General features: G+C 46.2%; 2 protein-coding genes across 2 annotated transcripts; one reads left to right on the forward strand and one right to left on the reverse strand.

Annotated features, from left to right (window-relative positions):
• The first annotated feature begins 10,293 nt into the window (after positions 1 to 10,293).
• TRPV6 (transient receptor potential cation channel subfamily V member 6) lies at positions 10,294 to 25,457 on the forward strand. The gene is made up of 15 exons (XM_009204025.4): positions 10,294 to 10,648; positions 18,193 to 18,290; positions 18,446 to 18,568; positions 18,940 to 19,077; positions 19,383 to 19,481; positions 19,628 to 19,803; positions 20,309 to 20,455; positions 20,840 to 21,052; positions 21,354 to 21,440; positions 21,540 to 21,616; positions 21,864 to 22,029; positions 22,376 to 22,442; positions 22,806 to 23,074; positions 24,175 to 24,281; positions 24,664 to 25,457. The coding sequence occupies exons 1-15, from the start codon at positions 10,521 to 10,523 to the stop codon at positions 24,944 to 24,946; spliced, it is 2,178 nt and encodes a 725-aa protein (XP_009202289.3). The 5' UTR covers positions 10,294 to 10,520; the 3' UTR covers positions 24,947 to 25,457.
• Positions 25,458 to 25,562: 105 nt separating this feature from the next.
• On the reverse strand, positions 25,563 to 42,072 carry EPHB6 (EPH receptor B6). Its single transcript, XM_031665894.1, has 19 exons — positions 41,958 to 42,072; positions 36,166 to 36,308; positions 34,358 to 34,482; positions 34,039 to 34,240; positions 33,356 to 33,420; positions 32,317 to 33,085; positions 31,434 to 31,589; positions 30,745 to 31,101; positions 30,456 to 30,580; positions 29,959 to 30,076; positions 28,921 to 29,080; positions 28,594 to 28,646; positions 28,284 to 28,403; positions 27,906 to 28,153; positions 27,500 to 27,673; positions 26,705 to 26,854; positions 26,271 to 26,464; positions 25,996 to 26,151; positions 25,563 to 25,884 (listed from the first exon to the last, which is right to left on the reverse strand). The coding sequence occupies exons 4-19, from the start codon at positions 34,136 to 34,138 to the stop codon at positions 25,776 to 25,778; spliced, it is 3,054 nt and encodes a 1,017-aa protein (XP_031521754.1). The 5' UTR covers positions 34,139 to 34,240; positions 34,358 to 34,482; positions 36,166 to 36,308; positions 41,958 to 42,072; the 3' UTR covers positions 25,563 to 25,775.
• Between the last annotated feature and the right edge of the window lie 29,107 nt (positions 42,073 to 71,179).

The raw sequence follows: 71,179 nt of genomic DNA on the forward strand, positions 1-71,179 counted from the left end.
ACGGATGACGTGTGCATGTGAAAACCCAGTTGTACTCCCCGGCTCTGCCATGGTATTAGCTGAGGAAACCTGTACTTCAGTCAGTGATGATGATCATTTCCTACATGTGTACTTGACATGATTATGACAAGAAAATGGCACCAAGCATGGGAAAGCACATACGTTCCTAAACTTTTACTGCTGTAAGGAGTGATTGCGATACCTTGAGCTGCCCTGGATCCCTTCTCTTGTGCTCTTGCTCCCTCTGCTTTTTCTCAGCCCTCTCTGGATACTGTCTTCCAACTCAGAAATAAGGAGATAAGGGAAAGAGGTGTAGAAATAAAAGGCCATGGCTCCATGAAGGTGACACTGGCCAGGTCCTTAGAGCCTCTGTCATGCCCATGGGTCAGAGAAGGTAACCCCCCAATGATTCCTTCTTCAGGAACTCTCAGACTCCAGCCCCTCATCCCGTAGTCTCTCTCTTCTCCCTGAATAAACCACATTCAGAGAGGGCAGCTGCAAAGGGAGGGTTGCAACAACTTGTTCTTTCTTTTTTGTGGAGGATAGGGTCTCACTCTGTCGCTCAGGCTGGAGTGCAGTGGTGTGATCATGGCTCACTGCAGTCTCAACTCAGTCCTCAGTCTCCCAAATAGCTGAGACTACAGGTACACCACCATGCCTGGCTAGTTTTTTGTTTGTTTGTTGTTTGTTTTTTGGCAGAGATGGGATTTAGCCATGTTGTCCAAGCAACTTGTTCTTTCTTTACCCAGGCAGAAATTTTTGTCTCTTCCCCTTCTCTCTCCCTCCCTCCATGGGTGAACTTGGTGAACCTGAGGGGCAAGAAGGAGGCAATCCCAGGTTCCATGGTCTCTGTGCCAACCCCCCAGGTCTCAGGTCAGTGATCACTCCTTCCCTCTGGGTCCCAGGCCAGCCCTGATGGGGAAGCCTAGGGCGGGAGGGTGGGAATGGCTGGGGACACAGGTGTCTTTGCTACACACACCGTGTCCTTTCTTCCATCCTAGCTGCTGCTCCCTTCCCACCTTCTCCAGGCCGATTAATCTTTCAAGAGCAGATGGCCATTTCTCTGTGTGTGGGCTGGGGATTAAAAACCCTCCTCCCCACCCCCACCAGGCACACATACACACCTCCTTGCCACCTTTCCTTGTTCTTCACCACCTTCTGAGCCCCTCTCTTGCATACTGGGCCACCTTTACCCTTGGGGCCTAGGAAAGAAAATATACCTATTAAATAGCTTGCAATTTCCCAGGCACAGCTCATTCCTCATAAAATGTAGTTCATCATAAACTCTATGCCAGGCACTCCAACGCGGAAAAAGAAGAATGTGATGTGATTTAGCCTCTTCCTTTGAGACTCTGCAAGTGGGAAAAATAGGCAAGCAAAGGCACACTGTTAGTGCAGTAAGATCCTTTCCATGCAGGGCAGGAGGGAAGAGAGGTGGGGGCACAGAGGAGGCAGGGACTGGTCCTGACTGGGTAGAGCTGGGTGCCTAGGGAAGAAAAGAGAGAGTTTGACATTCAAGTTGGGCTTCAGAGGATGAGCTGGAGTTTATGAACAGATCATCTGGGGCATCTTCCTGAACTGGGGCAGGATCGGCCTGGTTAGAGAGCCTGGTGTAGGGGAAATGCCAGAACCCCTATTTCCTCACTACTCAAGTCAACAGTGAAGAAGGGACTTAGATGTAAACAGTCTCTTTGGGGGAACAGGGGGTGAGGTCTATGGAAGGGATGATACAGAAACCCACTCTGTGTGGGTGGTAACAGCCTGAGGCTGGATCTACTCTAGTCTTCTGGAGGGAGAGAGTGGATTTTCTCACCAGAGGGTAATGTGGTCTATCACTGAAAGGGCTCCAAGGCAGAATAACAGCCACAGAAGAGAAGAATGAGCGAATAAGAACAGTATATTTGGCACGGGCCAGCCCTCCCACACCCTTCTTTCTCATCTAATTCTCAGGAGCCTACAAGTTAGCTGTTGTCATCCTTATTTTACAGACAAGCAACTAAGGCCCAGAGAGGGTGAGTTACTTGCCTAAGGTCAAGTGACTATTACTGTGCTCATTTTGTAGACAAGGAAACCGAGACTGAGAGGGGTGTGCTAATTTGCCTAATATCACTCAACCAGTAATTAGCAAAATCTGAGTTTGAACCCAAATTTATCTGGCTCCAAGACCTTGTGCTTCTACCTCACGATTCAGAGCCCCTGAGATAAGACAGTTCTAAAGTCTCTACCAGAAAGCTGTTTCCTAGATGGGTTGGATTTCAAATACTCCCCCCAAAGCAAAACGATAAAACAAGTGACTTGCATTCATATGACACTTTATGGTGTATAAAGTCTTTTCACGGTCTTTATCTTCTTTAATCCTAAAAACAACCCCATAAAGTAAACAGAGCAGTATTAAGCGTCCCTATTTTACAGACAAGGAAGCTGATTCTCAGAGAGATTGTCTGATTGAAGTCACAGGTCTCACCAGAATGGAGCAGGACAATGACCCAGGACTTCTGGACTCTTGGAGAGATCTATCTCCACAAGGGCTCCCTCGTTGTATGGACAGATGGACAAATCCAGATCCAGGTGGGTGGAGCACGACCCTCTTCACAAAGTCTCTAGCAAGGGTGAACACAGATAATGGAACTAAGAGACACCTCTGAATCACTCAGCTCACAAGCACCTGCATACCTTTGACAGATGTTTAGTACATTGCAGCAGCCACCCTCCATGCTGGGCACACAACTGCAGTCACAGATTCACCCACCAGCACCTTCAGTGTTGACTCGGATAGGCAGCTCTGTGCCGATAGTTTCCTTCTGCACTCTGGTCTGCGTGCAAGAATTTTAGGCCCAGTACTGCCTGCAAAACAGTTCCTGGACTTCCCAGCAGCTTGAAGACTCAGGGGTCCCTCAGACACTCCAAAGTCAGCTCTTGTAGTTAGGAACCTCGGCAAAGCAATGAGAAGGAGGAGGAGAAGATAAAGGAGGGCAAGTGGGAGCCCCTGGCAGGAGAACTGCTCCCGGGGTACAGCACATAGCTCTGTGATGACAGGGGTGATGAGTGAACAGATTCCTATCGGGAGATCATTGTATACTCCACCAAAGGCTCATTCCCGCCTTGCCCCAGGCTTGTACCAGCACACCCATGCTTAACCAAAGCCAAGTTGTACAGTCCAGCATCCGCACTCCCACGTGCACAGGGCACTACACACAGGAGGGAACCATGCCACATGCTCCAAGAATCATGTGTGATGGGGGCCAGGGAGGTGAGGAGTTGCAGAATAGCTAAAGTCTTTTTTTTGTTTTTTAAATTTTCTAGTTCCTGTTACTGTAGTGACTGACTAGAGACCTCACGCTTCTGGTGCCCAGCTAGGTCCAGGATTGCCGAACAGCCATCTGGAGAGTGCTCTGTTTGGCTTCCATCCCTCCCTGTACCCAGCTGGGACACCACCGCCTGGCCCCCTCAGCTCCTGCCACTCCATCTTCCTCTCAGCCTCCCAGCTCAGGTATCTGCCACCGGTCCCTGGTGCCTCAGTTTAGCACTACCTTGTGGTCCAGGGGGAGGCTGGGCCACCACCTTCTCCCTACTGCAGTTCTATCCAGGGGCAAAGCTCCAGTTGTGGGAAAAGTTGGGGAAAGGTTTGGACCCTGACTCGCTGGTGCCTCCTAGCCCCTTGGTTCTTGGGTATGTCCCTACTCCACCTCCAGGGGACTTCCTCTCCCTCAGTTCTGCTCCTTTCCTGATCCTGGGTCTCTCTGTCCTGGACCCCTCAGACCCAGACCTTCCAGAAGAAGCAGCTTGCTTCTATGAAAAAAAAAAGAAAGCCTATATGCTGCAAGGTATTTGTAAAGCTTCCCGAGGGTCTGCAGCCTCTCTTCTTGGTTGTCTTTTGTGCCTGCAAGTGAACAGATGGGGCCAGGTATGGTAGAGTGAAGAGGATTGGGGTCCAGTTTTCACAGGGGGGACCTTGGGGTCTGATGAGGAAGAGAGACAAAGATGAGGGGCAGAAAAAAGAGGCTTGGGGGAAACATGACGAGAAGGACCAGAGGCTGGGCCCAGGGCAAGACTGAGGAGCTTGGCATCCTCCTGCAGGTACCAGATGTCAAGGGACCCATGCAGGGGGCAGGGGGACTCTAGCTGCGGCTGGATGGGACAGGTGGGGCATGTGGGCTTCCTCCAAAGCTTCAGGCCCCCTCTCACAAACCCAAGAGGGTCAGTGCCCATTCTCCCCAGATCCGCACTCAGCCCCTCCCCTGACATCTTCTGGCTGGGGGACTCAAACTCATTGAGAGGGTGATGGAGGGGCTATAAACTACATGAGCCCTCCCAAGGTTGGACCCACCTTCCGCTGAGGAGGTGAGTGGGAGAAGAGAGGGGTGAGAACTGGCAGACAGTGGGGAGAAATGGACAAGAGAGGAGGGTGGCCATCCAGAGGTCCACGTATGCCCTTTGGGTGCATTCTACACAGGGATAGTGGTCCAGGAGGACTGAATGCCTGTGGATCTTGAAATCTATAGACTGCTGGGAGGATGCTGGAAAACAGACACCTGCGTGCACACACACAATTGCTCTTGAACATCACTGTCGTGTATTGATTCATTTTGACACAAAATATGCCATGCGTAAATTTATGTCAAATAACGTGCACATGCATATCTAGATGGTGAAACTGGCTGCCTGGTGTGGCTGCTCATCGCCTCTGCCTCCCTGTGCCCTATTTTCATCTCCAACTCTGCCCTTCAACCACCCTCCTCTTGGATCTTGCCCCCAGATCTTGCCAAGGAAGCACGTGGAGTGTGAAGCTCCTTGGGTGCGGAGGCTTCATGGGGCCAAGGACTGGGAGGCAGGAAATGAGGGCTTGAAGCCCCAGGGATGGAGCTAAAATGAGTGACTGGGATGAGAAAAGGGATCTGGGACTAAAGTCACTTTCTAGGGAAAGGTGCATGGCAGTTCTGCAATACATTAGGCCTCTTGACCTATAAAAGTTGAAGTGACTTCGTGTGCACTTGGAACTGTGGGTGAAGCATATTTCTTCAGACGCACTGGATGTTTGAGTAATGAATGGAGGAACGGGAATGGAATGGAAATGGAAGACCGGAGGTGGAATGGAAGGATGGTGGAATGGAATGGAATCACGGGGTGGATGGACAGTGGAAGGATGGACAGTGGACATGGATGGTGGGGTGGCATGTGGAGATGCGTGGCATGTGTACGTGGTAGGCGGGGCCGCACGTTCGTGGCATCCGTGGGGCCAGGCGGCGTCCGGCTGTGCATACAGGAGGGAGGCAGGTAAGTGGCGGCTACGTGGTGCATATGGTATTGCGGTTCGTCTGCGCGGATGGGCGGGCGGATGGCGGTGCGTGGGTCAGAGGTGAGGCAGGCGGTGCGGAACGGGGCATGCGCGCATGCTTCGATTGCGTATTGCGGCGTAATAACATTCAGACGTGCGTCCGGCAGGCGTGCGTGTGTACGCGACCACCGTCAGCGGGTCCTTGGCCTTTGGCGAGCTGGGTTAACAACAGCCGGTGAACCCAGCGATCCTGGAACAAACTAACTGAAAGAGTGGGGCTAACGGATCCCCGACCACCTGGCCGAATCCATCCCCATGACAAACATCACGCCTCCAAAGGCCAGGGGCAGTGGGCAGCCGGCGGACCTCATGACAGAGGACAGAACAAATCTAGCGTTCTGCAGAGAGACCACTCAGTCATAGATACACACACACACACACACACACACACACACCACACCCCACACATGCCCACACTATACATAAAACCACATACGTAAGTGCACACTACATACCATACACACAGCACAGCCAGACATCCCCACACTACACATAAACCACACAGACATTGATGCCACACAACACACACAACACATGCACACACTACATATAAAGTCCACACACATGCACACCACACAACACACACCTACACATTACCTACACAAATGCGACACACATACCACACACAACACACAACACACAAACACATAAACCACATATATAACACACATCACAAACAACACACCTACACAGATGTCACACACACAGACACCACACAACACATACATATCTTGCAATGAACACGTGCACACACACCTCACACCCCACACATACCAACCTCCCCCACCACACACTGACACTTGACATACCACAACCCATATACCACACACACTATATAAATACACCAGTACACCCCCAAAATACCACACACTATACAAATACACCAGTACACCCCCAAAATACCACACACATGCGATGCATGTGCACATACACTACACACACACATACACACCCCTCACCACAGAGACTAAGACCAAGGGAGCAGAGATACTATTGCACAGTGACAGTAAGGCAGTAAGAGAGGAAAAACTGAGCAAAACACAGAAAGATATAGGACAAATAAAAAGAGACAAAGCCAGAAAAACACTATATATATATATATATACACACACTCTTCTGGCTCTAAATCATTGGTTCTCAATGGAGAATGATTTTGCCAATGTCAGGAGACACTGGGCAGCGTGTAAAGACACTCCTTGGTGGTCACAATGGAGGGGAGGGACATGCTACTGTCACCCAGTGAGTGGAGGCTCGGATGCTGCTAAACTTCCTACAATGGCTAGGACAGCTCCTGCAGAAAAGAATTATTTGTTCCGAAATACCAATAGTGCCAGGGTCGAGAAATTGTGCCCCAAATGCGGAAACGTCGGGGGCACAGGAGCTTCAAACAGCTCCTATGCCCCCAGCTCAGGGCTGTGTACCTGTGATCTCTCTGCCCCTCTCAGGCGCCCTCAGAGGAGGCTCTGACACTCTGCCCTGGGGCCCCCAGGGAAGCCTGAGGACCTCACTTTCACTTAGCATTTGAGGCTCAGTCCCAGGCAGGACTGGTTTAACCACCTGGTCCACGGGTTGCCTGTTCCAGTTGTGTCCTCCCTCCCTCTTGGCTCCTGACCTCTTGAGTTCTCTCCAGGGCTTGGTCAGAAGCCACCATGAGGGCAGACAAGAGTTCAGTCCATGCACTCATCATTATGGATGAAACCATTGAGAGGGAGAACGACTCATCATTATGGATGAAACCATTGAGAGGGAGAACGACTCACTCGGAGTCACAAAAGTCTTATTTTTGGAGTCTGGGCAAGGGAACCGGGAGAGGCCAGCCCTGTGAGTGCTCTCCCAGGAGCTCCAGTCTCCCCCTCACCTCCTTCATCCCAAAATCCACAGCCTCCTGGGCATACCCACTCCTTGACTGTGAGTTACAGAACCGATTCCTCCCATGTCAGGAGGTGCTGCCCTGGCGTGGAGTGGCACAGGGAGGGCTGTGCTAGTCTTAAGGGAGAAGGAGGTCCAGGGTGTCCTTCCTGCCCCTGGAAACCAGCAATGTGGGATGCAGGTTTAAGATGCGAGACTGAGGCGGGGCGTGGTGGCTCACGTCTGTAATCCCGGCACTTTGGGAGGCCGAGACAGGCAGATCAGGAGATCAAGACCATCCTGGCTAACACGGTGAAACCCTGTCTCTACTAAAAAGACAAAAAATTAGCTGGGCATGGTGACGGGCGCCTGTAGTCCCAGCTACGCGGGAGACTGAGGCAGGAGAATGGCGTGAACCCAGTAGGTGTAGCTTGCAGTGAGCCGAGATGGCGCCACTGCATTCCAGCCTGGGCGACAGAGCAAGACTCTGTCTCAAAAAGAAAAAAAAAGATGCGAGACTGAAAGTGATTGGTGGGGGTGCTTTCAGGAGCTTCTGGGGGTAGTGCCACCTACCCTAGGGCCACCTTCCCTTACTGATACGATGTTAGGTCCAAAGACCAAGAGAATATTGCAGCCAGAAGCTTATATCCTGCAAATTCGTCCTCCCCTCCAATCTGGACACCCCTATTTTGAGTCTGTTGGCTGATTCATGCACAGCACCAGGTGGAGGAGGCTGAGGAAGAGGAAGAGCATTGGAAAACGACTTTGTCCTCCTCCTATCCTCCTCCCTTCCCAAGCCTCCGTCTCCCAACCTCCCTCCCCAGCATAACGAAGGCCTCATTGCTTTATCCCCTTCCCCACCAGACACTAAACTGGGGTCTTTGAAGCTAAATAGGTCTTTGAAGCTAAATGGATCAACAAGTGACAAACCACTGGCTTAATGGGCACAAAGGTCTTGGGTTCAAGGTTTGGGTTCTAGCACCTTCCCCCAACCTGGCCCGAACCCACTGACCTGGGTGGGTGGGGATGAAGATAATCCAAATGAACTGTTTGCTCAGGACTGTGTGGCCTGGCCTCTGCCCAGCGGCAGGAACACAAATAGTTTTCCACTTGAAGGGGTCCTTCTCTCCCCTGCCCTACTTCAGCATCCACCTCCCTCCACACACAGACTCCCCCAACACACAGCACATATGACACATGCCTGATGACATACATACACATAAAACACACCACACATACCATACATACACACATACCAAACCCACCATACACAAACCATGCATACTATACACCAACACACACACACACAGCACGTACATGCACACACACCTTATATGTACCATATACATCACCTACTACACACCACACACACAACACACATGCAACAATATTTCCACGATACACATATACACAACACACACGTCACACATACTATCACAGATACCACATCCACATACTCTACAGGCCATACCTACACATACCACATATGTCATACACACATAGACACATACCAAACACACCACAGGCACATCATATACATACAGCATACCACACACAAAACACACCACCAATGCACCTCATGAACACACGCACACACACCACACACAAATGCACATGGGCACACATGCCATACGCACGCCACACACACACTCCCCTTGCTGGGTCTTCCAAGTCTGAGTCAGAGAAAGTTAGGACAAAACAGACTCTGAAGCTGGGAAGTGATCCACACACCTGTGACTCTGAACACCCAGGCACCTGCCCCTAGGCTATTGGCACCTGGCTGGCACCAGGAGGTTGGATAAGCCGGGGTTTCTGCCTCTTTCCAGTGGAAAAGTTGAACTAAATGACCTTTCCGACAGCTTCCAGCAAGCTCATGATGGAGCTCTTTGTTGTGGGAAGACGATGGGCCGTGCTTAATGCCATCATTCTTCTGTATGACTGTGCGAGTCACTTGACATCTCTGAAGCTGTGTCGGCCAGTTAGAATGAGGGGGTGTGCTAGGGAGAAAGAAGTGGGCTTGGAATGAGGGATGGGTGTGAATCTTGCCTCTGCCACCTCTATGGCCTTGGGAGACTTCCTTCGCCACGGTGAGCTTTGGTTTCTCCCATCAGTACAATGTGGATAATAATACCTGCCTTGCAGGTTTGTTACGCGTTTACCTGGGAACGCTCAGTTAAAAGGCCTAGCACACGGTAGCAGCTGAATAAATGTCACCTCCGTGGGAAGGCTGCCAGATAGAATACTTGCAAAACGTGGGGTATATTTATACTAAAAAATTCTTTGTTGTTTATCTAAAATTCAAATTTGTCCACGTATCCTGTATTTTATCGGACACCCACCCCATGCATGGGGCATTGTGGACAGTCTGTGGAGCTCCTGAGCAGGAGGTCTACCCAGAGCTAGATTTTGTGCCCTGGCTGGTGAGTGAAGAATGCATTTAAATCTTTGGGGGTTGTTAGAAAACAACCACCACAGCAAAACCAAAGAATAACGTACATTAAAGAGTGCACATAGCTTGCAAAACCTAACATCTTTACATTTCCTATCAGCCCTTCCAGAAAAAGTTTGCTGACCCAAAGGTGATGGGGACTGAGAGGAAAGTCTGGGAGAACTGAGAATCTTCACAATTTATATACCTATTTTGGGCCTGGCAAGAATGAAACGGGAAGAGTCCAGAAAATGGAATTCTCCAGGACATAAGTAGGGGGAGGCAGAAAGTGAGGCAGGTGGCTGGCAGAAGAGGCACTGTGGGAAAGTGGGGTGCTCCCTCCTGGGAGCCCTCAACCCTGGGAATGGGCCTGCCCTGACTCCTCCCCTCCTTTCTCACTGCCTAGAGTCTCTCAGGGTAGGCCACTGGGTATTCTGACGTCCAAGGGAGGCCTCACCAGCCTCTCTGAAGGCCTCCCCGGTTGTGACTGGCCTGGGGGCAGGGAGAGAGCCCTGGGTGGAGAAAGAATTGGAGTTGGCACAAGGCCCCCTTGGTAGGCAGGTCTGTGGCTGGCCTGTCTCTTTAAATCTCAGGTAATTTGGGAGGAGGGAGGGAGTGTCCATGCAGCTTTGGCTCCTCCTGCTCACTCCCAGGAGGAGCTCCCGACAGGCCAGCCCTGCAGAGTCCTGGCTGGCTCTGCCAAGTGTAACAAACTCACAGCCCTCTGCAGACTGGCTGGGGCAGCTGGGAGACTCCCAAGGAACTCATCAGGAAGGCAGGAGACAGGAGACGGGACCTCTACAGGGAGAGGGCGGGCCGGCCCTTGGGGGGGCTGATGTGGCCCCAAGGCTGAGTCCCGTCAGGGTCTGGCCTCGGCCTCAGGCCCCCAAGGAGCCGGCCCTACACCCCATGGGGTTGTCCCTGCCCAAGGAGAAAGGGCTAATTCTCTGCCTGTGGAGCAAGTTCTGCAGATGGTTCCAGAGACGGGAGTCCTGGGCCCAGAGCCGAGATGAGCAGAACCTGCTGCAGCAGAAGAGGTAAAGCCCCCTTGGTCTGCTTCCCTTCCAACCTCCCCAGGCCTGCACCTCTACCCCTCACCCCTCCCTCACCTCCCATCTTTGTTTGGCACCTCTGGCTGGACAGGTGGTGCTCCCAGGCCCGGACTGGCTTCTTGGGAGCATTCTGTCTCAAGAGCCTCAGCCCGTAGGGCTGGTGAAAGAGGATGGGGCTGAGATGGGCACAGGTGTTTACTATCTTAAGATCTAATTCAATTCTGCACGCCTCTTGTGAGTACTTCCCTAAGGGCCAGGCACCTTGCTGGGGCTTGTAAGGATAGAACATCATAGCCCCTCCACCCAAGAGGGGACAAGAGAGGACGGCAGATGAGGACAATGCCTTCCGTATCTCGACTGCTTGCCTCTAGAACAGTCTCTCTGGCAGGAACACATAGTATACATATGTTCGCATGGAGGAATGAGTAAACGATTGAATGAATGAAGCAGAGAGAACCACAGACACCAGGAACCAGAAAATAAGACAAAATGTGAAAAAAAGTTACCATTCCTATGCATTTGTCTCATCAGACATTGACCAAGGCCTTACTATTTGCCAAGCACTGCGGGGATATGAAGACCCACAAAGCTCAAACCCAACCTTGAGGCTTATTTCTCTCTCTCAGTGTGGGTGGGGATGTGGGGGAAGTGGGTCAAAATAACAGATGTTCTGAGGACCTGTGTTCTCCCGCATTCAGGTGATGGAAATCGAGACTCTAGAGTTTAAGCCCTAAGGAAATTCACTGGCTGCTTCCAGCTTCTGCAAACTTCCTAAACCCATGTGCTGCTTTCTTCACCATGACAGCTTAGAGTACAGAGCCGGAGAGGAGCAGGGAACCGGAACTCGGGGCTATCCCTGCATGTGGTCTCTTCTTCAAGGTCTCTAATAGAGTTCCCTGCCCAGTTGGTGGCATGCTAGAAAGAAGTCCTGCCTGTTGGGGCTTTCCCTGGGTCACAAAGGAGGCAGATACTATGTCTGTTCATAGACGAAAGCCTGAAGTCTTTGTGTCTTTGGGTTTTTTTTCTGTCCCCAGGAGTAGGAGCCTGCTTTAGCCTGACCAGGGAGGCTTCCTGGAGGCCCCTGTGTTTTCTTTTGCTGAAGGATTCTGGGCTGGGGATGGTCTCCTTCTGTGAATTGTGCCTTCCTATCTCTCACTCCAGCCGCCCACCTCTACCCCAAAGGCCTGGGAGAGTGGGGACTGGAGCACATGTTTGGCTGATGACATCTTGGGGCAACAGAATGGCTTTGTTGTTAGAGAGTAGGTCGTCCTCACTGGCTTCACTCATCCTCTTCCCACTCTTAGGACCCCAGGGTCGGGGGATCCAGGCACAGCATACAGAAAAGGCCTGGGGGATTAGAAGGGGTGGTGAAGATTCCCTGTGTGGGATATCAGGGGAGAGCAGAGTGGAGGCCCTGAGCTGAGTCTGGCTGAGAATAGGCTGCTTCCGCATGTCCTGTCTGCCCCCACTTTTCCTCAGATCATATGGGGGCTGCCTCTGCAGCCTTTGGCTAGAAAGCCTTGATGTCAACCTTGGGAGGGATTCCCCCCTCCCTGCTCTGATCTCCCCACTGGCCTCTGCACTTTCTTGATCTTCTTCTTCCTGGATATCAGGTGTCCAGAGCAATGACTCTCCTTTGGGTGGGCACTTCCCAGAAGGATGCTGAAATTGCCTGCAAGGGGAGTTTCCTAATCTGTGCCGTCAACTAAAGAGAAGGCATGGGGGCACTGAGATAAACATGGGATGACTAAGTAAATAGGAACAATATGGACAAGTGAGGGGTGAGCTAATGGAAGAAAGGAGCACACAATGATTGAGAACCCAGTGCTGTACTAGGTACTACCACCTGCCTTATCTCTGTCATCCCCGTAACAATAATGGAAGGTGGGTCCTGTTACCCCCCTATGAATGGGGCAGGCTCAGAACCCTGGAGCAAGTAAATGGTGAAGTTGAATTTGTTCCAAAGGGGACTCAGAGGGGTAACTGTGGGGTGGGATTGGGTGATTCCATGGTGTACAGGATGGTCTAGTGGGAAAGGAAGGCTTTGAGTCTCTCCAGGATGATTGGTAACCCAAAACTCCTCTCTCTACAGTGGATGTTTCTTGGGGCTGAGCATGCAGCCCCCTCTGCTTAAATCTACGTTGTTGAGATCCAAGTCAAGCTCTCAACTTTCTCCCATGTCTTCCAGGTCATCTCTCCCTTGGGCTTGGATTTTCTCACTTCCTGATATTTAACGCATTACACATTTATCGAACATAAGGCACTCCACCTTTCTGCAGAAAATGAATATGACACAGTCCCTGCTCTCAGGGAGTTCTCATGCCTAGGAGCAAAGTTTACTGACAGGCACATACTTGGGCTAAAGGTGAGCTTAGTGGACATCACTAGAAGGGTATAAATGAGTGTTCTGGAAGCATAGAGGAGGAAGTGTGAGATCTGATTTCGGCTGCTGTGGGGTGTCCTGGGCAGCTTCATAGTGGCTGCTTAACCTGAACATACTCCCGCCCATATGCTGACACTTCGTCATCTAAGGAGCAATTTGGAGGGAATGCCATGCTTGTTGGAGCTTTTCTTAGGGTTAAATGCCTGCATGAAATACGTGAATCAAGGGTCTGAAAAGTCAGCCCTGGGCTTCTCTGGTATATTGTGCTCGCCTGCCACGGTAAATACTTACATATATGCCTACTTGCAAATGCGCAGATAGACATGTGCACAAAGGAGCTGTGGCACTTAGGATGGCAGCTGATTCCAAATCTCTAAACAACCACTTTGGCTTCCTCATCCCCACTGCCAGGAACATGAGCTGGAGGGAGGTGGCTCACAAGTGCCCAATGTATGCCTCCACCCCACACATTACCGCTCTTTCCTTCATCTGTGGTCACTGCGCAGGCCTGCCCCCCCAACCTCCAAGAAAAATCAGGAGGAGCCATAAAACTAGAAGAACCACATAATTTAGTGGTCAGAGCCTGGGGCTGGATTCTTGGCCAGGCATCCTGCCTTTAACTCCATGTGATCTTCTGGCAATGATTTGATTATGCCGCTTCAGTTTCCTTTTCTGAAGCATGGGAGAACTATTCAGCCGGTGTTAGAGGGTTGTGAAGAGCAAAAGTGATAATGAGTGAGATGCTGCAGGAATGAGAGGGGCCATGAACTTCCCCCGCATAGCATTGTATCCACCCAGGAATGCAAGGAGCCATGCACTCCGAGCAGCCCTGTTGTGTACCAGCACCAGCCCTGCCCAGAGGGCACACTCGCTGGTGGGAAAGGTATTTGTGGTGAGACCAGTGGGACCCATGCCTGTCTTCTCTAACTCCTCTTCCAGCCCTGATTAACACTGAGAATCGCAACCAAGAAATGACCAGTGGGGTACGCATCGTGGCTTTGTCTCTGAGTTGCTTCCTCCAGCTGTTACATGAGCAAATTTGACTCAATTTCTGGGGGCCTTTCTAGCTCTAAAAATCTTATTTGAACTTTTCTCAAGAGTCTTGTGATCCTGCCTTTTTTTCCAGCAACTAAAACCCAATCTGGACCCATGCACAGAGTGCACATATCTACAAGGATGGAGGAGCAGATGAGGGCATGGGGTGGAGGAGATGGAGAGAGGAAGTCAGGAATTTTTCCCTGGTGGCCCAGAGGCAACCCTGAGAGGGAAGTCATTGATCTGTTTACTCAAGAAATAACGTGCTAGATTTTGTGCCAGGAAACCCTTAGTTGGGTTTTCACCACTCTAATGTTCAACTAGACCATTCAATTTTATTATAATTAATTGCCTAGTAAAAGAAAACATTCTAGAACCTGAAAATACCTTTCATATTGTTACAATTTCAGATTTGCTCTATAATCTCTTTTGACTATTTCATCAGTGGGAGCTTAAAAGGCTTCATCTTTCTTTCTTTTTTTTTTTTTTCGTTTCTCCCTTAGTTGAGTATTTAATGATCCATAAGAAAACATTTTTATGTATAGGATATTTCTGATTCCTTTCACAGTGAAGACTCCTCATTCTAAAACGGATTATGAATAATTGTACCTCTGAATCAGAGTTTCTCCACCTTGGCACTATTGACATTTTGGACAGGATAATTCTTTGCAGTCAGGGCTGTCCTGTGCAGGGTGCTTAGCCATGTCCCTGCCCTTGACCCCCGTGTTGTGATCCAAACTCCCGTGATGAGTTGCTACTGAAAAATCTATTTGTCCCCCAAGCGCAGGAATCTTTGGATAGATCCGCTCTGTGCACCTCCTTCAGGCACCCAGGAGAGTCAGGTGTTTTGAGTTCAGCCTTACTCCCAAGCAGGTGAGCTAGGGCTTTCTGTGCTGTCCCCTTGTGGGCATATGAGGTTATTGCAAGTAATGGCTGGGCCGGACACCTTCAAAACCCATCCACATGCAGGGCCCCCCTTTTTGTTGGATTCTGGAGTTTGCAGTCAGAGGAGGCTAGTTCTCTACAAACCTTGCTGGGTTGGGTCATAAGCTGGTTCTTCACGGAGGGTGTGGTCTGGCTAGGTTGCCAGATAAAATACAGGACACTCAGTTCAATTTAAATTTGAGATAACAAATAAGCTGCTAGTATAAGTGTATCCCAATATTGCATGTGATATTACTTATACTAAAAAAAAATTGTGCATCTAACATTCAAATCTAACTGAGCATCTTGTATTTTTATTTGGTAATGCTAGCAACTCTGGGTCTGACAGTAGCTTTTTGTTTTCCCCAGGCCACTAGAGTGTCAGCAGAGGCTGAAAAATGAATTCATAGGAAATGGAGGTTTATGGGGGACACTTTCAGCTTCAGAGATGCGTAGGGACCAAAGGGGAATCTTTGAGCCTGCCACTGACTATACCACCACTAACATTTAGGATACAGCAAGTAGAACTCTGGACTTGGAAAACGTGCTCTATCGGACCCATTTCTAGATTTGCCATCAATCTTTCACACATTTGGTCAAAATGGGACACAAACGTGGAAGCATATTGGAGGAGGGCAGGGAAGGAATATAAAGATGAGTTAGTGGCTGGTCTCTGCCCTCGAGTACCCTTAGCATAGAGGAAGAGACACAGATACATAGCAATTACAGCACCCAGTGAAAGATGCTGAAATAAAAGTAAGACCACAGGAGAGAGTGAAGACCTTCCGTGCATCTGTATGTGTGTGTGTGTGTGTGGTGCTAGCGATTGCTTTTCCCCCAGTCTAGGGTATCTAGAGAGGAGAGCTTTGTGCAAATGGTTGATGTGGTGGTGGTGATGAAGGGAATGTAGAAAACTTGTTTTGAAGCTATGTTTGCATACCAAGTGTTCTATTTTTCACTTATACATGCTTGCTGAAGGTTGGCTTAGGGGGCAGCTGATGAAAATAATAAGGAGGAACAGTTAAGTCAAACCACCTTTTGGCATTGCTGCTGATTCATTCACTCTACAGATGGTGTCAGTGAGCATCTACACCATTCTAGGCGTATTTCTAAGCATAGGCGGTGCAGAAGACACAATGAACTGGGGGCTGGGGGAGTTGGATTCTAGAAGGAAAGAGCCATAGGGATATAGGGAGAATGGTGTGCTCTGCAGTGCTGAGACAGGATGAGACCAAAATGCCAGGTCTAAGGAGTGGGTGGGACATGCAGAGGGTGGAAAAGTAGTTGCACAAAGACCTTAAAGAGCTTCTGTGTTCCTTATCCTTAGCATTTAAGGACCCATTGGACTTTTGCATTTGCCATTTGGAAAGATTATCTCAACAGCATCAAGAAGGATAGATGGGGATAGAGTGCAGGGAAACTGGTTAAAAGAATATTTTGCTAATCTTGGGCTAGAGAATGAGGACTTGAATTAATGAAGGTTAGCAGGAGCAAGAAGGTAGGGACTGAATGAAGAGAGAGCTTTCCATGTTGAACCGACAGGACGTGGTGGCTGCTGCTGTGCATGGGGGCAGGGCAGAGGAGATGAGTGAGCTGATGTCTCCTCTCTGATTGCCCTCCCACCTCCAGCTCTGGAGTCAATTTCTTGCCACTGCCAGCATTTTAGAATGTGAGCTCCTGTCTATGTCTTTTTATATGTCACATAATTGTCAAATTATGGATAAATAGAGTTATTTCATTTACTCCCATAGAAAGACCAAATGGCTCCAGGCCAAGAGAGAAAATTGAATCAAAGGGACCCATGTGTCTTAGTTGGGGTAAGTTCTAATTTTAAAAGAGATTTTTTAGCACACAGTAGGAATAAGAATAAAGAGATGATCTGGGGAGTCAGAGAAGACAATTTTGCCTAAAACAAGCGAGAAGTGGATAATAAGGAGAGACTAATCTGACTCAGGGAAAGAAACTGATCCATGAATCCCAAATTGGGTAAATCCAAGAAGGGTCAGAAGACGGCAGAATGGGAACATTCAGATTGACATGAAATCAATGAATGAATCCTCTAGATTGGATTCTCTTTTTTCTCTGCACCTATCATTGTTGCCCATAGTTTATGTCTTAGGGGCCAATAGCCAAAACAAACTAGCACCTAAAGTCCTCTAGACAGCTGGTCTGAAAATGATGGAGAACACTGCTTCGCCAACTTTAATGTGAGCTGTTTGGAAACTCAGCCCCCTGAGCTTGTGTCTGATTTATTGCCACTGGTTTTTGCATGCAAGGATCACTTGAGCAATGCTCCTCAAACTTTCATATGCCCAGGAATCAGCTGGAAATCTCAAACTGCAGATTTGGATTCGCTAGGTGGAAGGGTCAGTCTGAGCATTTCCATTTCTTGTAAGGGCTCATGTGCTGCTGCTGATCCAGGGGTCCACTTTAAGAAGGAAGGCTGTTGAGATGATATGAGAAGAAAGACGAGAGACAGAAAGGAAGAGACAGAAAATGAATGAATGAATGAATGAATGAATGAATGAATGAACACCTAGGGGGAAGGGAAGCTGGGAGCCAGGCTTGTTCTTATGGTCCACTGTTCTTTTGTGTTAAGCCCTGAAGATGCTATTGTTGGGAGGGAAGTACCAGTATTGAAGGGTTCTGCTGAGAAGGTTGAGTAGGCAGAGGATGGTGCACCAGGAGAAATCCTGCTAGCCTCTGCATATGACTTCCTCCACAAATATGAGACAGGAATTCCTTGCACTCCTCGGTCCATGCAAAACAAGGCTTATCCTGGAGGGCAATCTCAGGGCACCTGGTGAGGGTAAAACAGGACCACTCCAGGGGTAAACTGGTTAGCAGGTAAGCCACATGTCTAAATAGAACTCCTCCCCTCTGTACCTGAAATGCACTGATAATACATTCACACATGATATGTTCTGGTCCCAGGACCCCAGGAGGGAGGGGGAAGGAAACCAGGCATGGACAATCTCAAACGCGCGCAAAATGGGCAACAAGTTGATGTGTATTTACTGACTGTAAAGAGAAAATACATCAATGGCCCCACCTGCCTTGATTGAAGACCCTGAGGTTCCTGCTGCTGAGGCACATACCTCTGTGTATAATGGAGTCAAGCCAGGGTGTCTCCCTCCACAGCTAGGTATGCTTACTGTCTCCAGCTTTCCTATCCATTCCTTTGTAGGATCTGGGAGTCTCCTCTCCTTCTAGCTGCCAAAAAGAATGATGTCCAGGCCCTGAACAAGTTGCTCAAGTATGAGGACTGCGAGGTGCACCAGAGAGGTAAGAAGCAGACACGCAGCATGATCTCCTAGGTGAGCCCCACACATGGGGCCTCCCAGGAGTGCCCAGGACCTTGTGCTATTGGCCTCTGAATCTATTGTCCCCAATCCCCTGTCCCATGGAAGCCATATAACCCACCTCTCTGTAAATGCCAGGAGCCATGGGGGAAACGGCGCTACACATAGCAGCCCTCTATGACAACCTGGAGGCCGCCATGGTGCTGATGGAGGCTGCCCCGGAGCTGGTCTTTGAGCCCATGACATCTGAGCTCTATGAGGGTGAGGGGCCCACGGGCCTGGGGTGAAGAGCAGGAGTGGCTGATGGGGTATTTCAAGTCAGTCTCTGGTGGATAATTTGGGAAAGACAAAGGGGATCTGAGCCTCCTACTCTTTTTTCTCTTCTCTGCCTCCCTTCTGTGTCAGTCCCGACTGCCCATCACTAGCATGCCTGCCCCCTGAAATGCCAGGGGGCCTAGAGAAGAGGAAGAGATGGGCAGCAGCTGGATCCCCTGGGAATCCTGAACACCCGAGGGCTCCCTGTTCTCCATCCCAGGCTGCCCCCGAGGGAAAGAGACCAGGGGTGCATATGGGAGGGACCCCCTGCAGGATCCTGGGGACAGACCCCTGACTGACAGCTGTCTCTGGGCCAGGTCAGACTGCACTGCACATCGCTGTTGTGAACCAGAACGTGAACCTGGTGCGAGCCCTGCTTGCCCGCAGGGCCAGTGTCTCTGCCAGAGCCACAGGCACTGCCTTCCGCCGTAGTCCCCACAACCTCATCTATTTTGGTGAGAGCAGGTCTGGGCTTGGAGGACGGGCAGGTTGGAAAGGTGGGCAAGGCAGAGCAGGGCCAGGCAGAGGAGGATCCTGCCTTCAGCTGTATCTGTTGGGCAGCTGGAAGGAACAATCCTTTGAGGGCTTAATTAGGTTAGAGGCCAATTTACCCCATGACCCTCCCTCTGGTTCTGCAGGAAAAGTGTCCCCAAGCCCTGAGCTGAGATGTGGGGGAAGAGAAGGTTGTCACTTGGGGGAGACTGCACACCCCATCCTGCCATCCTGTGCTCTCCTGCCATGGATCTCTCTGTGTCCACAGGGGAGCACCCTTTGTCCTTTGCTGCCTGTGTGAATAGCGAGGAGATCGTGCGGCTGCTCATTGAGCATGGAGCCGACATCCGGGCCCAGGACTCCCTGGGTAAGAGCTGGGATGGGGAGGGGAGCTGAGATGCTGCAGGGAGCGAGGGGCAGGGTGAGGAGAGGGACTGGGACCTTCAGGAAGACCCCAGGGTGGGGATGGGGACTTTAGGCCAGTGGCCACATGATACCCTGTGTCCTCCCCAGGAAACACAGTGTTACACATCCTCATCCTCCAGCCCAACAAAACCTTTGCCTGCCAGATGTACAACTTGCTGCTGTCCTACGACAGACATGGGGACCACCTGCAGCCCCTGGACCTCGTGCCCAATCACCAGGGTCTCACCCCCTTCAAGCTGGCTGGAGTAGAGGGTAACACTGTGGTGAGAGACACTCCCCATCCCTGAAGTGTCTTTCTAATGACCCTCAAACTATCCTGCTGGCCTTGGGAGAAACAGAGGTGAACACGATCCCTGATGCTTAGGTCCCACTCTCAACTCATATAAAATTTTCAACCCCTCTTGCTCTTGTTACCTGTTCTCTTTCTTGCCCACTCTTTTTCCCCTGAGGCATTGGGGGTTACAGAGTCTAGATCCCAAGCTGGGATTATCTGTAATGCCCCAGCCCACCTTTCCCTTTCAGCCCCCAGAGCAGGGCCCTCCAGCCTCTCGTCTCTCCTTTCCAAGCTCTGGAGGGAGTCATGGGAGAGGACGAGGAACCTAGGGCATCACTGTGAATGTGGGTTCTTCTGCCCTCTAAAGGCTGTCATCAAAATGAAAGGGCAGCCACCCTCTCCAGGGGTGCTATCCTCCTGCACATGCATCCTATCCACATTCTGTGACTGTCCCCTTTGCTTACTGCTCCTGAGTCATCTTCACTTTCCCTTAGATGTTCCAGCACCTGATGCAGAAGCGGAAGCACACCCAGTGGACATATGGGCCACTGACCTCGACGCTATATGACCTCACAGAGATCGACTCCTCAGGGGATGAGCAGTCCCTGCTGGAACTTATCATCACCACCAAGAAGCGGGAGGTACGGTTCATCACAGCAGGCTCTGTCTGGGGAGGGGTGTCAGGGTCTCTGAGCTACCTGTTCTCCTTTTTTTTTTTTTTTGAGATGGAGTCTTGCTCTGTCACCCAGGCTGGAATGCAATGGCGCGATCTTGCTCACTGCAAGCTCTGCTCCCAGCTTCAGGCCATTCTCCTGCCTCAGCCTCCCAAGTAGCTAGTACTACAGGCGCCCGCCACCAGGCCCAGCTAATTTTTTGTATTTTTAGTAGAGACAGGGTTTCACCGTGTTAGCCAGGATGGTCTCGATCTCCTGACCTTGTGATCTGCCTGCCTCGGCTTCCCAAAGTGCTGGGATTACAGGCGTGAGCCACCTCGCCCAGCCCTGCCTGTTCTCTTTCTGTTGCAGGCTCGCCAGATCTTGGACCAGACACCAGTGAAGGAGCTGGTGAGCCTCAAGTGGAAGCGGTACGGGCGGCCATACTTCTGCATGCTGGGTGCCATATACTTGCTGTACATCATCTGCTTCACCATCTGCTGCATCTACCGCCCCCTCAAGCCCAGGACCAATAACCGCACGAGCCCCCGGGACAACACACTCTTACAGCAGAAGCTACTTCAGGTGACATCCTTGTAGGAGCAGATCAGCAGGGCAGGACTTGACTCTCTGTTCTCAGACTGGTGTCCCTTCCCTTCCTCACACCATTTCTCCCCTTGCTCTAATCTCAAATATTTGGGTACAAACTCCAAATGCATGCCCACAGAAACACACATACGCTCTTACTCTGAGAGCAGAGTTTGAGAAGAGCCAAACCTAACAGATTAAAAATAATCTGCTGAGGCTGGTGACCCTGGGCACCATGGAAACGCAGGGCAGATGCCTGAAAGCCCTGAGTGTTTTGACCATTCTTCTCCCCCATCAGGAAGCCTATGTGACCCCTAAGGATGACATCCGGCTGGTGGGGGAGCTGGTGACTGTCATTGGGGCTATCATCATCCTGCTGGTAGAGGTGAGGTGTGGATGGAATCTGGGTGAGGCTGTCTGCCCCAGGAATCCAGACTGAGTTCCGGTATCTGAGTGCCTTTGTGTCTCCCTGACTTCTCTTCAGATTCCAGACATCTTCAGAATGGGGGTCACTCGCTTCTTTGGACAGACCATCCTTGGGGGCCCATTCCATGTCCTCATGTGAGTTTCCTTCCTCTTACTCCCATCCCTTCCCTCAACAGGGCTCCAGTTCCACTCCCTGGATTCCTGACCTCTCAAGAACCTTAGCTCCAGAGTCCCCTCTCTAGTGCTATGTGTATGACCCTGTGCATTGAGTGTGGAGAGGCTGAATCTGCATGTGTGGGTACTTTCCCAGCTATATTCTTGCTGTCAGGTCCCCAGGATCATCCCAGCCCTCCCCTCATCACCCTCCTCCCTGCTCCCCCAGCATCACCTATGCCTTCATGGTGCTGGTGACCATGGTGATGCGGCTCATCAGTGCCAGCGGGGAGGTGGTACCCATGTCCTTTGCACTCGTGCTGGGCTGGTGCAACGTCATGTACTTCGCCCGAGGATTCCAGATGCTAGGCCCCTTCACCATCATGATCCAGAAGGTCAGTCCTCCCCACAAGCTCCCTAGAGAAAGGCCCCAGAGCCGCAGTCAGCAGACAGTCCCACAAAGGGCCGAACAGTAGACATTCCAGGCTCTGCAAGCCACGCATGGCCTCACTGCATGTTTTTCTTCTTTTTTAACAATCCTTTAAAAATGTAGAAACCCTTTTCAGTTCAAAGGCCACACCAAAACAGGCCAGGTAGATCTGGTCTGCAGGCCATAGATAGCCAATCCCTGTCCTGGAGGGTGAAGCTGTGAGATTTGTCGGGGTTAGACCTATTAGAGGTTGGATAGGGCAACTGCTTGGGGAATGTGTGCAGATGTTCTCTGCCTCATGCTCCCTCTAGATGATTTTTGGCGATCTGATGCGATTCTGCTGGCTGATGGCTGTGGTCATCCTGGGCTTTGCTTCAGGTAATCATCTGTCCAGGACCAGGGGCCAAGGCAGGGAGGAGATGAGAAAGTCTAGGGGTCACTGGTTCTGGCTAAACTTGGGGAGGAGGAGTAATGCAGAGATCAGAGGAGACCATATGATGTCAGAGGATGGGACATCCTCCAGAGGTCAGAAAAATTGGGAGTGTTAGGGAGAGGTGGCTCTTAGGATCAAGAAGATGAGGCTCATAGAAAACTAGGGACCATAAAAACCCAAAGTTTGGAGCACTGCAGAGCTGATGATATTGAGAAGAAGGGACCAGGATGGACATGGATGCAGAGCCCAGGGTGGACTGGTCGTCTGCATGGTTGCCATGGTAACCCTCACCCCCTTGGGTGGAGCAGCCTTCTATATCATCTTCCAGACAGAGGACCCCGAAGAGCTGGGCCACTTTTACGACTACCCCATGGCCCTGTTCAGCACCTTCGAGCTATTCCTTACCATCATTGATGGCCCAGCCAACTACAACGTGGACCTGCCCTTCATGTACAGCATCACCTACGCTGCCTTCGCCATCATCGCCACGCTGCTCATGCTCAACCTCCTCATTGCCATGATGGGCGACACTCACTGGCGAGTGGCCCATGAGCGCGATGAGCTGTGGAGGGCCCAGGTGAGCCCCCTGGTGGCTGGGAGGGTTAGGGCAAGTCATCACCTTCCTACCAAGGAACCTGCCAAGCTGAGAGAGAGGCAGGATATCTCCACCCCACTTATGTTTGGACAGTTGTGGCAAAGCAAGCAAAATCATGCAAAATGTACAGAAGCACTGATTAGCAATTCAACCAGGCAATACTGGAATCGCTGAGAAGAATGCCTCACAGTTCTCTCAACAGTTAAAAGCTCAGTGTTTTCTAGAGGAATCAACAAGAAATAAAAGAAAACTAACAGTGGCTAAAACTGCACTCTGTACATTTTGTTCCCAAATAAAAACTGGAGTATCAAGTCTTCTTGATGATATTTAAGTCTGCAACATTTGATATGGAAAGCTGGATGTGTTAAAAAAAATAATGCCACCCAAACTACCTATAGTAGCAGAAGCTATCTTCAGCCAGATCTTCAAATAGGGAGAGAAGACCATGAGATGAATCAAATCCTCATTTAAAAAACACCTAGAAAATAATTTATCTAAAAAAAATTATTTCAGCAAAATAATGGAAATTTCCCAAACTGGAAGGCATTTAATTATGCTGTGTAGAAAACGGAGTGGAAAAACTCAGCTGGGAAATAAGGTTCGCTGAGAAAAATATTTTCTCCAGGAATATACATTGATATTCTAAGTGGGATGTTTATATTTATAAGTGGCCTTTATGTCTGTAGGGTCAAAATATCTGGGAGCCCTTAAGAGCCCTTTCTATTTGCTTTGTCTGGTGCCTGTGCTCCTGGGAATGGGGCTTCCGCCTTCTGTCTTTCTCCTGCCTCTGGCCTGGCTGCATCACGGATGTCAGGCCATTGGGTAAAGAACTGTTGGTCTCAAGCTCTATCAACTCTCTCCCACTGAAGATGGCCAACAAAGGCTGCCCCACCTCCCAGATCCAGGGGTGTAGTTCATCACCCCTGGGGAAACCACGAGCTCCCAAGTTTCCTTGGTATTGCTAGACTGTTTTCCTTTACCCCGCATCCTCTCTTCTCCTGCCTTCTTCTCCATCTGCAGCTCTCTTTCCTCTGTCTGCACCCAACCCCATCTCTGACTTCCCCTTTTGTCCCCTTACACAGATTGTGGCCACCACGGTGATGCTGGAGCGGAAGCTGCCTCGCTGCCTGTGGCCTCGCTCTGGGATCTGCGGACGGGAGTATGGCCTGGGGGACCGCTGGTTCCTGCGGTGAGTGACATGCGGGGGTAGGTGTCCCCTGAGAAGCCTCATCGGCAGGGTATCCCTCTGCTCAGACAGCTTCCTGCTCCTGGGGTCCCTGTGGAGGCCTGTATGCTCCCTAGGCTCTATGCTTGTTGACCGAGCTGGTGAGGAAGGGGTCCCGTCTGGAGCCTGGATTTCTCAAAGCATCCAGGGAGCCTGTGGCAGAGTCTGCTGCTTCCTGAGGCCTAGCTGCCAAGGGGCCAGTGACCCAGGCATCCACCATGGCTGCACAGAAGGGAAAAGGCCAGCAATGGCAGGGATGGGGGGACCAGGCGATAAGAGACAAGCATCCTTCTTGGATCTGCTCTTCAAGTCCTGGCTGTGTCTCAAGTCCTCCTGCATTCCACAGGGTGGAAGATAGGCAGGATCTCAACCGGCAGCGGATCCAACGCTACGCACAGGCCTTCCACACCCGGGGCTCTGAGGATTTGGACAAAGACTCGGTGGAAAAACTAGAGCTGGGCTGTCCCTTCAGCCCCCACCTGTCCCTTCCTACCCCCTCAGTGTCTCGAAGTACCTCCCGCAGCAGTGCCAATTGGGAAAGGCTTCGGCAGGGGACCCTGAGGAGAGACCTGCGTGGGATAATCAACAGGGGTCTGGAGGACGGGGAGGGCTGGGAATACCAGATTTGACTGCGTGCTCTCACTTGACTTCCCGGAACTTGCTCTCATTTTCCTGGGAGCATCAAACAAAACAAAAACCAAACACCCAGAGGTCTCATCTCCCAGGCCCCAGGGAAGAAAGAGGAGTAGCATGAATGCCAAGGAATGTACATGGAGAATCACTGCTCCAGGCCTGCGTTACTCCTTCAGTTCTGGGGCAGATGGAGCCCAGCCCAAGCACGGGGCTGGGAGGGCGTGAGGAGCTCTCCTGCGGCCTGCTCCTCACCCATTCCGACAGGAGCACGGCACATCAGAACACTGTAAAAACAGGCCAGCCGCTCAGGCACTTGGTCTCCACCTCAGGGTCATAAGCGGGGAGAGAGAGTGCCCTTCCCAGGGCATCCAGGCAGGTGCAGGGAGGTGCAGAGCTTGTGGAAAGCATGTGAGTGAGGGAGACAGGAAAGGCTCCGGGGGTGGGGTGAAGTGGAGCTAGGTCTTGCCAACTCCACCTTCAATAAAGTCATTTTCGGATCCCTGCCCAGCTCCCCTTCTGCATCTCTGCGGTGCCACCTGCCCGCCCCACCCCTCTGTTCCTTGTTCGAGGCCTCCCTCACCCTTCCTTGCAGACTGAGGCCTCACCACACCGAACTTGCAAATTCCCTTCTTTCCCTTTAATGAGGAGGGGGCTGGTGGAGAGGCGGAGGACCAGGGAATGCAGCCATCGGGAGGGCTGGGTTTGCTGTGGGGCATCTCTCACAGAGGCTGTTGGAGCCCGGCTCACGTCCCACATGTCCCTTCTCGGACCAGTGTCCAGGCCTGAGTCACGGGCATCATCATTTCCCGGCACGCTGCCGTGGCCTCAGACCTCCACTGAGCCCTGCTGCCTCAGGTGTTGCTGAAGGAGCTGGATGTGGTGCAGCAGCTTCTTCTGGTGGCCAGCCAGGGTGATGCCCAGGGCAGGCAGGTCTCTGGTTGGGAGGGAGGGGATCAATTCTGGGCCAGCTTCTCCGAGATCCCCAGTACGACCCCCAGCCAGTGGCCCAGAGCATTCGCCCCCTACCCCACCACTCCCTGCTTACTCCAGGCTGAGCTGAGCCACATCACTGAAGGTACAGAGGCCAAACTTGGAGAAGTTGTCCTGGTAGCACTCCAGTCCAATGGCTGAAAGCCAGGCCTGGGGTGAGTCCAGACAAGGAAAGTCCAGGGCCACGGGGGTCAGAAGGGCCTGGGAAGGCCTAAGAGGGGAGGGGCAAGCAGGGTCAAGGTCTCTTCATCTTAGCCCCTCTCCTCAGTTTTCTTTAGGTTTGCATCTACCCTCCCTGGCTTTCCCAGACTCTAGCCCCAAGCTCCAGACCTTTCCCCTGGGTCTCCGCCAGCCTGCAGGGTATCCGGCTTGCGGATCATCTTGTCAAATGCAGCCACCAGCTGGTCAAAATGAGGCCGCCGGGCACGGTCCTTCTGCCAAGTGTCCAACATAAGTAGATGTAATCCAGGAGGACAGCCTGGAGGTGGGGGCAGCCGGAACTCCTGCTCTATTGCATTTAGTACCTGGGGGTCAGAGGAAGACTATGATGATGGGAAGTTTTGTTAGTAGAGGGAAGTACTTTGTTGGGTAGGAGGGTGGGCTGGAATCTGGTGGAACATGAGGAGAAGGAACTCAAATATATGGAATCCAAGAGCCATGAGATCTTAGAATACAAATGGAGTAGAGAATGGAGGTCCTACTAGAATGTTCCAACCAGGGAGGGATCGGGGTGGGAAATCAGCAGTGTCTAGGTAGGTGCTTACCTCCTGTTCACTCATGTCCCAGTAAGGCCGTTCTCCATAACTCATCACTTCCCACATGAGTATCCCAAAGCTCCAGACGTCACTGGATGCTGTATGTTTTCCATGTGCAATGACCTCTGGGGCTGCCCAGCGAAGCAAACAACTTGGGCCCTGAGGGGTAGAGTCAAAAGCAAATAGTAATAATCATAGCAATAGTCACGTTTATTGAGCAACTACTTTGTGCTCAGATATGTCAAGGGTTTTACATCAAGCATCTCATTTAATCATCATAACAACCCTCTAAGGCGGATGATATCATCTCCATTTCACAGAAGCAGAAGCAATAGTCGCGTTTATTGAGCAACTACTATGTGCTCAGATATGTTAAGGGTTTTACATCAAGCATTTCATTTAATCCTCATAACAACTCTTCAAGGTGGATGATATTATCTCCATTTCACAGAAGCAGAAGGTGAGGCTTAGAGAAAGTGAACTTGTCCAAGGTCACAGAGCCGGAGAGGAGAGTGTTCATAATTTGTACCCAGCTGTGCTGACTCTGGAGTCTCTGTAATCTCCACAGTGGGGGAAGGACAGGGGGTAGTTCTAGATTGTTGCAGGTCTCCTCCCCTCCCTCATCCCCTTTCTTTGTCTCGGTCCCTGAGGTCACCTAGGCTTTCATCTCCCCCATCACACAGGAGAGCCTCCCTCCTTTCGGGGACTATGACATCCCAGCTGAGGTGCCCACCCCGGATTCCGGCTCACCACCCCTCCACCCAGCACCTGCTGGGGCATGTGCCCCCAAGGCTGTGCTCTCACCTGAGGACTGTGGCCAAGACGGGCCACCTTGCACACCAAGTGGCTATTTACCAGCACGCTGTGGGCAGAGAGCGAGCGATGGACGAAGGCAAAGCTGGACAGGTACTGCATGGCAGCAGCCACTCCCCGTTGCATGGCCACCAGCTGCAGGCTGCTGAACTGGCCCTCGCGCTGCTGAGGGGCAGGGGCAGGGGGCAGAGGTCAGTGACTGGAGACAGGGAGACCTCGTCATACTGCACAGCAGACAACAGCATGAGAGGGGGAGGGTGTGGAATCAGAAAATGGCCTGGGAAGGAAGGACAGAGACCATGGAAGGTGGGGTGGTAAGAAGCAAAGATATAGGACCTTGTCTCCTGGAAGCTTTCCTGACCCCAGGACCCTCCTCCTTCACCCAGGCTGGACTGACCCTGAGGAAGCTGTCCAGGGGGCCAAGCTCCATGAACTCCGTCAACACCATGAGGGGTCGGCTCTTGGTGACCACACCCTCCAGCCGCAGGATGTTGGGGTGCTGGAACTGACCCAGCACCGCAGCCCGGCCCAGGAAGGTCATCTGCAGGCTTTCGGCGCCCCCGGCCCACAGGGCCTGGATGGCCACAGTCTGCTCCCTCCGTCCCCGTGGCTGCAGGCGGCCCCGGCGCACTTCGCCAAAAGAGCCTGGGAGAATAGGTGGAGGTTGGGGTGGGGATCAAGGCTCACAGCGTCCTGGCTATGTTTGGATGGGACTGGCCAGGGGAGGCCACAAGGGAGCCCCGTCGCTCTGATCCCTGCCTTGCCCCTGCTGTACCTGTCCCAATGACCTCCTCAATCTTGATATAGGCAGGATCGATCTCCCGGGCAAGTTCTCGGATGGCCTGGCAGGGGTCCTCGTAGGTGGAGGGGTCGATGTAATACTTCACCCCAGGTCCTGGAGGAGTGTGGAGTATGTTCTGAGTGAGTTGTGCAAGCAGGGCTGGCCACACACCCCAGACATGCCCACTTACCTCCAGAAGATTGTGCCAACGAGCTCCCCCAATCTTGGGGGGATCCAGCCTTCCCTGCCATGTGCCCCACCCGTGTGTTCCCCAGCCCCACCCATTTCTTCTCCTCATCCCCACCTGGGCTGCTGTATTGCTGCAGCTGCTCCATATAGCCAGTCCCACGCCGCTTCCTGAGGGACAAAACGGTGACCGGGGATGACGCTCCCATTTCCACCCCCTTGCTGCCCCCTTGTCACCCTCACAGACTGCTCTTTAGTTGGTCTGTGGAGGGGGACACCAGTCTGGCCCTCCTGCCCACCTCCACGTGGGGCCCCGTGCAGGGGCTGGCTGATGGGAGGAGCACCCGTGTGGGGTTTCTGCTGGGGGCTCCGGACTTGGCAGGACTTGAGGTTTGGCTGTGGAGTTAATGGCGCTGGGCAGAGTTGGGCAGGGGTGGGGACTCACCGCTGGAAGACGACCGCCAGCACAGTGATGGCTGCCAGCAGGAGGAAGGCCAAGGCCCCCAGGATGGAGCCAATCACCAAGGAGAGTCTCTCCGGAAGCTGGGAGGACAGCTCCCCTGGGGGACCAGCCGACAGGGTCACAGGTGGGCCAGGTGGCTCATAGGTGCTTGTTCATGTGCCCAGGCACGCACACACACCACAGGCACACACAACACGCATGCACATGCTGCAAACCTTCCACATCCACACACAGGCGCGCACACACACACACACGCTCACAGCCCTCCCACATCCACACACAGGCACACACACCCCTACAGCCCTCCCACATCCACACACGGGGACACACACACACACACGCGCTCACAGCCCTCCCACATCCACACACAGGGACACACAACACACACACACACCCCCACAGCCCTCCCACATCCACACACAGGGACACACACACACACACGCCACAGCCCTCCCACATCCACACACAGGCACACACACACAACACACACACACACACACACCCCACAGCCCTCCCACATCCACACACACAGGGACACACACACACACACACGCCTGTACAGCTCCTCCCACATCCACACAGGGACACACACACACACACACACACACGCCCACAGCCCTCCCACACATCCACACACACACAGGGACACACACACTTCACAGCCCTCCCACATCCACACACACACAACAACACACACACACGCCCGCCCACAGCCCTCCCACATCCACACACAGGCACACACAACACACACACACACACGCCCGTAGCCCTCCCACATCCACACACAGCATGCATACATACCCCTACAACTCTCCACCTCCCCGAGGAGCCCCTAGGTCAGCTGCTGAGCAAAAGGCAGCCTCCTTCCCCACAGAACTTCTGGTTGGAAAGACTGCAGCTCATGCCAGACAGTCCCTGGGCCCCTCCTCACTACCCACTTGGGCCTTTACCTGCCCATCCGGCCCCCTACCCCCACTCACCTTGAGGAAGCGTTCAGGTCAGATCTTGCCCTCGAGGGCCGGGTCGCAGCAGTCCGGGCTCGCACCTGGAAACCATAGATGTGGCCAGGGCTCAGCTGTGTCACGGTGGCAGTGTTGGTCTCGCTGGTCAGGGTGAAGGAGTGGGATTCGTCTTCTGCCTGGGGGTAACAGCCATTCACTCCCTGCCTGGCCCCCTCTTGCCCCTGCTTCTGCCCCTAAGGCCCCCAGCCACCATCCCTGGTTGACAGGGCTCTCAGACACATGCCCAGTGCTGCAGGCTTCTGGGCACCTCTCCTTGCTCATTCAGCCTCTGGCCCCCACTGTGGGGACTGTGAGCTCCTGCCGGCCCTGCTGCGGACCCCCTACTCCTCCTGTGCACCTGGTCACCTCTGGCCCCCACTGTGGGGACTGTGAGCTCCTGCTGGCCCTGCTGCGGACCCCCTACTCCTCCTGTGCACCTGGTCGCCTCTGGCCCCCACCGTGAGGACTGTGAGCTCCTGCCGGCCCTGCTGCGGACCCCCAACTCCTCCTGCGCACCTGGTCATAGTAGCGGAGCTGATAGTCCAAGATGTTCCCATTGGTCTGGTCGGGCTGCGGCCAGGACACTGTGATGCTGTTGGATGCCCGGCTCACCTGGTGCACCACAGGGACTGCAGAGGGCACTAGAGTGCAAAAGGAAAATTATTAGGGGGATAGGAGTCACTGGGAGCAGGGTCAACCTTGAGGGGAGGGCGGCATGGGTGGACCAGGCTGGAGATCAGGAGTAGGGAAGGGGGCTCAAAGGAGCAGAGGCAGGGGATCCCAAAGGCCAAGGAAAAGGGCTCACCTTCATGGCTGGTGCTGACATTGATAGCTGCAGCCTGAGGAGGGTCAGGGCTGAGCTCAGACACCCCATTGACAGCCTGCACCTCTAAGATGTAGGGTACATGTGCTCGGAGCCCCCCCACTAACACTCGGCTCTCAGTCAGGCCTCTCTGGCGAGGGTCAAAGTGGACCTCATCCCTGCAGCGGCGACAAGTGCCCCCACCACCGCTGGTAGGCTCCTGGCGGCCTTCACACTCCTTGCACACGACGTTGAAGAGCAGGTCCCCTCGACCCCCCAGCTCCCGAGGCAGGCGCCAGTGTAGCATGAGTGCTGAGCCTTGCACCTCAAACCAAAGCTCCTGGGGAGCCGATGGAGGACCTGGGGGGCCGGAAGATGTGGTAGTCCAAGGGCCAAGAGGGCAGGAGTCATGGGGGTGATTGAGGAAGGAAGGAGCCAGGGGAGGGTGGGTGGCCCAGAGGGGAGGAGACAGAAGAGCATGGGGTGGTGGTAGCCCAGAAAGGCAGGATATGGGCCCAGGGGAGAATGGGTCAGGGAGAGAAAAGAGGGGGGACAGGGAGGGGAGGAAGCCAAGAAAACAGGGGAAAAACAAGTCACTCCAAATGCAAAGATCCCCCAGTGTTGCCTGCTCCCCAAACTTCTGGCCCCTCTCCCAGTCTCTTTCCCATTGCAGGGCTGGGTGAGGAACTCACCAGTGCAGGGGGCGTCTGGTGGGTCGGAACTGGCCCGGTAGAAGCCCTCCAGGCAGGGGCAAACTGGGGCTGCTGGATTGGGAGCGTGGCTGCGGGCAGGGCATGGTGAGCAGGGAACATTCCCAGCAGAAGCCTTATAGAGCCCCCGTGGGCAGGCTGAGGAGGCAGAGAGGAGAGTAGGGGCGTCACACTCCCTCTGTCCACCCACCCTGAGCTTCCAACACACAGCAGGCAGTTATCCTCGCAGCCTTCTCTTCCCCAGAGCTGGTTCTCCTTTTCTTCCAAGACTGAACCCTACCCTGTCTTCCCTCAGGCAGAGATTTCCTCTGCTATTTGCTGGGACAGAATTGCTTTTCCATGGATGGAGAAAGTGAGGTGCCGTGGGGGCTACAGACAGGCCCAGTGCCAGATGTGGGTGTTCCCGGCTTATTGCATAAGCTCCCTCTGCGGAGGCCTGCTGCTGCAGTCATTCTCCCTAGCTGCCATCCACTGCCTTCCTCTACCTGCGTCCCTGTCACCTGGCCCTGCGAGGCAGGGACCCTCCCAACAGAAGGGCGAATGGGAACCAAAGGATTCCATTCCACAGTAACCCTGGAGCTGGAGCTAAACTCCTTTTGGTCTCCATCACTTCTTAGGCCTGGAGACTTAGGAGAAGGCAATTGCCGTGAAAGGCTCCAGAAGATTCCAGAAATTTCAGATGAGTGGGTGATAGCAAGTTTGAGTGCTTTAAGAAATAAAATTAGGGAAAATAGGGGTCCTTTCCTAAGATGGCTTATTCCTGACTTTTGCAGATGAAATGAATTTTGGGGTGTTCAGAAGAGGAGCCCAAAGGCTGCCGGTGGGTGGGAGGTGTCAGGCAAGTGCAAGAGGAGTAGGGTCTCACCTTGGCAGGCCTTGTCTCCTCGTGCTGGTTGGTGTCCAGGCTGGCACAGGCAGCCCCCGACAGCTACCATCCACTTGCCCTCCCCGTTGCAGTGCAGCCTCGGGGGGCTGCCTCCTGCCTGGCCCCCTACTCCATCCTCCTCTGGCTCTGCATGAGCCACACAGGTGCCCACAGCTGCCACCAGGGAGGCCCCCCCAGCCCCACTGGCTTGCGTCTCTGGAAAGGAGGCAAAGGATCGGAGCACAGCAGGGCAGGTGTAGGAGAAGAGCCTGACAGCTACCAGGGCCAGGCAGGCCCCCGTGTCCTGGAAGGCCACGTAGAAGCCACGTTGGGTGAGAGGCCCAAAGCTCCGCTCTTTGACGTTCAGCTGCAGTCCAGCCCGCTGCCCAGCCCCGTGGGGTCCCACAGCCCACGCTGCAGAGGAAGAAGAGGAGGAGGAGGGAAAGCTCTCGTCTGCTGCAATGGTGTCCACTTTGGTCCAGCGTTTGAGGTGCCAGGAGGAAACGCTGTCGGGGCTGTCGGGCTCCTCAGCCTGGCGGTAGTAAAGGGTGAAGGTCTCCCGGCAGGTGCCGCCGCTCACGCCCAGGCTGGAGCACGCCCGCACAGAGAAGTGGAGTCGAATGTGTGCCCTCTGGGCCCCGCGCCGCTCCACAAAGTGTGTCTGCAACCAATTGTCCTGCCCGGTGCCTGGAGGGGCCCCTGCCACATGACATGCCTCAAAGGTCCGAGTCAGGCGTCGCTGGTCGTCCAGAACACTCACCTCGTCCCACTGCAGGAAGGGGCAGGAGAAGCTTTAGAGGCTCCCGGCTTAAGCAAGGCTAGGTAGAGGGTATAGGGAAGGTGACATATCTATTCCAATGGGACTTAAAATTAATGACAAGTAAAGCAGATAGGGGATATCTTGAAATCTTGGTGCTCTAGAGGGAGGGATCCTTTTCCCATAATCCTCACCCAGGGTTTCCTTCATGAATTCCACTCTTCAGGGAACAGGGAGGGGCAGGGACAAGGGATTCAGGTTCAGAATGAGAGTGGCACTCACCCCCCCTGGTGGGTAGGTGAGCCAGCCAATCTCAGATGTCTCTCCGGTGGTGTCCAGCAATACCTCTGCCCAGAAATAAGAGGGGCACACAGTGGCCAAGCCTCCAGCCAGCACTGCCAGCCCGTACTCTATTCCCACCGGGAACAAAAGAATGCCCCGCCCGGGCCCATGTCTTTGCCAGCAGGAGCACCGCTGTCCATCGGGGTCCTTTCCCTGACAAATCTGATGTGGGTCTTCATTATCCTCACCATGCCTTTCCGTTTATTGATGTCTTCACTCTTTTTTTTTTTTTTTTTTGAGATGGAGTCTCGCTCTGTCACCCCGGCTGGGGTGCAGTGGCCGGATCTCAGCTCACTGCAAGCTCCGTCTCCCGGGTTTACGCCATTCTCCTGCCTCAGCCTCCCGAGTAGCTGGGACTACAGGCGCCCGCCACCTCGCCCGGCTAGTTTTTTGTATTTTTTAGTAGAGACGGGGTTTCACCGTGTTAGCCAGGATGGTCTCGATCTCCTGACCTCATGATCCACCCGCCTCGGCCTCCCAAAGTGCTGGGATTACAGGCTTGAGCCACCGCGCCCGGCCAGGATGCCTTCACTCTTATCTACCTTTTCTGAATCTTTCCCACTTCCCCCTTGCACTGGGTCTCTAGGGCAGGTCGGGTTTCTCCTGTCTCCCCTCCCTCTTACCTTCCAGAGCCAGAACTGAAGACACCAGGAGCAGCACCCATAGGCTACAAACCATGCCCGCCACTCTGTTCACTAACTGAGCAGCCCCTTCAGTAGCCATGGGGCATCTTCAGGGTGTCCACCATCGCCCCAGCCACCACCCTGCTCCTGGGTGGGGCTGCAGCTTTTGCAAGACTCTCAGCATGTACAGCTAAGCTTGTTCCTGAGGAGACACACAAGACCAGAAGAGGCAGATGGGAGGAAAGCGTTTCTTCATATACAGCCCAGGCTCCAAAAGTTGTGTCTCCTCCTACAGCTCTCAAATCGCCCCAGCACCCACCATGGGACAGAAGCCAGGTTGCGTACTGCCTCTCCTGAGCCCGTGCAAATTTGGCCATCTTGGAGTGTTCATGCCTACTCCCTGTGCGACCCTGTCTCTGTGTTCATTTCTCACAGCTCTCCCTCCTAGAAGTGGAGCAGAGGGTGTTTCTGGGTCAATCTTACCTTTTTTTTTTTTTTTTTCTTCCTGTAAGGGGTTATTCCAGTTCTTTCTCTTCATTTACTCTCCTCCCTTCCTCCAATAGCCACCCTGAATTGGAAGTTAGAAGATTTTCATTAAAGGCAGCTGGTTAAGAAGCTGCTCCATCCTATGGACACATGAATTGAATCCTCACAACATTGCCCCACCCCCGATGGACCTGGATCCTCTAGAAATTTCAGTGAAGCAGTGAAGCGGGAGGGACACAGGAAGATGGCTGTGGGGTATGATGGGAGGGAAGGGACCAGAATAAATGCAGAAAGAACACAGGCATGAAGATTTCACTCTGATAAATGAGACAGTGCAGGGAGGGGCAGAGCTAAGGAGGTCTGGCATACACTTTGTGAACAAAGATCCTCGTGCCCCAAGGGGTGCATGTTTTCCTAGAGCTTACAGAAGAATAACCCTATGGCTTTAACATATGAAAAGATGCTTCTTGTTTGCTCACATTTAAAGGAAATCATGTTAAAACCACAGCAACAGGCCATTTGTTATAGAAGGAATATTTGTGCCCCCACCCCCATTCATATGTTGAAATCCTAACTCCCAAGGTGATGGTATTAGGAGGTGGGGCCTTTGGGAGGTAATTAGGTCGTGAGGGTGGAGCCCTCACTAATCATGAGATTAGTGCCCAGATGAAAGAGACCCCAAAGGGCTTTCTCACCCTTTTTCTGCCATTCGAGGACACAACAAAGAAGAGCGCAGTCTGAAACCTAGAAGAGAGGCTTCGCCAGGAACTGACCATGCTGGCACCCTGATCTTGGACTTCCCAGCATCCAGACTGTGAGAAAGATATTTCTATTGTGTATAAGCTACTTGGATATTACACTTTGTTATGGCAGCCACAGTTGCCTAAGACACCATTTTTACCATGTTGGAGACGGTGTGGGAAATAGGTTCTCTTGTACATACTCTGCTTGAGTCCAAATTGGAATATTCTCTTGGGAGGACAATTGGGTAATATCTTCCTAGCAGCTACACTGTAAGAATGTGTCCTTCAGGTACTGTACACATGTATGGGTTTGTGCAGATGTTTGAACAAAGACATTAATTGTAAATTGTTTATAAGAGAAAAGGCTGTAAACTAAGTGTCCATCAATTGGAAGATGGTTAAAAATTATGGTACATCCTTAGAAAGAAATGTGGGCAACTGTTTATGCACTGATATGAAAATTGTTTCCAAGTGAAAGTGGGACGGTGGAGAACAGTGCAAAGTAAGCTCTCCTTTGTTAAGAAGGATATATACACATACATATGTATGGAAGGATATCTATGGAAGAGCATCCAAAACCTGTGAAAAAGGCAAAGGAAGTGGACTGAGACCCAGCGCAAGAGAGGCTTACTTTCATTGTATTCTCTTTAATTGCATCCGTTTAAATTTTTGCATTCTTAAACTCTTGCATGTGTATTATTATTTCAACTAAATCATTAAAATTTTATTTAAAACTATAGGATAATAACTGTTTAGTAAAGTTAATCAAAATAGTGCTCATACCTTCATAATGCCTTCTCAGAACTGTGTTGTAAGCTACCTCTTCTATAAAACCCTCCTGTGCCTTCAGAAGGCACACCACTAAGCTCACGAGCAAATGAACGGAAGGAATAGCTACCTCCAGTGTCACAATGAAGACAAACAGCCTTGGCACCTCCTTTGCTTGTTGATCTAGAGATTGGTGGTTCTCTATCTCTCCTCGTGTCTGAGTCTCAGAAGTCTGTGAATTGGGTGGACTAGAGCACTATAATCCCTTTATTTCTGTGAAGAAAAAAAAGAGACATGTTGCCCAGATTGCTCAAAAGACATAGAACTGAGAGGAAAAAAAAAAAGTCAATTAGAAGAGAAGTTGTGATTTGTTTTTCCTGGATATATATGGCCTTGGGATTGTTGAAAACTATCATAAAACTAAAATCAAACTATGAAACTTTAATTGTGACGAATATGAAAATTGTAATTTGATTCCTACTAATTTTTTTCTGGTACTGTGGGCTGTGCTCTCCATGAAGTTATCATGGAGAGACACCATTTCTACATACGTGTGGGCTGATGTAGAGTAGGCACCTGCCAACTAGCCCCTGAAACTCACCTTTTATACATCTTCAACCCTATTTGTGAAATAGAGAGTTCAATTTACAGCCTATGGAGACAAGGAGCATTTCCATATGGCAAACTGCTCTTAAGTAATGTTCTTTGCAAAAATGTCTGAAATGCTACTAGGGTCCTTCACAGATGAAATAAATGCTTTGGAGAGGAACGGGGAGATCATGAAGTAAAAAGTATGCATAGCTATTAAATTCTGTAGCCTTGGCACCATCACCAATGGCTGTTTAATAAATATCCTAAAGTAATTTATGTTTTAAGTGCATCCCCCCAAACTCTCAATGGCTTAATTTGGAGACGTGCTTAACACACTGAAGCAAACCAGAGTCACGGAGTCCTAAGAAATACTGTTCACAGGGAAAGAAAACACCAGCAGCAGGTTTTTAAACAATGAAGGCTATTTTACCATTTGCCCAGAAGTTATTCTTTAAAATAGTCTCTTTCTTTCACTCAGAACATGGATTCTGTAATCTGTACAAAGAAGAAATAGTAAGCCCTGTGTCTTCTCAAGCTTACAACTAGACAAATAATCATGAAGAAAGAACAATAAATATTTTGGAAATATTTCAATGAATTATTTTGAAAGACAGCCAAGCACGATAGAAAAGATGCGCTGCAGATAATATCAGCTGTCCAATATGGAACACTTTGGAAGATGAATAGCAAGATATTTGCTTTGATGACCTGAACTACAAGGAACACAGTCACTTGTGGTTGCAATAGGGCGTGCTTGCATAGCCTTAGCATGCCTCGTAATGACAACACGAAGCTGGCCTCCCTCCCGAAGATCCAAAAAAGAGCAAAAGCAATTATGAAACATGCATGTTAAGGCCGCTCAGCTTCTGCCATCAAGAAACAGCATAAAGCAAAGAAGAAAAATGGAGACACTGCCTGTGGATGGCCACTTCAGCAATTTTTTGAAATTTTACTAAGAACAAAGATAGTCATCAAAAAGAAATGGTTGAGGATCTTAAAGTACCCAGTAGGATACTTCTAATGTTTGATGAGGACCTCTTTTAGATTCAGATCCAGAAGACTGAAGGTTATAAATACATTTTTTCAGAAAAAAAAAAAAATTGTTGCTGAGTCAGACTAGGAAGTTAGGTGAGTTCTTGCTTATCGAACAAACCAGATAAATTCAAGACTTTTAATTTTAATATATAAAAAGAATATGGGTGTGTCCCTGTTGCAGGAATCCAAATAAAGAAAAAGGAAGCTTTATTAAGATATGGAATAAATTGCTGTCAGCAAATTCATACCACTGCAGATTCTTTTGAAGCCAATTTCAAAGGCAGAAACATAAGTGACAAGAACACGGCTGCTCCACATGCCTGGAATGCTAAGTAAGCAGGACTCAGAACTTGATTTTTCAAAGTGTCTTCAATGGTTGTGGGCATGGAGCATCTTCTGCATTTGGTCCAGGAGAGCATCCCAGGAACAGGCCAGTACATCTCTCCTGCCACAGAGATGGGAAGCAGCCTCTACAAGTAGAGGCCCCTTGCTCCTATCTCACAGCCTGCTTGAGAATCCTCTCTCCTCCAACTTACAAAAGGAACTGGTCAGTATTTAGAAACTCTCTAACACAAGAATGTGCAAAAGAACCTATCTCCTTTAGAAAAACATTCACATTTCAGATGTGTATAAGGTTTTAAAAATATAAAACCAGAAGCAGCAGAAATGTGAATATAAAATAATGGTGGAGAAAATGAGACTGATGAGACAAAGTTTCAGGTAACAAAAATTTCAGTCTATGACTTAATAATATTTTCTCAGCTTCTTTTATAGATATATCACTTAATATCTTTTTGATACAGTGGAGACAATAGATCCACAAACCTGCTACATTTCTTTGGTTTACAAAAATAAGACCATTTCTTAGGTATCAAGGTTGTGTTTTGTTTTCAGAAACTGACAAAAATTAAAGATTTGTGGAATCATAGCTTACAAAGCATAGTTTACGAGTTATGTTGCTATAAAAATGAAGGATTTCACTTTGGGAGGCCGAGGCGGGTGGATCACAAGGTCAGGAGATCGAAACCATCCTGGCTAACATGGTGAAACTCCGTCTCTACTAAAAATACAAAAAAAAAAAAAAAAAAAAAAAAAAAAAATTAGCCGGGTGTGGCGGCATGCACCTGTAGTCCCAGTTGCTGGGGAGGCTGAGGCAGGAGAATGGCGTGAACCCGGGAGGCGGAGGTTGCAGTGAGCTGAGATGGCGCCACTGCACTCCCGCCTGGGCGACAGAGTGAGACTCTGTCTCAAAGAAAAGAAAAGAAAGATTTAAAAGTAAATTACATTGGTAAATCAGTAAGAATTTTAAAAATTAACTATGTTCCAATTAAATGCTAAATATGATACTTTCATGAGCAAATCAAGCTTACTTAATATAGTTTGTGTACCTCAATCCACAAAGTGAATTTTTAAAGATTAAATAAGTAAGCCAAATAAGCTTGGAGGAAGGTAGGCAGAAGACATATTAGGCCATTAAAATGGGTTACTGTGGGAGGTAGAAATGAAGGATTGTAGGTGGGGGCAATAATTTTGTCTTATACATAATTCAATTATTTTTCTTGTTACAGTAAGCATACCTTATTTTTATAATTAACGTAAAATCTCATAATTAAAATCTAAACAAAAAAGAAAAATATTTGTAAAACCTAGACAAATAAGCATATGTTTACATTTTATTCACTCCCCACACCCTTTTCCTTCTGTTTCAAAATATTCAGAAATGTTCATCTATAAGAAGAAGGTAGAGGTGGAGATACAGTAGGAGCTGAGAATGAATGAGTGAAATAATGCCAACAAGAAAAGCAAAATAATTGTTATCTCTGGCTAGTCTTTAAGCTTCTCTCCCAAGAAGTTCAAACTGTCCCACTGCTGACATCATGCATGCTTCTCTTCAATGATGTCAAGCAAAGGGATGAGGCTATGAAGGGACAGAGGGGAACCCAGGGGACTTTCCGCTGGGAACACATAGTAAAGGGCATGGCCCCAAAGCGAGCCCAGACAGGAACAATTTAGTGAGACAAAGCAGGCTGCAGAGTCCAGTAGGGACAGAACAGTCTCGAGGGCAAAGGGGCTCGAGGTTTTAGGTCTGGTGTGGTTGCTGGGCTGGTCCTTACACCTGTGAGCCACCAAGTCTGTGTGGGAGGGGTCAGTACCACAGGCCCTATCCCCCATCCTGTTTCACAGCTGTTAAACGCCCAGGAAATTCCAGTATAATCCTTGCTCAGTTTAATGCTGAAGCCTCTATCCTTTAATCTCCACCTTGGAGATCTCTTCGTGCTCTGGCCTCCTGCCTTGAGAAGGATCCCATCATCAGGCTTTATGGAGGCATCCAGGACAGACAGTGAGGAGGTGGCTGTCCTCCGGCTCTTCTATCCCCTGCTTCCCTGGCTGCAGAGGCCAATTTGGAGGTTACCTAGCAGAGGACAGTCCTGTGTCCCTGGAGGCCTCCAGCCCCTCAGAATGTACCCCAGAGCACTGTGACTCAGACAAACGTGCCTCCCACTCCCAGGCTGTGGAGCTGGGGGAGGCTTTTAAGATGCAGGCAGTGTCTAGGTCTAGCCAGACAGCCACTTAGAATGAGCCACTCGGTGCACTGACGGGGACATGCGTGGCTCTGGAAAAGAGCATAAGGGAGGGTGTTGGGGCAGGAGGCAAATGTGCCTGAGAGATGAGTAAGTGGAAGGTTGTGGAAGAAAGCCCCTGAGTGCCAGGAGTAGCACCTGCGTCAGCAGTGCCTGAAGATGTGTCTACCTGGCGGAGTGTGTAAGGAAATGTGTATGAGGTGAGGTGGGCGGGAGCAGATGCCGTCTGTGTAGAGGAGGGTTGTTGCTTTCCTGTGGCAGAAGATGCACATCAGTGCTGGTTCCGGAGTGGTTCTATGGGCTCTTGTTCCTCACCTTGGGCCCTGCTCTACCCTCAGTCTGGCTGTGAGTTGCTCTTGGCCCCAGGAGGTGCTTCTGCAGAAACACCTGGGGATGGGTGGGGGGAGGGGGGGATGGGGTGGGGGGTGGGTAAAGGAAGGGAAACCTGAGGCTTCCCAAACCCTCCAGAACCTGCCACCCTCCTTCACCTAGAGTGGGGAGTGGGGTGGGAACTCAGGGTCTAAGGCCCAGGCTCAGGACAGGGTGATAGCAGAACAGCGGTCCCGGAAGGAGGATCCTGCCTTTCCCACGCTCGGCCCATCCCAGCCTGTTGCTGCCCAGCATTCTGGTAACTCAGCGTCATTGCCAGCCATCTTCTTGCACCCTGAATGGAGTAACAGACTCCGAACAAGTCCTCCTTCTGAGGCCACCAGGTAAGTACGTAGGCACCCCCACCCTAATCTTCCTTTGAGAAAAAAGGCCCATTGCCCTGAAAAAGCCAAGTGGCCCCACTGAGCAGCACTCAGAAGCCTCAATGCTCCAATGCTCCATTACTTGGGCAGCTTCTGTGGTCTACTAACAGCCCCACACAGCTCCCTCCCACTAGTCTCTCAGCTCAGGACCAGCATCTTCCCTCCTAGAGCCTCAGTCAAGTTCCCCCCGCGGGTGGAGGACCTGGGTTAACTGATTGGGAACAGGCCCAGCCGCTCCGATCCATGGGCACTGCCAGGGACATTACAACATTGCTATGCTGGGTCCATGCCAGCTCCCCCAGGGATGGGAGGAGAGAGAGTGCCAGACGGCCAAGATCGGTGGGTGGGGGTGTGGGGCAAGCAGGGCCAAGCACCCAGATGGAGGGAGCAGAGCGAGGGTGGAGCTGGGGCAGGAGCACGCAATAGACTTTGGTTGCACGTTGGGGGTGATGGCTGGGCAGCAGGAACCAAGCATTCCTTCCACCTCCAAGGCTTAACTGTGGTCATGGGGCTGGGAGTGGGGAGCAGGGGACAGGTGTGTGGTCAGCCTCCTGACTCCTCCCACCTCCAAGGGGATTGTAGTGATGCCACTGGAGTCAGAGGGGTAGCAATCCTGTTCCAAGCTTGGAGCTTAGTCTCTGCGAGGACCCTCCCAGATTAGGACTCCCAAGCCAGAGCCAGAGGACAATGTCTGGGAACGCAACTGGGGGGTCCTAACAGCAAGGGTAATGGGGTGTCAATGATGCCTGGTCAGAGTGGAGTGAGAGGGGAGCAGTCAGGCTGACCGTTTCCTCACCCTTCATGAACCCCACACTGGCCTTGAGGAAGGATCCTCAGTACTCCCCCAGGAAGCCACCTAGGGGCTGGGGAGCCCCTTTACTCTTGCAAATCTTAATTCATCTGTCCCCAAGCATACTGTCCCCGAATCCCACAACCCCGTCTGCTAACCCCCGCGGGCTCACCTTCCCGTTGGCCGCAGTCTCTGCAGGTCTGCGCCCCCCGAGGCCTCGCAGTGCAGCGGGGCTCCTCGAGCTCGCACGGTGCCACCCGCGTCTTCTCCAGTCCGGGGACCCCGTTGCACCCGGCCCGAGTCTATTCGGCTCCGCAAGTCCCTGGGATTCCGGGGTGGACCTGAGGCCGGCGGCAGGGGCTACTCCAGAGGTGGGGCACCGGGAGACCCTGGGGGCCCGCGTCGCGATCGCCGTCGCCAAGCTGGGTCCCGGGTCCCGCGCCGCCCGCTGCTCTAGAGCCGCGGCTGGAGCGAGCGCAGCCCGGCCCGCCCCCTCCTCGTCGCCTCCCAGGCCGGCCCGGCCCGCCCCTTCAGCTCCTTTGGCCGCCTTCCCACTCCCCTCTTCCGGGGAGCCGAGCCCGCCCTCCCGGCCTAGGCGATGAGTGCGCGGCGCCCGCTCCTCCGCCCAGGCGCGCGGGGGAGACGCGGGGCGCGCCCGGGGCCCCGCCTGTGCGCCGGGAAGGGGGCGGCCTCCTCCCGCGGGTCTGGGCCAGGAGGATCGCACGCGTGGGGCGCCTGCAGGAAGTGGGAAGGGAAGAGGCTGTCTGTAAAGCCCCCGGGCTCAGGCTCGGGCTCGGGTCGGACACCCGCGGAGCGAGGCGCAACTGGCGGACAGTAACAGTTCAGGGCAGGGCAGAGCCCCGCACACACCCCCTCGCGCCTCCCTCCTCTTCGGCTTTAACTCTAGGAACTAAAACAGTGGGGCTCCTACTCAGCTTTGAACTAAGGTGGGCGTGAGCTGAGCAAGAGAGAAGGAAGGAAAAGCAGGGGGTGGAGGGAAAGACAAACTGAGAAATCTGGGAGAGTACTGGCGGTGGTGGGGGGAGCTCAGGCAGCGGGAGAGGGGGGCGTCTGGGTATGAACGCGTCGCTGTGCTAGCCTGGAACTCTTCTCTCTTTTCGTGTCTGAATCTTGGTCAACGTTGGGGCTTCTGAGTCGAACCTCCCTCCATCCACCCTCCCCAAGGGGCCGGGCAGTCGGGTTGAAAAGGGGAAGTGCTGTTGTGTGCCTGGCTCTGACATGGCTTGGGCAAGTCGCTGCACCTCTGGGTGCCTCCTCCCTCGCCCGCGCTCCGGAGAGAACCTCCCTGCGGTGAGGAGGGGCGGTGCAAGGTGCTCTCAGCTGGCGCCTGGAGGCAGGGTTGAGGAACCGTGGGGGCGCCACGAGGAAAAATGTTTCCGCCCACCTCTAACCCCTTCTCTAGCCGAGGACGGGAATTTGGGGTCTATTGTTTGGGTCCTACAGAGCTGGGCTGGGGCTTTCCCACGAAGTGTTGCTACCACCTGCTGGTTTTTCCAGGGAACACAAGCACCCGGTGCAATTCCCTTTGCCCCCTTTTCTCCCCGTATCGCCTTGTCCCATCTTGCTCTCCTGCTTCTTTGATTTATTCAAAGACATGTTTATTAAAGCACTAGCTGCAAATGGGCTGATCAAAAGTGGTACTTAAAGAGCATTCAGAAGCCGAAGAAAATTGTGAAAGAGATCTATGAGCCAACAAACACAATAAACAAAACAATGAAACTCAGTAAGAGTCACCTGGGAGAGACAAACAGGCTTTAATGAATTGACTGAATAAGTGATAGAAAGATAAAGGCTACCGAACAAGTTCCCACTTGGCCAGGGGGTTGTTCACTCTTAGTATCAGGAGTCAATAAATAAGCCTGATAGTATTTAATGCTTCTGCATTTGAACGTCATTAATAATTCCACTTGTACTGACGTTCTGCTTTATCTTGTTTCTTCCCTTTGCCCTGAAACTCAGTGGTGGAGGGCTTCCTTCATTTTCTGATTAGTTATCTCCAAGACTTTCAAAGACTTCTGCAAAGAAACGGAATTTGCATTGTACGTGGAATTATGTGACTCATACATTCACATGCCTGATGGCTAGACATCTATGGTTATATTGAAAACTTAAAGACACATAACTAGATTATGTTAAAATAAAAATATGGACAAAACCAAACTGTAGTTGTTACTTTATAAAACCCAGAAATTCCTGTAGTAATTTGCAACATGTCTTGTATTGACATACAGTAAAAATACCTGCATTCTTTTCTATTGCATGATATACCTCATATTAGGTGACTATAATATGAAATGAAGTTTCTGCTGCTCAAGGCTTATGTAATTAGTTATATTTGTCTTGTTAATAAAATTTGAGAGGCATCTAGTTTTCAAAGGAAGTGTCGTTGTACTCAGGAAGCAAAGAGATTTAAATTTGTGATTAGTCAGCTTTGCATCCTAAATACCTATATCTTATCAAAGCAAGTTTTAATGGTAGGTGGACAGCATAGAATGCCTTGTTAAAGTATGCTGCAACCTGCAGCTATTAAAAAGCAAAGTAATGAATTCCTTTTTAAAGTTTAATGTAAGTTTTTTGCTATAATTTGTTTGGTGCCTGGGACACTCCAGGTGCTTGGAAGTATTATAGAATGAATCAATAAAAAATAATATTTAAACTTTTTCTATGTGGCTGGGCACGGTGGCTGATGCCTGTGTATATATATATATATACACACACACACACATATATGTATATATTTTGACGTTCTGTGCTAATGGGCAGGACCTAAAAAGTTTGTGGCTCATAGAATTCATCATTTCCAGCACACACAATCGATTATGTAAATTTGGAGCCAAAAGGAACTGCTGTGTAGAAAACTCCAGGTGAGATAGAAAGGCTCCTAGATTGGTTCTGCCTCATTTTTTCCTGAGTTTTTGCCTCCTTCTTGGGCTTTTCTCGCTCCCCTAGGATGTGCAGTTTTCTTCTTCCTTATTTCCCCTTAGAACAGCTAATGTAAGCTGATGTTGTCATAAACAAAGAGCTTTACAAGTAATTTCACTGATCAAAATTCTAGTAAAAAGCCATAAAGGAGTCCCCTGAGTCCCTGATCTCTTATTCCAAAACATTAGTTATAGCTCCCGATGCATGACCTCACAGGGCTCAGGCCCTTCACTGAACTGTCTTGAGGCTTTGTGGCCTCCAGGTGCAGTTGTACTTCCTAAAAACTGGAGTCTAGTCTGCAAACACTTTACCAATGGAAGTATTAAATGCCCATTTGTACAACTAAAGCTTTTATTGTTTTCTGTTCAGAAACTTCTAGGGTGTTCAAAAATTCTCCTATGTTACTGGTTTGTTTGAAAGTGAAACCTAGATTGCAACTGATTTGTAGACCAAGGGTAATGGATACCCTTCATGGTGGTATTAAAGTTTACCCATCATAGTCTTACACTTTGATATTACTTTAACCATGCAATAATAAAAAGGTATTCAGAGATATGAGTGCCTCCAAGACAAAGAGGATGGCTCTTCTCTCAGTTAGGGGTTGACGTCAGCTATATGTAACAGAAAAGTTGTACAACAGTGGTTTAAACAAATTAGATAACACAGAAATACTACGAAGGCTCCAAGTCAATAAGACTCCAACTTTAGGATGAGGGCTTGTTCTCAGATTGTCGACATTTTAGCCAGAGCTCCAACTACAAGGTCTCCAAATTTCAGGCAAGAAAAAGAAGGGAACAGGATTAAAGTGCTACACCCAGCTGAGTTAGCACTGTTCACAGAACCTTTCTGGAAGATCCATTCAGTGACTTCATATGTCTTACTGGCCAGGACAGTGTCACATGACCACCCCTACCTGCTTGAAACCTGCAAAATACATGCTGCACAAAATAAAATTAAAGCTGTTAAACATAAGAGAGGAAGAAAGAAAGAGTATTAGCCAGGGAACCAGCAGCCTCTGCCACAAATGAGACAAAATGATCACAGTAATCTACATTTTTCCCTGCAATCAACAAAGATTTCCATCTCCTTTTTATAGGATATACTTGCTGGTATTTTCCTCCAGACCATTGTCTTTACATAGGTTTAATGCTCAAAGATGGTTCCCAGGAAGTTAGTGGAGTGAAGGGAAATGCCAGGAGTGTCTTCTTTCTAAAATAACCGTGACACGATCCCAAAAGAAAAATAAATCCTTTGCAGTTACCCATACAGACAATAGGACTTGAAAACATTCTAGATTTTAATAAGATTTTGGGCAGTCCTCAGATGCAGAGCAGAAGTGATCAACACTCCACACCATTCTCTGCTCCTTTCCTGGTTTGTGTCTTTTCCATTCAGGTGCATATAGGAGATGGGATGATCTATGACGTGGAGCAGATGGCCCCCTGGTCGGCTCTTCCAGTAGAATGCAGTCTATTTCCGGAGCTCCGCCTCCAGACAGTGCTCTCTGAAAACATTTGCATTTCCTAAACTGCAAGGGTGGCCTGCATTTCTACAAGATCTGCCTTCTACTTGTAGATGTGGCTCACACATTTCCTGGTTCCCATATTCTCTTGTCTTTGGTATACGTCTCTCTCTACATTCAAATGGATTCTGAGAATCTATCCCATCAGAACTTAAGGCACCACCAACAAAGCGGAATTAGTCAACAACAAGAATCAATAAACAGCAACGACAACACTTGAGATCTTTTAAAAATCTGAAACAAACTAGAAAAGGAATGAAGATGTAAGAGTTCAAAGAAAAAGTCTTCACTTTATATTCTTAATGAGTTAAAAGCAGGTGTGGAAGCTATATTAAAAGGTTGAGATAAAAAGGGATGGGGGCGGGGGAAGAAAAACGTAACAGGCGGGGTGTGGTGGCTCATGCCTGTAATCCCAGCACTTTGGGAAGCTGAGGTGGGTAGATCACCTGAATTCAGGAGTTCGAGACCAGCCTGGCCAACATGGTGAAACCTTGTCTCTACTAAAAATATGAAAATTAGCCAGGGAATTCTAAACTTAAATTTAGAATTCCCGGCAATAATCAAATTCCCTGGCACGGCCCTTTCTCCTTTGTCTTGCTTTGAAATAAAAATGAACATTGTATTGTTTGTCTATCAATACCAGAAAAAATCTTAGTGGCTGAAAACAACACTTACTTATTATCTTACAGTTCCAAAGGCCAGAAGTCAGAGGTGGACCTCCGTGGGCTAAAATCCATGTGCTGGTAGGGCTGTGTTCCTTTTGGAGTCACTAAGGAGGGTCTGTTTCCTAGCTTTTCCCAGTGTGGTTCTTGGAAGCCACCGTATTCCTTAGTTTGAGGTCTTCTCCTTTATCTTCAAATTCAGCAATATCGGCTAAGTCCTTCTGCTGCTGTTCCTCTCACTCTCTTCTTCCGATTTTTTTTTTTTTTTTTTTTTTTGAGACGAAGTCTCACTCTGTCGCCCAGGCTGGAGTGCAGTGGCGCGATCTCGGCTCACAGCAAGCTCTGCCTCCTGGGTTCACGCCATTCTCCTGCTTCAGCCTCCCGAATAGCTGGGACTACAGGCGCCCGCCACCACGCCCGGCTAATTTTTGGTATTTTTAGTGGAGACGGGGTTTCACCGTGTTAGCCAGGATGGTCTCGATCTCCTGACCTCGTGATCCGCCCGCCTTGGCCTCCCAAAGTGCTGGGATTACAGGCGTGAGCCATTGTGCCCGGCCTCTTCTTCCGCTTTTAAGAACTTCTGTGATTATGTCGGGCTGGCCGGGATAATCCAGGGTAATCTCCCCATCTCAAGGTTAACTGATTAGCAACCTTCATTTTCCTTTGCTATGTAAATGAGCGTATTAACAGGTCCCAGTGATTAGGATGTGGACATCTTTGGGACCAATATTCTGTCTACCACAGACATTAGGACTGGAGCTCCAGCACCGTTTTGGCATCTGAGCCAAGGCTAGCGACAATATACCTCTAGACTTCTTGTTGTATGAGGAAAATAAACACCTGTGATTGCAATTTGTGTTACTTGCAACTTCACACATCTCTAATAGATACAGACTCAAACATTAGATCTTTAGCCAAAGGCTAATTATTTTCAAAAGGCAAGATGAGGCCATTTTCAAATCTGCAATTCTTAGAAAATTTGCCACTCAAGTCTGTTTTCCAGCAAGATGCATTACAAAATGTGCTCTGAACAATTAAGAGATGAATAAGCAATTGCATTCTTCATTAGGGAAGTTGTGATTGAGAAAAAGTGGTTATAATCACTTAAACTATCTAAAATTGTAGGATAAATAAAACACAAAGCAAAATACAAACTTGCAAATCATGAATCAATAGTAAGAGGAAAATTAAGTAATTGAGCGTAATTATGACGAGGAAAGTAAAATATCATATTTAAGTGTAGTAAGAAAGTCTGCTTTTAAAAGAATATTTTAAATATCCAGGTTGACATAATGCAAAATATAAAAGAGAAATAGCAAAGACAGGGATGTCATCAGTGAAAAATTCCTTGACATCCATCAGAGGAAGTCAATAGTTATTGCAGACACAATTAGGTAAAAGAATTTTAATGTTCTAAGATAATCATGAAATATTATCTTTAAAATAGGGTGTTGACCTCACAAGTCATGGATAAAAGATAAAAGCAAATGGACATGGTTCCTTCATCCAAAAGCAAAATAGATAAAAGATAACAAGAAAGCTTTAAAATATAGAAAACATAATTAAAGTGACAGATGTCAAACCAAGTACAAGGTCTTAATAAGCATAATATTCCAGAATAATTTCTATGGTAAGTCATTGGAATAAGTACATCATGGAATTTCTTCATGTGGCAAAAAATCTCTCTCCCATTTCATAATATACATAAATAAACTGTTGTCTATTGCATTTCTAGAAACATTTATGTAAAAGAAAACACAATTTTTTTGTGTCTTAAATAAAAAGACACAATATTTTGGGGACACTGGACCATTTCACTTTTCAAATAGCAATGCAACCATCAGCGACAATACAAATGAATGCTGTTAAAATTAAATGTATAATCTTGAAATATTTAAATCATGGAGTTTAAATAAACATACATACACATGTAATTGGAGGGAGAGAATTGCCATCCCTACACTGTTTCCCACCTTTTCTCTTCTCCTCCTCTTACCTGCACCTTCACAACCCAAGGAGAGACAGGAAGATGATGTTTACTTGTCTATAAAATTGATTAGCCTCTTACAAGCAATAATTTCAATCTTCATCTGAGTCTTTGTGTAGCTAAAGCAGCAATCACGAAAAGGTATATAACCTGGAAATGAGCCCACTTTTTATTTATTATAAATCTAAGAAGATGCAGTTTGAAAGTGGGACACGATTTTTAAAATCATGGTATACTCATCTTCAAATTCAACAAAAAATAGGCATAAAATTTTAATCACTTTAAGTGAAGACATGAAATTATTTATTTTCATGTTAGAAAATACAGTAAGTTCCTTAACTGGATATATTCCTTCCTTCAAAGTAAATTAATGAAGAAGAGATATTTGATAGATAATAAAAATCTAAAATATAATTAGTGTAAATTACAGAAATTTCCCGTTAATTGTCATTAAATCCCCACTGACAACTCCAACTCCCCTTCCCTTCTCCTGCCACAAATCTTTTAATTGCCTGGAAGAAGTTATACTGCTCTTGATTATAGCCTAAATTACTAATCTTATTGTGGGTGAGGTGGGCTTCACTAATTGTTAGATAATTAGGTTCTTCTTCCTTGCAACTTTGTTCTGTACTATTTATGAGAATTAATGGGTTGGCCTTGGGAGTTGTGCTTTTCTGAATCATCATGACCTGTTGGATACCAGGAAAAAAAAAAAAAAAAACTGGCATATTTACGACTCACACTGGTTGCACGACAAGAAAGAAGAATGGATTTAGTGTCACCCTATATTATATTCTGCTGGAAAACCAGAGTAAATTGAATAACTCAGAATTACCCCAAAGAGACTTTAAATGCCAGACTAATTTAACTGTGGTCCATCCTTAAAACATCAGCTATCAGCCCAGAAGTAAACCTTCACATACACGGTCAATTGATTTTCTACAAGTGTGCCAAGACTTCAGTGGCAAAGGACAATCTTTTCAACAAATCTTTTCCAGGGAAAACTGGATATCCACATGCAAAAGATCAAAGGTTGACCCTTACTTTATAGCATATACAAAAATGAACTCAAAATGGATCAAAAGACCTGAACTTTAGAGCTAAAACTATAACTCTTAGAAGAAAGCATTAGGAAAAATCCTCAATAGATTGGATTTAGCAACAATTTAATGAATATCATACCAAAAGCAAATGCCACAAAACAAAAAGTAGATATATTGAACATCATCAAAATTTAAAACACTTTTGTGCATCAAAGGATATTATTAAGAAAGCAGAAACATGATCTAACAAATAGGAGAAAATAATTTCAAATTATATATCTGCTAAGGAACTAATATCCAGACTATACAATGAATTCCTAAAACTCAACAACAAAACACAAAGTAATTCAAAAGTGGTCAAAAACTTTAATAGACATTTTTGCAAAGCAGATATACAGTCCAATAAGTATGTAAAAAGATGCTCAGTATCATTAATGAAATGAAAATTAAAATCATGGGGTACCACTCTATGCCTCCTAGGATATAATAGCCACTATATTTAAAAAATATATGACTATTATATAATATATATAATATATAATATTATACTTTGTATTATATATATTATATTGTATATAATGTTATATATAATAACTATTATATAATATATAATAAAATAAAATATATTTTTCAAAATATAAAAATATTATTAAATACAAAACTTCAGGGGACCCAAACATTCAGGCTGTAGTGATGAGGTAGCAAGAGCAGGCAAATCTGTAGTGATAGAAAATAGATAGAAGATACCAGGGGCAGAAGGAGGAGTTATCATTTTATCTGTAGAGAATTTTTGTTAAGGATGCTGAAAAAATTTTGGGTGTAGACGGTGGCAATGGTTGTAGAACACTGTGAATATATTTAATGTCAGTGAATTGTGGTTAAAATGATAAATATTAAGTCATGTATATTTTACCACAATAAAAAAATCTTTTAGTTCACAGGTTGCTGTTTCAGGGAAAACTTTGGAAATCACGCTCATTCACAGAAGACTGTTTTTTCTCTCATCATGTTTCTAATTGTAAATCTGTATTTATTTGTGTGGTTTCTGACAATTGTCTTTCTCCTCTCCGGGACTGATGTTCCATAATGATTTCCAAGTCAGATTTGCTTACTTATCTACTAATAGTATCTAACCCATTGAAATAATTCAGTATAAAACATTTTTATTGAATTAATATTTTTAGTAATAAGAAAGGAAAACAAAATACAACCTTGAGTAACACATCCATTGCAATTATCTAAATCTTTTCCAGCTCTTACGTTTATAGAGTTGAATAATTTTAATAGGTCATTTAAAAATATAATTTGGCAAATGTGGCATAACTAGGCCACACAAAAACACAGATAGAGAAATAAGTCTCATTATTCTATTGTTACATAATTATTCACGATCAAATTATGGATTGTAAAAAGGTTAATTATTCCTAATGGTCTCCAAAAGCCATTATTTTCTTTAATTTGAATTTGGTAGGAATTGAGCGAGGCAGCTGATTACAAAGGGGCATAGCTATGCATTCTGATTTTACGTAATTCATTCTGAAGACTAATAGCGACGGTAAGTTAACAAAGTTTCCTACGAGAATCAATACATATCTTGTAATAGACTTCAAATAAGCCAAGTGAGTGGGAAATATTATGAACTTTTATATCTTATAATTAGAAATAACTTTGTATGCAACTGACTGTTCTAAGAGGTCAACAAGAAAAAGAGGATGAGGTCTGCTCCTATTTTCATTTTTGTTTTCTTATTTAAAACTAGACAATTTAAGATTTTAGAATAGCTTCCTTGGTGAATGCTTTAAACTCTGAACACTCAGAAGAGTATTGACAAAATTTTAGTCTGTAAGCATTTTTTATAAAACAATTCTGCTTCCAGTTAAACATCTTTTACTTTTTTTAGTGGTAGTGGTAATGGTGGTGGTGGCGGTGGTAGGGATGGTGGATTCAACACTCCTAAAAATGGGAACTTTCTGTAGTTTACATTAATTATATTGAAGTTGTTTTACTACGTGTCAAATGTCTACTTGTGCTTCACCGCTTTATTAGTAATAAGTGTGTTCTCCAGTTATGTCACTCAGTCTATTTTTCCAAATGGAAACAAGTAATTTCATATGTTTATAAATAAGTGACTAGGGCCTTTAAAACTTTTTATTGGAACTCATATAAGTTTGTGTATGATTATAATTTGAGCCTTTCTCTGTGATCTAGAGTTTCTCCATCTGCTAAATGCCATTGAATAATTTAAAAAAAAAAAAAAAAAAAGACTGCTAAGAGACTAGTTGGCAGAGAGATAAGCTGGTTTGTGAGACATTCAAGCAGTAGAAGTTGGTGTAAAGTGATAACGAATGTTGTTGGTTTTTTCCTCTTAGCAGCTGGTTTGAAAGTTCTCCTTGGGGAGTCTTGTTTTATTTCATTTTGTTTTATTTGGAGGAAATGTGTTGGTAAAACATTTGGGGCAAGGGAGATTCCAATGTGCATGCTTAAGTACTGCAAAATGCTCTCAAATTGCCCTTTAAATCCAGGGACTACATCAGGTTGACTCACCTTTGCTTGCATGTGTGTGTGTGTGGCCTGCACATGTAAACGTGGGTATAATTGCTTAGGCAGAGCTCAATTGCTTTACATAATGGTGGGGTGAGTCTGTAAGGTTTTGTGTTTAATTATTTTTTAAATAGCAATTAGTGTGTATTTCATTATGTCAAAAAAGTAAAGGCAGTCAAAGGGGATCACTCTTTTTTTCTCAATAAAATTTACTGATCAAAGGAGATCCAGCTATCAGCTATGCTACTTCAGGTCTCCATGCTTCATCAGCAATTCTGGTAGGGACAGAGTGAGTGCTGACAACAGGAGAGTGGTTGGTGGCCTTAAGCTGGGTTTCCGCAGCCTCTTTTTCTACCAGCCAAGAGGGTGTATTATGGTCATTAATGTCACTCTTCCTGAAGTAGAACCCTGATGTGTGCTTCCTCGGGTGTCTTGTAGGAAAATCCATTAGCAATTATTTTTGCCTTGAGATATTAAAAGGCAACTTTCTTTGTAATCAATTAAGGAAGCAAAAGTGTAAGCAAACAAGATTCCTGAACAAAGCATTGGTGGATAAGGCTCACCTCTTTTTTCAGTACAGACAGGCATGCATTTTTAAGGAAAAGCTTCAGATAACCCTCAGTTATCTTTGTTTAGATAACGGTCATAATCTGTCATAATTAGTCATAATCATGTACCTCTGTTCACTTTTCCTAAGATAGCAAAATCACAATATGGCTTTGCCTGGAGGGTCACTTGAAAGTTTTCATATGGGCTCTGAGACAGAGGGAGGAGGATCTGGGGCAATACAAAAGACACAGTAAAGCTGGAGGACGTGGGAGGAGAAAGAGAGAGACAGAGCGAGAGAGAGAGAGAGAGAGAGAGAGAGAGAGCGATTTCCAGGGGTTCAGGTGACTAGTTCTCCTGGTGTTTGCAGTCACAGATAACCTGTGTCACTTCCAGACCAAACAGCTCAATAGACAAGTGTGCTTTATCTTTGTTTTATTTTCTTTTTACTCACTTGATATAGATGAGCAGAAGGATCTCAGAAGTTACATTTTTAAAATGACAGATGGAAACAATCATCACAAAAACTCCTTAGTCTATGAATTACTCCTTGGAGAGGCAACTCCCGTCAACCAGGAACAACCATTTAGGACTCTTCATGAGCAAGAAATAAGCTTCCATCATGATTGTACCACTGTGTAGCTTGGAGTTTGCTTATTACAGCAGCTAATGCTACCCTAACGAATATACCCTGTGTGCAAACTGATGTATGGAGGAAACCGAAATTTTAAACGTGGATTCAGGAGTATAGGGATCACGGAAAGCAGCTGTCTGAGTTGCATTAAGAAGCCAGGAGATTGAACAGAGGCTTGAGTTGGATCCTCCTGAAACCCCCAAGCGTTAGCCACTATTCCAGGGATCATCTCATAATGTGTGCCTTGTAGGGAGGGGAGGAAAAGAAAGCATTCAATGACACAAAACATGGCTGCCCCAGTCCTTGCTTCTGTAGCTGATCATGAGGTCTAAATTAATAATCAAAACGACCTTATTCCACCTCCTATTCCCTGTCTCCTCTACCAGCACCTTAGCAGGCCAGAGTTCTTTTCTGGTAGGGTGAATCATATCTTCATTCTCAGAGGATCTGAGTCCTTAGTCCTTGGGATCCTGGCTGCACTGAGTTGCTGCTGTGTTTATTATCTAGATATATTGGACAAAGGATGCTAAGAGGCACTCCAGGGAATTCTCTGGGTTCCAGGCATTGTTCTGCTTGTCCCTATTATGGAACAGCCACTGAATTTCCCATGAATGGTCATGGGGATCATTCATTCAAGCCAGTGACCACCTTTGCTGCCTGTTATTTTAGTAGCATGAAGAGCTGCAAATGCCAGAAGGCAATCTCAGCTTCCTGTTTAATAGAACAATGACTTTATTTCTTGGTGGAAAAAATTCTCCCTTGGACAGAAATTACTACAAGGTATGGGAAAGGAAGCAAAATTCCTTAAGTGGTTCAGTTAAGGTGTGATAGGAAAAATCTATCCCTATCTCCACTCTTTGTTTCCTGGGCCTGAGTATTCTGGCAATGAGAGATAAAGCAATACGTTGTCCACTAGGTTAGGGCGTATACCACTACTATAGAAAAATGCCCCAGCCTCTCAGAGGGTGGTCTCCTCACTGTCCCATTGGCAGGCCATTCTATCTTTCTACCAATCAAGCTGCTTCTAGGTGGTGTGGCACATGATAAAACCAGACAATTCTATGGGTATAAGTCTATGTCTGTACTTACAACATGATAAAATATGTTCTTTGGTCAGAGATGATATCAAAATGATGAATAAGTCATTCAATAAGTCCAAGAATGTTGGTGCTGACAGAAACATTGTGGGTAAGGAAGGAAAATTCTTCTTGAGTATATGTACATACTCCTGTGAAATTAAATTATGTCTCCCTAATGATAGAAGGCATTCAAAGTAATCAGCCTTCTGGGTGATCTCTTTAAACACCTGAGGAATGATGCTGTGATGGGGACTAAACTCTAGTATCTCCTTTTGCCAGTGCTGATCACTTCTGATTAGCCTTGCAAAGGAAGCCCATGTCACTGAGCCCATGTATCACTTCCATTGATGTCTTTGGAGCGGCGATGCACATGGGCTCATGGAGAAAGCCCCAGGATGGAGCATCCATTCACTTTCTCACTAAGATCATTCGTCTTCCTCAGCATGCTATTTCTTACCAAAAAATTTTATTTTCTTCCTTAAGATATTCCAGCAGAACGCTCTTACTTCTTGCTAATTTGAACTTCTTATTCCCTGGTTTTACCACAGAACCAATATCCTGGCCATCCTGAGATTTAATTTTACTGAATTTTGGAGTTGGTTTCACTGTCCTTTGATTTCTTATCTTCATCTTTTTTTTCCTTAGGACTACATTTTTTTGTGTGCTGGAATTCATATTTTAATACACTTTATAGAAAAACTTTCATTTCTGCATGTATTAAATGGCTTTATTCTATCTTAATGCTTTATTAATATTTTGGTTATAGTATTTGAGATGTAAAACATTTTCTTTTATAGCCTGACTGAAGTCCTGACTTCGTTTACTTCCAGTACCTAATGTTGCTGGTATGAAGTCAGCTGCCAATCTGATTCAATTCTGCCCATGATAATTTGTTTTATTTATTTTTTCTGGAGTTTTTAGGGTTTTCTTTTTATCATTTCTATTCTGAAGTTGTGTAAAAATATGTAAAAAAATATTTATCCACTGTGCTTACCTTTCCCCTGAATGCTTTTCATCCTTTTTTTGTTTGTGATTTATATGTTTTCTATGAATAGCTTTTCTCCTGAAATTATCATTTAACCAATAATTTTTAACTTACGTCAACTGTCCCTTTTTCTTTTTTTCATTTTACTCTTTTTTTAAATAAATAAATATAATGTTTTCTCAATATTTTTTTTGAGACGGAATTTTACTCTGTTGCCCAGGCTGGAGTGCAGTGGTGCGACCTCAGCTCACGGCAACCACCACCTCCTGGGTTCAAGCAATTCTCCTGCCTCAGCCTCCCAAGTAGCTGGGATTACAGGCATGCACCACCAAGCCCAGCTAATTTTTTTTTTTTTTTTTTTTGTATTTAGTAGAGATGGGGTTTCACCATGTTGATCAGGCTGATTTTAAACTCCTGACCTTAGGTGATTTGCCTGCCTCCGCCTCCCAAAGTGCTGGAATTACAGGTGTGAGCCACTGTACCCAGCCTCAAAATTTTAAAAAAGAAAAAATAGACTTATAATTAAATTAAAGTTTTTGTCTTTTCCCAAAAGTATATATGTTTCCTCTGGGGTCAATATTCTGTTTAATTACCTTGGTCTTTCTCTTTTATTCTGCTGTATTAGTAAGGATAATTAATGCTACCTGCTATTACAAATAATCTCAAAATTCTTAGTCCCTTAATCCAGTGTAAGTTGTCTTGCTTTGCTTTCACCTCACGTAAAGGCCAATTCCTGGTCAGAGAGTCCTCCGGGGCAACTTTCCTATAAGGGATGACTCAGAGATGCAGGGCACCACTACTCTAGGATTCCCATTATTGCTACAAAAAGTAAGAGAGGAGTATCACATGTAGGAGATTTTGTGTTTCTGGCAAAGCCTGGGTGACTTACGTTTCTACTGCATTCCCCTATTTAGAATTGGTCATCAGGCCCAATCTAGATGCAAGGATACTGGGAAATGTAGTTTTTCTATACTCCCCAGAGGATGATAAAATGGTTTGATAAATCTATAGAATTGTCTTTGCCAGAGCCTTTTGCTTTTCTTTTTAATCAAATGTCTGCTGATACTCAGTTGTCCAATATGATTATGAATTTAGAAATGTTGATTATTACCTGTAACTGACTAACATTTCTTCTGATACTAGTTTCCTTTTCCCTGCATACAAAGACTGCAAGATTTCTGTTTGTGGGTGTGGTATGTGGACAGGCAGGCTATACTCTAAGATAAGCAAGCTGGCAGCCTGTGCCCTGAAAGCCATTGCCTGTCTTAGGCTGACAGTTTATTTAGCCTCACTTTATAGGCACTTTCCTTACACATACTCATGTGTGCGACTCAGCAGGCGTTGGACATACAGTTCTTCAATCAGTTGTCTTACTTTAAGCACTTTCTCATGCTTTGACTACATCTCTAAGAGTTTATAGAATGCTATAAAAATGACCCTGCCTCACCTGCTGCTTTCTCTTCTACCTGTATTGAGCTAGGCTCTTTTCACTCTGATTTATATTAAGTCACCTTGGCCATAGCCGTCTCTGGTCTTTCAGAAACTCATGAAATCTTATTTATTATTATTATTATTATTATTATTATTATATATTTTTTGAGACGGAGTCTCGCTCTGTGGCCCAGGCTGGAGTGCAGTGGTGCGATCTCAGCTCACGGCAAGCTCCGCCACCTGGGTTCAAGGGATTCTCCTGCCTCAGCCTCCCAAGCAGCTGGGACTACAGGTGCCCGCCACCATGCCTGGCTAATTTTTTTGTATTTTTAGTAGAGACAGGGTTTCACTGTGTTAGCCAGGATGGTCTCGATCTCCTGACCTCGTGATCTGCCCATCTCAGCCTTAAAATCTTATTTTGTTAATATTCTCCATCCAGTATTTGACAATTATGTTCTTTTCTTCTCTTTTATACTTTTTCCTATAACATATTTCTATTCTTTATTGCTTTTATTTTGGAGTGAGGGGAGATAAATGAGTTTTTCTCAAGCTATGATCTTGAACTTAAATTTTTCACTTAGCATAATATGATGTTCCATACTAATAAAACTATTTTGCATATCATTAAGTAATATTCTAAAGAAAGTTTTGAAATATAAATATTTATAATTTACTATAATTTACCTACTAATTTCCTCTGGTTGAATATTTATGTTATTTCTGTATTTTCTTTCTTTCTTCCTTCCTTCCTTCCTCTGTCCTTGCTTCCTTCCTTCCTATTTTCCTTCCTTCCTTCCTTCCTTCCTTTCTCTTTCTTTCTTTTTCTTTCTTTCTTTCTTTCTTTCTTTCTTTCTTTCTTTCTTTCTTTCTTTCGCTCTCTCTTTCTCTCTCTCTTTCTTTCCTCTTTCTTTTTTTTTTTTCTTCTTTCTTTCCTTCTTTCTCTTTCTTTCCTTCCTCCTCTCTCTCTTTCTTTCTTCCTTCCTTCCTTTCTTTCTTTTCTTTTTTTTTTTGATGGAGTCTTGCTCTATCACCCAGGCTGGAGTGCAATGGTGTGATCTTGGCTCACTGCAACCTCTGCCTCCCGGGTTCAAGTGATTCTCCTGCCTCAGCCTCCTGAGTAGCTGAGATTACAGACATAAGCCGTCGCATCCAGCTAATTTTTATATTTTTAGTAGACATGGGGTTTCACCATGTTGACCAGGCTGGTCTTGAACCCCTGACCTCAGGTGATCCACCTGCCTCAGTCTCCCAAGGTGCTGGGATTACAGGCATGAGCCACCACACCCGGCCAGTATTGTTTTTTCACAATTAAAAAACTCCTCAATGGATATTCTTGTACTTGAGGTGTTAGATGTCTAACTATTTTCCTGGATCAAATTCTTTGAAGGGAATTTGCCAAGTCAGAAGATATTTGCTTTTTCATGACTTCATGTACATATAGCAAATTGCTGTACAGAAATACACACCCTACTGTCTCATAGGCCATCAGCAGTAGGCATTAGCATTTTAAAAAATCATTAACAATTTATTTATACCAGTAGCACTTACTAACTGGGTGCCCTGGTTGACTCAACTGTAAAACATGGTCTAGGTCTTGGGCTGTTGCAAAGATTAAACATATACCTCATACATGTCTATCATAAACTAAATATACAGTACATTTTATTTTTAAGATGATAAATTATCTTTAAAATGAACCACCTGCCTGTCTCTCAGGTTGATGGGGAGGATTGTATTAGACAATATATGTAAAAATACACAGAAGTGGTATATAAGTAGAGTATAATTGTTAAGTATTATTATCCTTTCTCCCAGTAAAGGCCTCTTAAATGCGAGAGTAACCTAAATCCCAAGACTCTGGCTAGGACACAGTGACAGCAAGCAAATCACGTGGACAGCATCTGAGCTTCGGGGCAGGTGGTCTGATTGACCCATTACTGAAGAAGATCAAAGAGACCAACAAAGGATTGACCTCAGGGAATTTACTTCTCCTTGGCCAAGCATTCAGATTTTCTTTTCATTACAGATTCAGTTGAGCATCTGCATGTAAGCAATTTATCCATAAGACTGTTGTCCTCTCTTTCCTGTACACCGTCGCTGTGGCTAAGTGATTTTCTACTCGCCCCCACTCCCACTGTGTCTATATATGAATACGACAAAGGTACACAGAGGCCAGATTTCTGGTCTGCTCAAGAGCTCTGGGGATTTTGATCTCAAGCTGGCAGGGAGGAAGGACAGAGCTTTGAAAAGAATAAAGTGAGCAGAACTAGGGTGATATTGTGGGTAAAGGGATAATCTTGGATATGGAAAGGTGAATGTAAGATTAAAAAGTTAGGTCCAGAAATTATAGGAAAATGGAGAACTTGGGTTGAATAAGTGGATTGATTGTCCAGCTGTGCCTCTGCTTTTCTGTGACCTCAAGATCTTTGGGATAAAATATTGACTACATGGATAATTTTACATTAAGAACCTTATTTTTTTCCTCCTTTCTTCTTTCTCCCTCTGATTTTTGTGTCCTGAAGTCCACCCTAGTCAGTTAAATGAAGCCATAGTTTTCCATTGATGTCCAGTCTAAAATACATTTGATTAGGAATATGTGTCACTAGACTTACTCCAGCTGTCCTTGTTTCTTACTTAGTTTCCTACATCTGTGCCCCATAATAAACTCTGAACATCCTCCATGTATTGCTTCATGAAGAAAATGAGTCAAGCATGTATTCAAAACGATGTTCTTTCTGAGTTTATGTCAGTTAGGTTATAATTTTTCTGCTAGGAAGAGATGTTAAATAATTGTAGCTCAAACAACCTCCCCCCCAAAAAAGTTTTTTTTTTTATTTTTTGTCACATGAATGAAGCCCAGAGTGAGGCAGTCTTGAGCTGTTAGGAAGGCTGCAGGGCAGTTTTGGCAAGGTGGAAGTTTATTTTCCTTTCACATAAAAGCCTGAGTGTAAGTAGTTCAGGTAGCTGTAGCAGCTACATCAAAATCTAGGTCCCAGAACAACGGCCTTCTTTGCTCTCCTTGGAGTAGTAATAGCAGCCCAAGGTTGAGTGCCAGCTATCCCTCTAAGATACCAGAAAGTGGAATAGAGGAAGGGAAAAAGAATGGACACACAGTACTAAAAGATTCTTTTTAAGACTCTTAGTGAAAGTTGCACACAACACTGAACCTTACATTCCTTGATCAGAACTAAGTCAATGACTACACCTGAATGTAAGCAAATCTGAAAAAAAGCATTATCATTTTTTTTTATTCCAAATGTCCCTGTCCAAGCTAAATTTAATTTTGGTTTATTAGAGCAGAAATTGGAGAACAGATACTGGGGGGACAGGTAGCAGATTTTTACCATGGCAGAATATTTTACTTGGTAGATAGTGTAAAAAATAAATTAAGGATGTGATAAAGTCAACTGTTTTAAGAAAAACAGAATTTTATTCCAGGGAAAAAAAATTAAATTACAAAAGAGAGTAACTAATTATATCTCTATGACTTTGTGGTGAACAGTTATTTATGAAGTTCTAATAATATAAACACAATTTGTTTCAACTTTTAGAATCAACTTATAGACAAGGCATGAAAATACTTGATTATGCTACTTAATAGAATGTAAATATTCTCAACCTTGACAATGTAAAAGTAAAATTGCAGATGACACATTTATTGCATGGAAAGAAATAAAAGAAACAAAGGAAAGGTTGAGGATACCAATATCATCATATTGTGAAGTGAAGAGTCAAGAGATGATGCTGTGGATTTTTAAAGGATCAAAGAAGAAAGATGTAAGGATATATGAAGTGTGAATATTGCTTAGAGGTACACAGCCAATTAAGAGTGAATCTTATGAATAGTGATATAATTATGTGGCAGCATTGAGACTTAGTTAGAAGAAGGGATAAGTAAACTAAATAATTATCTATTAAGGCTATCCCAACAAACTCTGTCCCCCTTCCCAGGGGAGGTGATACCCCATTGTTCAATATGGGAGTGAAGAGGGTAGTTCTGTGGATTGGTGATGGCTTCATTTAACTGGCTAGGGTGGACTCCAGGACATGAAAATCAGAGGAAGAAAGAAGAGAAGAGGAAAAAGAATAAGGCTCTTAATATAAAATTTTCCATGTAGTCAATATTTTATCCTAAAGATCTTAAGGTCACACAAAAGGTCAAAGCAGAGGCACATCTGGACAATCAATCCACTTATTCAACTCAAGTTCTCCATTATTCTATAATTTTTGGACCTAACTTTTTAATTTTACATTCATCCTCTTAGATAGCTAAGAGGATGGCACTGTGATCTAATTAGATAATATAAAAGGTATACTATAGAGGTATAGATAAACACATGAATAAATGAGTAGTATTTAATGCAGGAGAATTCTTCTTTTTGAAGTATTCATAGCGGATTAAGCCAGGCTAATGTAACAAATCATTTGAACCACCCGAAATTACAAAATGACCTTCCAATTATCATTTGTCTTCCTACATGTCTCCACTCCAGGAAAATAATGTGCTGGCTGAAGAGCCCACCTCCAGAATCCGTGGAAATCATATTTTTCATTATTGAATTTTAAATTTATAAATTGACAGTGTAGTTTATACAGCAACCTTTTCTTTCAGCTTGAATAGACCATGAGAAACTGATCAAGTGAGGGCCTAGCGCGGTGGCTCAAGCCTGTAATCCCAGCACTTTGGGAGGCCGAGACGGGCGGATCACGAGGTCAGGAGATCGAGACCATCCTGGCTAACACGGTGAAACCCCCGTCTCTATTAAGAAATACAAAAAATTAGCCGGGCGAGGTGGCGGGCGCCTGTAGTCCCAGCTACTCGGGAGGCTGAGGCAGGAGAATGGCGTGAACCCGGGAGGCGGAGCTTGCAGTGAGCTGAGATCCGGCCACTGCACTCCAGCCTGGGTGACGGAGTCTCACTCCGTCTCAAAAAAAAAAAGAAACTGATCAAGTGAGGAAAATTGCTTAACAACTTTAGGGCTCATTACTTTCACCCACAAATGTAATGAGTTGACCTTAATGAACCATGAAGACCTTTCATTGTGGAAATGAATGAATCTATGGACTCATGGTGAGCCGGAACGATTTACCTAGACCAATGCTTCCTAATATAATCAACCAAAGAGATGATTGTATTTTTTATGTAAATATAATTCAAGGGCTGCCAGATGATAATTGTTTTACTTATTCAGTCTAGAAAAACAGTGGCTAATGCTTTGTAATAATGTCCTGTGTTAAGAGCCAAGTGCCCTCCCGCCTGTAGGCCCTGTTGACGAGTGCCACTCCTTTAATGAGATTCTCATCATGACTCATCCTCCCTGTGTCTGCCACTCTGCCTTCAGTTGGAACCGGCTCCCAAGGTTCTCTCCCTTTGCCTACGTGGTCAGTCTCACTTGTGCCAACTGCTTTCTTTCTATTCCTTTTTTTCTTTTTTTTTTCTTTTTAAATTCTTTTCTGTCTATGTTTGGCACATTCAGATGACATTTTATCTGGTCATATGTGTCCCAGAGGTTACAAACTTACTTATCTATCCTTCACACATCTCATGAATTCTGCCTGTGTCTCACAAGTTATTTACCTCTGCACTTAGTTTCTTCACCCTCCTTATTTGCTTTCTTATCTCTGTAACAGATTCTAACACCGCAGGATGGGCCCTGGTGGGTGATGGGGGACTGATGTGCTTTTGGCCATCTCTACCACCGTATCTCTGCTTGTCATTCTTTGAGGTCTTTGCCTTTAATGTCTACAGATCCCTTGAAATCTATGACTTAGCAGTCTCTGTTGACCTATTTTGGCATCCAAGGATGATTCAGTAACCGATACATATTCTTTTCTCTTTCCTTAATCCTTATCTTCTGATCCTTTACTTTTTCCATTGTCCCAATTAACCACACCCAGAGCCAGTGCACTGGACCCCCATCCTGGCTGTTTTGAATTGGTTGTTTTGAGCCATCCTGTTGGTCGCACCCAGACTCATCCGTATTGTGGATCCCATTAGGCAGTTAATATCTGCTGTGTTGTACACACTGTTCTCTTGTTTTCTCAGTGTTTTCCTAGATTCACATCCTTGCCCTATCTAAACCATGATTTTTCTTTTTGGATACTAAAATTTCTACTTTTCTTTACCACTGAGAGCTTTGTAGTCAGACTCCTGGCTTGGTATCTTGGCTCAAATACTAATCTTGTTGACCGTGGGCAGAATCATTGAACTCATCTCTGCCTTATCTTTCTTATCTGTGGGGTAGAGGTGATAACATAAGCACCTACAGCATAGGGCCTTTGTCAGGATAAAGTTGAATTAAACACACACAACACTAAGAACAGTGCCTGGGGAACAAGAAGAATTAATAGATTTCAGAGAAACTGCAGTGTCTCTGCACAGTTGCGATGCAAATCCCTGCTGCTCTTGCTCTATGATGGGAAATAATACAGTGTGTAGATTAAACACGTGAGCTTTGTAGTCAGTCAGCATTAGATTGGACCCAGATGCTGCCTGTGTGGTGTGACTCTGGGCAAGTAATTTAGTCTCTCCAAGCTTCAATGCCTTCATTTGTTAAGTGGGACAAATAACAACTGCCTCTCAGGATTATGTAGCTTTATTTTAAGGGTGATAATGTTAAAAACAACTAGATGGCACCTGGACACAGCAAGTATTCATAATATAATATGTTATTTGTTAAGAATAAAATAAATTATCCATCCTTTATATCTCTTTAGGCTACTAAATTTTTTTTTTTTTTTTTTTTTTTTTTTTTTTTTTTTTTTTTTTTTTGAGATGGAGTTTCTCTGTTGCCAGGCTGGGGTGCAATGTGCAATGGCACGATCTCGGCTCACTGCAACCTCCACCTCCCGGCTTCACGCGATTCTCCTGCCTCAGTCTTCCAAGTAGCTGGGATTACAGGCGTGTGCCACCACGCCCAGCTAAGTTTTGTATTTTTAGTAGAGATGGGGTTTCACTATGTTGGTCAGGCTGGTCTACTAATTTCAAAACTGACTTGGGACTTTCTTTGTCATTTATTTTCAGATTGCACATGAAGTTTATTTTTTTTCATAGACACCTCTTTTGGTAACTCCTTACTTTCCTACATTTTTTTCCCACATTTCTTCTGTCTCAACATCCTTTAGTCAGTGACAATTCGATTACAATATAGCACATCACTTTTAACAGAGCACAGCAGGATTTTAAGCAGAGATATGAAGTAAAACTTTCTCACATCCTCACTTCTCTTCGTGACATAATCACAAATAAACATACCTGACAGGTCAAGTGATTGTTGCTGCTGGTATGACTCACTGCAGTCCTTACGTTTGGAATCTTAGGGTGCATGTATGAAAGTGTGCGTGTGTGTGCATGCATATATGTGTGTGTATGCAGGGGTGTGTGTGTGTGTTTGTGTTTGTGCGCACATATGCTGACCTCTTGCTCCTTGAACTTGATTTTCCTTCTTTGATGTATCTTGCTCTGGGAGTGACAGCAACCAGACACCTCAGTCCTCATTCTGACTTTCCTCTGAATGGTTCCTCTTTTTGCTGCCCCAATGTTTCCATTATCCCAATTAACCACTCCCAGAGTCAGTGTACTGGACCCCCATCCTGGCTGTTTTGACTTGGTTCTTTTGAGTCATCCTGTTGGTCACATCCAGTCTCATCCCTATGGTGGATCCCATTATGTAGTTAATGTCTGCTGTGTTGTACACGCTGTTCTCTTGTTTTCTCAGTGTTTTTCTAGATTCACATCCTTGCCCTATCTAAACCATGATTTTTCTCTTTGGATACTAAAATTTCTACTTTTCTCTACCAATGAGTCTCCAAAACCAACACCACAGGACAGGCCCTGGTGGGTGGTGGGGGACTGACGTGCTTTTGGCCATCTCTACCACCCTATCTCTGCTTGTCATTCTTTGAGGTCTTTGCCTTTAATGTCTACAGACCCCTTGAAATCTATGACTTAACATTCTCTGTTGATCTATTTTCGCATCCAGAGATGACTCAGTAACTGATTAGTGTTCTTTTCTCGTTTCTCTTTCTCTGGCCTTTATTTATGAGGACAGTCTATCTATTGAGTAACCCTTTAGGATCTTAAATCTTACACCACATGGGACAAAAACTGCATGCCTTTGTCTCACAAGACAGGTCTTTCTCGGCGTTTTAAAAAAATTTCCAGCATGTTCAATCCACATAGTATCACTCTTTCTGGGATCATCCATTCACATCATTCCTTCTTTTCCTTTCCTCTCATTCTGACTGCTTTTTGGTGCTATTCTCAATAGGTATTTATGCAGACTTAAGCAAAGGAATTGGAGTTTGAGCCTAATGTTCTGAATTCTCTTATTTACCTGCTCAAATAAGTAAAGTGGAGTGCAAGTTGGACTCATAATTGGTGGTTCTCAATAAACAGTCTAAAAATACAGGTACCTCAAAAATATAAACACTGCAGATCAAAGATTATCTTGACACTTCTCTTTCTTGCTCTCTTTTCCAGAAATAACCATTATTATCAACCTTGTGTGCATTTTCCGGTCCCTTTTCTCTCTATGTATTTGCATTCTCTACTAAAATAAACTTCATGGAAATGGATAGTTGGCACCCCATTACTCTTGGTTGAATGAATGAATGTGTATCTGTGTGTGGGCACAAATACATCTCTATCTATCTGTCTGTCTATCTATCTACCTACGTATATGCTAACTGCTTTGTGTATGTTTTGAATGTGTTTTGACATAAACCATATCGCTTTGTACATATTACTTGGCAACTTACTTTTTTACTGAACAACATACCTTGGGGATATTTCCATGTTACCACATCTTGTTCTATTTCGTTCATTTTAACAGTTGTTAAAATGTATGTTATGGATATTTATCTGTCCACTTCTCTACTGATGGATATTTACATATTGCCTATATTTTGCCCTTTATAAGGCTATAACAGAAATCCTGGCAAAATTTTTTGCCCACATATGCATGTATTTTTATGGAATTGTTTCTGAGAAGTAATTTGTTGAGTCGAATATTATGTGCAGTTTTTTTTTTTTCTTTTTTGAGATGGAGTCTTGCACTGTCGCCAGGTTGGAGTGGTACGATCTCGTCTCACTGCAACCTCCACCTCCCAGGTTAAAGCAATTCTCCTGCCTCAGCCTCCCAAGTAGCTGGGACTACAGGCATGCGCCACAACGCCCAGCTAATGTTTGTACTGTTTTTTTTTTTTTTTTTTTTTTAGTAGAGATGGGGTTTCATCATGCTGGCCAGGATTGTCTCGATCTCTTGACCTCATGATCTGCCCGCCTTGGCTTCCTAAAGTGTTCAGATTACAGGCGTGAGCCACAGCACCCGGCCATGTGCAGTTTTAATAAACATTGCCAAATTACGCTCCACAAAGACTGTTGCAGTTTAATTTCCAGCTGTGCATGAGAGCATGTGATTCCCCTACATGCTTGCCAACATCAGATATTATTGAGTCTTTTAATTATGCCAGTCTGATGGGTGAAATGGTGGGTTTTTAAAAGTATTACATTTAACTGATCATTAGATCTAGCCTCTGTCTGTATGTATGTCGGCCTTCCTCAGTGCAGGTCTATCTTTTATGCATTTTCTTTTCTTTTCCTATTTCAGAGGGAAAAAGTTCCCCTTTCTAGATGCCCAAGAATTAATCCGCGTGCCTCTTTGTTTCTCAAATATCTTCTTTCTTTAGCATCTTCAATTTTCCTGTCTTTATATAGTTCTTCCTCTTGGCTTTCTATATAATCAGACTGTAAATATGCTGGAATAAAAGACTGTATTCAACTCTACCATTCCCTTTAACCTCTCCCTTGCTCGCTCTGCTCCTAAACTTGTCAAATGAGTGCTCTGAATCTGGTACTCTCACCTTCTGTAGTCAACGACATCAGTGAGGTCATTCAGTCCTAATTTTACTGAATTTTTAAAGTTCTTTTAAATCCTGCTGCCACCTCTTTGTACCCACAGTCTTCTCTGAACTTCCAAGATACCATCCCATTTCTTGTCTTCCCTCTAGAACTACTTTCTTAATTTCTTAAGCTTACTTCTCCCCTCTTTTTATCTATAAGTGTGGATGTTCAACAATTTTTATTTTTGGACCTTTGTTCCTTTTTCTTCACTTGTTGCTTTGGAGATCTCATCCATTCCAAACATTTCAGCTATTTTCTCTCGGCAGATGACCCCCAAAGTCAGTATTTCTAGTCCTGGTGTTTCATTAAAAATCCAGTTTTTCACTTGCAATTTTCTGATTGAATTGGACTCAATGTGACTTCCAGGTCAGAATCCCAAATGACATTTAGTATCTTCCTCTCTCTCAAACTGAATTCTGTGATTTTATCAACTTTTTTTTTTGTATGTAATGAGAAAGAGAACATCTTATTTTCCAAGTAGCGAATTCTCCCTGGATAGAGACTAATTTTGTCTACTGAATACTTTGATGAGTCACTTTTGATGTAGGGGAGTAGGTGAGAGGGCAACTTCAGGAAGGACTGAGCTTGTATAGAAAGACGTGGCTATGCACCTGCTTTCCAAGTGGGGCTGATCTGCTGTTACACTTTTGTTTCGCTGGATACACTGTCAAGAGCTGAATTGTCTGGGGCTATAATGAGGATGGCAGTGGCTGTGGAAAGAAAGAGGAAGAAAAAGGTAGCTGGCAACCAGAATGGAAATTTGGCAAAAGAACAGACATATTTAAGAGGGATTTTATGAGGCTCTGCCCTGCTCCACTGTAAGCATGCATGATATACTTGCTTACTTATCTCTGGAAAATCTTCAGCACAAAACCTTTTCCTACTGATTGATTGTGATTAATTGTGGTTAATTAGTTAAAATGTGATATTAGTTATTGACACTGTCTTGCTTAAATTTTCTCAGTGGTTTTCTATTGTTCAAACACTGTATTAAAAATAATTCTTTCTTTTAGAGCTTTATTTAAATGCACTTGACAAACAATAGATATCTTTAAAACGTACAATTTGATAAGCTTTGACATATGCAAATACCTGGGAAACCATCATAAAAATTAATGTAAGGAACTTACACATCACCTCCAAAAGTTTTACTGTGGCCTGCTATTTATTTATTTAAATTTCAAGTTTTATTTTAGATACAGGCAGAACATGTGCAGATTTGTTACATGGGAATATTGCTTAATACTGAGGTTTGTACTGAGGTTTGAAGTACAGATCCTGTCACCCAGGTACAGAAGATAGTACCCAATAGGTAGTTTTTCAAAACACATTCCCTTCTCTCTCTCCCCCTTCTGGTAGTTCACAATATCTATTGTTCCATTGTTTATATCCACATATGCTCAATGTTTAGTTCCCACATTTCAGTGAGAACATGCGATATTTGGTTTTCTGTTCCTGGATTAATTCGCTTAGGATTATGGCCTCCAACTGCATCCATTTTGCTGCAAAGAACATAATTTCATTCTTTCTTATGGCTGCACACCATTCCATAGTGTATATGTACCATATTTTCTTGATCCAATCTACCATTGATGGGTACCTGGGTTGATTCCATGTCTTTGCTATTACGAATAGCCTTGTGGCCTTTTATAATTCCATCCTTCTCTCCATGCTGTTCTCAGACAAACACTGATAGAGTGCTTCTTCTATTACTATAGATTTCTTTGCATTTCCTAGAATTTAATATAATGCAATTATAAAATATGTACTCTTTTTTGTTTCTTTACTTTTATTCATCATATTATTTTGAGATTTATCTATGTTACTTTAAATTTTATAGTTCATTCTTTTTATTGCTAATTTTCCTTTGTGTGAATACACCACAATTTCATCATTTGTTCACTCATCAATAGGCAATTGGATTTTTTCCAAGTTTTGACTATTACAAATAAAGTTGGTATGAAAATTTGTGCCTTTGTGTAGGCCTGTGCCTTTGTTCTTTTTCTTTTTTTTTTCTTTTTGAGATGGAGTCCCTCTCTGTCGCTCAGCCTGGAGTGTAATGGCACAATCTCGGCTCACCGCAACCTCCACCTCCCAGGTTCAAGCAGTTCTCTTGCCTCAGCCTCCCGAGCAGCTGGGACCACCATGCACCACCAAGGCAAGGTTGAGGTTTATTGCTGTTATTTTGCATATGGTTAGCTAATTGCTCCAGAACCATTTACTGAAAAACTATTCTTTCCCCAGTGAACTGCCTTTTCAGCTTCATTGAAAGTCAGTTGTTCAAATATGTGTGGATCTACTTTTGGATTCTCTATTCTGCTCAAAATTTTTTGACATAAAATTGTTTATAATATTCCTTTAACATTCTTTTAATACTTGTAGATTTTGTAGCAGTACCTTCTCTCTCATTCCTAATATGAGTAATTTATGTTTTCTCTGTTTTTCCTGATTAGTCTGCTAACACCCTATGAATTTTTGTTTTGTTTTTTTAAATTGGTTTTGTGTTCTCCATTTCACTAATTTTTCCTCTGATATTTATCACCTTCTTTCTATAGCTTAATTTTAGGCTTAATTTGCTCTTCTTTTTCTAGTTTATAAGGTGAAATCTGAGGTCACTGATTTGAGAACTTTCATTTTCTACTGGCAAATTCAAAAGGACTCCACTAAATCACTCCTATTTAGTGATTCACTGGAAGGACTCAAAGAATTCAAGAAGTCCACCATACTCACAGTTTATTAGAGTGGAAATACAGATTAAAGACAGCGAAGGGAAGGGGCTCATAGAGCAGAGTTCAAGAGAGCCTAGGCATACAGCTTCCAGTTGTGCCCAGTAGAGTTATGCAAACAGCATTTATTTCTCTCAGCAATGATGTGTCACAGTAATGTATCACAGCATGCATAAAGTATTTTCTTTTTTCTCAATATTACTTTAGTTATTGGTGGTTTCATACAAATCTTGAATTTTTAAAACTGGAGTCATTCACCTGAGCTTTGTATTCAGAGTTTTTATTGGAGGTTTGCCCAGAGATTTTTACAGGGGTTTGGATGCATTAATACACTGTGTAGCCTAAGGTCCCTACCATAAATCATTGTTAGCATAGACTGTCTGGTATGGTCCAAAACCCCTCAGATAAACAAAGTTATTTTAATCAGGCAGGGCATTCCAAGGGTTTAAAAGTTATGATCCAAAACCTGGGGAAAAGGGAGGACCAAAACTTTCTTGGGGCAAAGTTAATCCTTTACTGTACAGTAATGTAAGTATTTTAGTGCTATAAGTTCTCCTCTGTGTACTGAATTAGCTACATTTCAAAAATTTTTGATATATTGCATTTTTATCCTTATTTACTACAAAATACTCTATAATTCCTCCTTCGATTTATTCTTTGACCCATAGGTAGTTTATATACATGTATTTAGTTTCCAAGTATTTGGAGATTTTCCAGATTTTTCTACTATTAATTTCTAATATAATCCCACTGGAGAGAGATAATGTAACTTGTACTACTTGATTCTTTTTTATATTAAAATCCAAAATGAAAGAGAACACATTACAACTGATAACACAGAAATACAAAGAATTGTGAAACTACTATGAACAGTTATACACTAACAAATTGGATAACCTAGAAGAAGTTGATAATAGACACAGACAACCTACTAAGACTGAATCATGAAGAAAAAAATCTGAACACATCAATGATTGAGGAGATTAAATTCATAATAAAATTTTTCCCATCAAATAATAGCCAAGGACCTGACGGCTTCACTGCTGGATTCTATCAAACATTTAAAGAAAAACTTATGCTAATCGTTCTTAAATGTTTCCAAAATATTGGAGGAGAGGGAGTTCTTTTAAACTCATTTTGTGAAGCCAGAATTACCTGATACCAAAACCAGACAGGGATACTACAAGAAAAGAAAATTACAGGACAATATTTCTGATGAATATAGTTGTTAAAATTCTCAATACAATACCAGCAAACTGAATTTGACATCACATTAAAATGATCATACATTATGATCAAGTGGGATTCATCACTGGGATGCAAGCATGGTTCAACATATACAAATCAAAAAATACAATACACCATATTAACATAGTGAGGAACAAAAACCA

Source organism: Papio anubis, chromosome 4 (genome assembly GCF_008728515.1).
Source record: "Papio anubis isolate 15944 chromosome 4, Panubis1.0, whole genome shotgun sequence".
Lineage (NCBI taxonomy): Eukaryota > Metazoa > Chordata > Mammalia > Primates > Cercopithecidae > Papio > Papio anubis.

Bases quoted from the DNA above. Each gene is read 5' to 3' on its own strand.
- TRPV6 (XM_009204025.4), top strand. From the start codon at position 10,521: ATGGGGTTGTCCCTGCCCAAGGAGAAAGGGCTAATTCTCTGCCTGTGG. The intron at 18,569-18,939 runs GTGAGGGGCCCA...TCTCTGGGCCAG, and splicing joins GACATCTGAGCTCTATGAGG to GTCAGACTGCACTGCACATC. The intron at 24,282-24,663 runs GTGAGTGACATG...TGCATTCCACAG, and splicing joins GGGGACCGCTGGTTCCTGCG to GGTGGAAGATAGGCAGGATC.
- EPHB6 (XM_031665894.1), bottom strand. From the start codon at position 34,138: ATGGCTACTGAAGGGGCTGCTCAGTTAGTGAACAGAGTGGCGGGCATG. The intron at 26,465-26,704 runs GTAAGCACCTAC...TCTGACCCCCAG, and splicing joins GGGACATGAGTGAACAGGAG to GTACTAAATGCAATAGAGCA. The intron at 25,885-25,995 runs GTAAGCAGGGAG...CCTCCCAACCAG, and splicing joins GTGGCTCAGCTCAGCCTGGA to AGACCTGCCTGCCCTGGGCA.